The sequence below is a fragment of the Apis florea genome, unplaced genomic scaffold, assembly GCF_048593485.1.
Source record: "Apis florea isolate Af1SG1 unplaced genomic scaffold, ASM4859348v1 contig_3391_pilon, whole genome shotgun sequence".
Taxonomy (NCBI): domain Eukaryota; kingdom Metazoa; phylum Arthropoda; class Insecta; order Hymenoptera; family Apidae; genus Apis; species Apis florea.
The window spans coordinates 1-56873 of NW_028256754.1; the positions used below are offsets into that span (position 1 = coordinate 1).

The 56873-nt window shown below is 24.0% G+C and overlaps 1 protein-coding gene across 2 annotated transcripts; it reads right to left on the reverse strand.

Moving 5' to 3' along the window:
* Positions 1 to 27733: 27733 nt before the first annotated feature.
* Positions 27734 to 55068, reverse strand: LOC100871201 (UNC93-like protein MFSD11). Of its 2 annotated transcripts, XM_086912587.1 has the most exons (3): positions 54700 to 55039; positions 32151 to 32251; positions 27734 to 32016 (listed from the first exon to the last, which is right to left on the reverse strand). In XM_086912587.1, the coding sequence occupies exons 2-3, from the start codon at positions 32173 to 32175 to the stop codon at positions 30980 to 30982; spliced, it is 1062 nt and encodes a 353-aa protein (XP_086768713.1). In that variant the 5' UTR covers positions 32176 to 32251; positions 54700 to 55039; the 3' UTR covers positions 27734 to 30979. The 2 variants fall into 2 exon arrangements, with proteins under 2 accessions (XP_086768713.1, XP_003698133.1); XM_003698085.4 differs by having other exon boundaries at positions 27734 to 32251; positions 54700 to 55068.
* Between the last annotated feature and the right edge of the window lie 1805 nt (positions 55069 to 56873).

A 56873-nucleotide genomic window follows, 5' to 3' on the forward strand; every position in this document is an offset into this window, starting at 1 on the left:
CCGCATTTAGACTTAAAACCGATATTCGTTTCTGGAATTTAGAATTTTGGAGAAAATCTAACCGGAATCGCAAGAATCGTCAAAATGCGAATTGTTTGTCCCAGAAACAGTTAATCTGATCATATTCCAAATTTCATTTTGCTATATTTGCGACATTTGCATGGAATAGTTTCAATTTTGACCAAAATTCAACATTTCAGGATTCGTCGGACATAGGCGAGTTTCCACTTGAAACCGTCACCGAGATCGAAATAGAATCCGCATTTAGACTTAAAACCGATATTCGTTTCTGGAATTTAGAATTTTGAAGAAAATCTAACCGGAATCGCAAGAATCGTCAAAATGCGAATTGTTTGTCCCAGAAACAGTTAATCTGATCATATTCCAAATTTCATTTTGCTATATTTGCGACATTTGCATGGAATAGTTTCAATTTTGACCAAAATTCAACATTTCAGGATTCGTCGGACATAGGCGAGTTTCCACTTGAAACCGTCACCGAGATCGAAATAGAATCCGCATTTAGACTTAAAACCGATATTCGTTTCTGGAATTTAGAATTTTGAAGAAAATCTAACCGGAATCGCAAGAATCGTCAAAATGCGAATTGTTTGTCCCAGAAACAGTTAATCTGATCATATTCCAAATTTCATTTTGCTATATTTGCGACATTTGCATGGAATAGTTTCAATTTTGACCAAAATTCAACATTTCAGGATTCGTCGGACATAGGCGAGTTTCCACTTGAAACCGTCACCGAGATCGAAATAGAATCCGCATTTAGACTTAAAACCGATATTCGTTTCTGGAATTTAGAATTTTGAAGAAAATCTAACCGGAATCGCAAGAATCGTCAAAATGCGAATTGTTTGTCCCAGAAACAGTTAATCTGATCATATTCCAAATTTCATTTTGCTATATTTGCGACATTTGCATGGAATAGTTTCAATTTTGACCAAAATTCAACATTTCAGGATTCGTCGGACATAGGCGAGTTTCCACTTGAAACCGTCACCGAGATCGAAATAGAATCCGCATTTAGACTTAAAACCGATATTCGTTTCTGGAATTTAGAATTTTGAAGAAAATCTAACCGGAATCGCAAGAATCGTCAAAATGCGAATTGTTTGTCCCAGAAACAGTTAATCTGATCATATTCCAAATTTCATTTTGCTATATTTGCGACATTTGCATGGAATAGTTTCAATTTTGACCAAAATTCAACATTTCAGGATTCGTCGGATATAGGCGAGTTTCCACTTGAAACCGTCACCGAGATCGAAATAGAATCCGCATTTAGACTTAAAACCGATATTCGTTTCTGGAATTTAGAATTTTGACGAAAATCTAACCGGAATCGCAAGAATCGTCAAAATGCGAATTGTTTGTCCCAGAAACAGTTAATCTGATCATATTCCAAATTTCATTTTGCTATATTTGCGACATTTGCATGGAATAGTTTCAATTTTGACCAAAATTCAACATTTCAGGATTCGTCGGACATAGGCGAGTTTCCACTTGAAACCGTCACCGAGATCGAAATAGAATCCGCATTTAGACTTAAAACCGATATTCGTTTCTGGAATTTAGAATTTTGAAGAAAATCTAACCGGAATCGCAAGAATCGTCAAAATGCGAATTGTTTGTCCCAGAAACAGTTAATCTGATCATATTCCAAATTTCATTTTGCTATATTTGCGACATTTGCATGGAATAGTTTCAATTTTGACCAAAATTCAACATTTCAGGATTCGTCGGACATAGGCGAGTTTCCACTTGAAACCGTCACCGAGATCGAAATAGAATCCGCATTTAGACTTAAAACCGATATTCGTTTCTGGAATTTAGAATTTTGAAGAAAATCTAACCGGAATCGCAAGAATCGTCAAAATGCGAATTGTTTGTCCCAGAAACAGTTAATCTGATCATATTCCAAATTTCATTTTGCTATATTTGCGACATTTGCATGGAATAGTTTCAATTTTGACCAAAATTCAACATTTCAGGATTCGTCGGACATAGGCGAGTTTCCACTTGAAACCGTCACCGAGATCGAAATAGAATCCGCATTTAGACTTAAAACCGATATTCGTTTCTGGAATTTAGAATTTTGAAGAAAATCTAACCGGAATCGCAAGAATCGTCAAAATGCGAATTGTTTGTCCCAGAAACAGTTAATCTGATCATATTCCAAATTTCATTTTGCTATATTTGCGACATTTGCATGGAATAGTTTCAATTTTGACCAAAATTCAACATTTCAGGATTCGTCGGACATAGGCGTGTTTCCACTTGAAACCGTCACCGAGATCGAAATAGAATCCGCATTTAGACTTAAAACCGATATTCGTTTCTGGAATTTAGAATTTTGAAGAAAATCTAACCGGAATCGCAAGAATCGTCAAAATGCCAATTGTTTGTCCCAGAAACAGTTAATCTGATCATATTCCAAATTTCATTTTGCTATATTTGCGACATTTGCATGGAATAGTTTCAATTTTGACCAAAATTCAACATTTCAGGATTCGTCGGACATAGGCGAGTTTCCACTTGAAACCGTCACCGAGATCGAAATAGAATCCGCATTTAGACTTAAAACCGATATTCGTTTCTGGAATTTAGAATTTTGAAGAAAATCTAACCGGAATCGCAAGAATCGTCAAAATGCGAATTGTTTGTCCCAGAAACAGTTAATCTGATCATATTCCAAATTTCATTTTGCTATATTTGCGACATTTGCATGGAATAGTTTCAATTTTGACCAAAATTCAACATTTCAGGATTCGTCGGACATAGGCGAGTTTCCACTTGAAACCGTCACCGAGATCGAAATAGAATCCGCATTTAGACTTAAAACCGATATTCGTTTCTGGAATTTAGAATTTTGAAGAAAATCTAACCGGAATCGCAAGAATCGTCAAAATGCGAATTGTTTGTCCCAGAAACAGTTAATCTGATCATATTCCAAATTTCATTTTGCTATATTTGCGACATTTGCATGGAATAGTTTCAATTTTGACCAAAATTCAACATTTCAGGATTCGTCGGACATAGGCGAGTTTCCACTTGAAACCGTCACCGAGATCGAAATAGAATCCGCATTTAGACTTAAAACCGATATTCGTTTCTGGAATTTAGAATTTTGAAGAAAATCTAACCGGAATCGCAAGAATCGTCAAAATGCGAATTGTTTGTCCCAGAAACAGTTAATCTGATCATATTCCAAATTTCATTTTGCTATATTTGCGACATTTGCATGGAATAGTTTCAATTTTGACCAAAATTCAACATTTCAGGATTCGTCGGACATAGGCGAGTTTCCACTTGAAACCGTCACCGAGATCGAAATAAAATCCGCATTTAGACTTAAAACCGATATTCGTTTCTGGAATTTAGAATTTTGAAGAAAATCTAAGCGGAATCGCAAGAATCGTAAAATGCGAATTGTTTGTCCCAGAAACAGTTAATCTGATCATATTCCAAATTTCATTTTGCTATATTTGCGACATTTGCATGGAATAGTTTCAATTTTGACCAAAATTCAACATTTCATGATTCGTCGGACATGGGCGTGTTTCCACTTGAAACCGTCACCGAGATCGAAATAGAATCCGCATTTAGACTTAAAACCGATATTCGTTTCTGGAATTTAGAATTTTGAAGAAAATCTAACCGGAATCGCAAGAATCGTCAAAATGCCAATTGTTTGTCCCAGAAAAAGTTAATCTGATCATATTCCAAATTTCATTTTGCTATATTTGCGACATTTGCATGGAATAGTTTCAATTTTGACCAAAATTCAACATTTCAGGATTCGTCGGACATAGGCGAGTTTCCACTTGAAACCGTCACCGAGATCGAAATAGAATCCGCATTTAGACTTAAAACCGATATTCGTTTCTGGAATTTAGAATTTTGAAGAAAATCTAACCGGAATCGCAAGAATCGTCAAAATGCGAATTGTTTGTCCCAGAAACAGTTAATCTGATCATATTCCAAATTTCATTTTGCTATATTTGCGACATTTGCATGGAATAGTTTCAATTTTGACCAAAATTCAACATTTCAGGATTCGTCGGACATAGGCGAGTTTCCACTTGAAACCGTCACCGAGATCGAAATAGAATCCGCATTTAGACTTAAAACCGATATTCGTTTCTGGAATTTAGAATTTTGAAGAAAATCTAACCGGAATCGCAAGAATCGTCAAAATGCGAATTGTTTGTCCCAGAAACAGTTAATCTGATCATATTCCAAATTTCATTTTGCTATATTTGCGACATTTGCATGGAATAGTTTCAATTTTGACCAAAATTCAACATTTCAGGATTCGTCGGACATAGGCGAGTTTCCACTTGAAACCGTCACCGAGATCGAAATAGAATCCGCATTTAGACTTAAAACCGATATTCGTTTCTGGAATTTAGAATTTTGAAGAAAATCTAACCGGAATCGCAAGAATCGTCAAAATGCGAATTGTTTGTCCCAGAAACAGTTAATCTGATCATATTCCAAATTTCATTTTGCTATATTTGCGACATTTGCATGGAATAGTTTCAATTTTGACCAAAATTCAACATTTCAGGATTCGTCGGACATAGGCGTGTTTCCACTTGAAACCGTCACCGAGATCGAAATAGAATCCGCATTTAGACTTAAAACCGATATTCGTTTCTGGAATTTAGAATTTTGAAGAAAATCTAACCGGAATCGCAAGAATCGTCAAAATGCGAATTGTTTGTCCCAGAAACAGTTAATCTGATCATATTCCAAATTTCATTTTGCTATATTTGCGACATTTGCATGGAATAGTTTCAATTTTGACCAAAATTCAACATTTCAGGATTCGTCGGACATAGGCGAGTTTCCACTTGAAACCGTCACCGAGATCGAAATAGAATCCGCATTTAGACTTAAAACCGATATTCGTTTCTGGAATTTAGAATTTTGAAGAAAATCTAACCGGAATCGCAAGAATCGTCAAAATGCGAATTGTTTGTCCCAGAAACAGTTAATCTGATCATATTCCAAATTTCATTTTGCTATATTTGCGACATTTGCATGGAATAGTTTCAATTTTGACCAAAATTCAACATTTCATGATTCGTCGGACATGGGCGTGTTTCCACTTGAAACCGTCACCGAGATCGAAATGGAATCCGCATTTAGACTTAAAACCGATATTCGTTTCTGGAATTTAGAATTTTGAAGAAAATCTAACCGGAATCGCAAGAATCGTCAAAATGCCAATTGTTTGTCCCAGAAAAAGATAATCTGATCATATTCCAAATTTCATTTTGCTATATTTGCGACATTTGCATGGAATAATTTCAATTTTGACCAAAATTCAACATTTCAGGATTCGTCGGACATAGGCGAGTTTCCACTTGAAACCGTCACCGAGATCGAAATAGAATCCGCATTTAGACTTAAAACCGATATTCGTTTCTGGAATTTAGAATTTTGAAGAAAATCTAACCGGAATCGCAAGAATCGTCAAAATGCGAATTGTTTGTCCCAGAAACAGTTAATCTGATCATATTCCAAATTTCATTTTGCTATATTTGCGACATTTGCATGGAATAGTTTCAATTTTGACCAAAATTCAACATTTCAGGATTCGTCGGACATAGGCGAGTTTCCACTTGAAACCGTCACCGAGATCGAAATAGAATCCGCATTTAGACTTAAAACCGATATTCGTTTCTGGAATTTAGAATTTTGAAGAAAATCTAACCGGAATCGCAAGAATCGTCAAAATGCGAATTGTTTGTCCCAGAAACAGTTAATCTGATCATATTCCAAATTTCATTTTGCTATATTTGCGACATTTGCATGGAATAGTTTCAATTTTGACCAAAATTCAACATTTCAGGATTCGTCGGACATAGGCGAGTTTCCACTTGAAACCGTCACCGAGATCGAAATAGAATCCGCATTTAGACTTAAAACCGATATTCGTTTCTGGAATTTAGAATTTTGAAGAAAATCTAACCGGAATCGCAAGAATCGTCAAAATGCGAATTGTTTGTCCCAGAAACAGTTAATCTGATCATATTCCAAATTTCATTTTGCTATATTTGCGACATTTGCATGGAATAGTTTCAATTTTGACCAAAATTCAACATTTCAGGATTCGTCGGACATAGGCGAGTTTCCACTTGAAACCGTCACCGAGATCGAAATAGAATCCGCATTTAGACTTAAAACCGATATTCGTTTCTGGAATTTAGAATTTTGAAGAAAATCTAACCGGAATCGCAAGAATCGTCAAAATGCGAATTGTTTGTCCCAGAAACAGTTAATCTGATCATATTCCAAATTTCATTTTGCTATATTTGCGACATTTGCATGGAATAGTTTCAATTTTGACCAAAATTCAACATTTCAGGATTCGTCGGACATAGGCGAGTTTCCACTTGAAACCGTCACCGAGATCGAAATAGAATCCGCATTTAGACTTAAAACCGATATTCGTTTCTGGAATTTAGAATTTTGAAGAAAATCTAACCGGAATCGCAAGAATCGTCAAAATGCGAATTGTTTGTCCCAGAAACAGTTAATCTGATCATATTCCAAATTTCATTTTGCTATATTTGCGACATTTGCATGGAATAGTTTCAATTTTGACCAAAATTCAACATTTCAGGATTCGTCGGACATAGGCGAGTTTCCACTTGAAACCGTCACCGAGATCGAAATAGAATCCGCATTTAGACTTAAAACCGATATTCGTTTCTGGAATTTAGAATTTTGAAGAAAATCTAACCGGAATCGCAAGAATCGTCAAAATGCGAATTGTTTGTCCCAGAAACAGTTAATCTGATCATATTCCAAATTTCATTTTGCTATATTTGCGACATTTGCATGGAATAGTTTCAATTTTGACCAAAATTCAACATTTCAGGATTCGTCGGACATAGGCGAGTTTCCACTTGAAACCGTCACCGAGATCGAAATAGAATCCGCATTTAGACTTAAAACCGATATTCGTTTCTGGAATTTAGAATTTTGAAGAAAATCTAACCGGAATCGCAAGAATCGTCAAAATGCGAATTGTTTGTCCCAGAAACAGTTAATCTGATCATATTCCAAATTTCATTTTGCTATATTTGCGACATTTGCATGGAATAGTTTCAATTTTGACCAAAATTCAACATTTCAGGATTCGTCGGACATAGGCGAGTTTCCACTTGAAACCGTCACCGAGATCGAAATAGAATCCGCATTTAGACTTAAAACCGATATTCGTTTCTGGAATTTAGAATTTTGAAGAAAATCTAACCGGAATCGCAAGAATCGTCAAAATGCGAATTGTTTGTCCCAGAAACAGTTAATCTGATCATATTCCAAATTTCATTTTGCTATATTTGCGACATTTGCATGGAATAGTTTCAATTTTGACCAAAATTCAACATTTCAGGATTCGTCGGACATAGGCGAGTTTCCACTTGAAACCGTCACCGAGATCGAAATAGAATCCGCATTTAGACTTAAAACCGATATTCGTTTCTGGAATTTAGAATTTTGAAGAAAATCTAACCGGAATCGCAAGAATCGTCAAAATGCGAATTGTTTGTCCCAGAAACAGTTAATCTGATCATATTCCAAATTTCATTTTGCTATATTTGCGACATTTGCATGGAATAGTTTCAATTTTGACCAAAATTCAACATTTCAGGATTCGTCGGACATAGGCGAGTTTCCACTTGAAACCGTCACCGAGATCGAAATAGAATCCGCATTTAGACTTAAAACCGATATTCGTTTCTGGAATTTAGAATTTTGAAGAAAATCTAACCGGAATCGCAAGAATCGTCAAAATGCGAATTGTTTGTCCCAGAAACAGTTAATCTGATCATATTCCAAATTTCATTTTGCTATATTTGCGACATTTGCATGGAATAGTTTCAATTTTGACCAAAATTCAACATTTCAGGATTCGTCGGACATAGGCGAGTTTCCACTTGAAACCGTCACCGAGATCGAAATAGAATCCGCATTTAGACTTAAAACCGATATTCGTTTCTGGAATTTAGAATTTTGAAGAAAATCTAACCGGAATCGCAAGAATCGTCAAAATGCGAATTGTTTGTCCCAGAAACAGTTAATCTGATCATATTCCAAATTTCATTTTGCTATATTTGCGACATTTGCATGGAATAGTTTCAATTTTGACCAAAATTCAACATTTCAGGATTCGTCGGACATAGGCGAGTTTCCACTTGAAACCGTCACCGAGATCGAAATAGAATCCGCATTTAGACTTAAAACCGATATTCGTTTCTGGAATTTAGAATTTTGAAGAAAATCTAACCGGAATCGCAAGAATCATCAAAATGCCAATTGTTTGTCCCAGAAAAAGTTAATCTGATCATATTCCAAATTTCATTTTGCTATATTTGCGATATTTGCATGGAATAGTTTCAATTTTGACCAAAATTCAACATTTCAGGATTCGTCGGACATAGGCGAGTTTCCACTTGAAACCGTCACCGAGATCGAAATAAAATCCGCATTTAGACTTTAAACCGATATTCGTTTCTGGAATTTAGAATTTTGAAGAAAATCTAACCGGAATCGCAAGAATCGTCAAAATGCGAATTGTTTGTCCCAGAAACAGTTAATCTGATCATATTCCAAATTTCATTTTGCTATATTTGCGACATTTGCATGGAATAGTTTCAATTTTGACCAAAATTCAACATTTCAGGATTCGTCGGACATAGGCGAGTTTCCACTTGAAACCGTCACCGAGATCGAAATAGATTCCGCATTTAGACTTAAAACCGATATTCGTTTCTGGAATTTAGAATTTTGAAGAAAATCTAACCGGAATCGCAAGAATCGTCAAAATGCGAATTGTTTGTCCCAGAAACAGTTAATCTGATCATATTCCAAATTTCATTTTGCTATATTTGCGACATTTGCATGGAATAGTTTCAATTTTGACCAAAATTCAACATTTCAGGATTCGTCGGACATAGGCGAGTTTCCACTTGAAACCGTCACCGAGATCGAAATAGAATCCGCATTTAGACTTAAAACCGATATTCGTTTCTGGAATTTAGAATTTTGAAGAAAATCTAACCGGAATCGCAAGAATCGTCAAAATGCGAATTGTTTGTCCCAGAAACAGTTAATCTGATCATATTCCAAATTTCATTTTGCTATATTTGCGACATTTGCATGGAATAGTTTCAATTTTGACCAAAATTCAACATTTCAGGATTCGTCGGACATAGGCGAGTTTCCACTTGAAACCGTCACCGAGATCGAAATAGAATCCGCATTTAGACTTAAAACCGATATTCGTTTCTGGAATTTAGAATTTTGAAGAAAATCTAACCGGAATCGCAAGAATCGTCAAAATGCGAATTGTTTGTCCCAGAAACAGTTAATCTGATCATATTCCAAATTTCATTTTTCTATATTTGCGACATTTGCATGGAATAGTTTCAATTTTGACCAAAATTCAACATTTCAGGATTCGTCGGACATAGGCGAGTTTCCACTTGAAACCGTCACCGAGATCGAAATAGAATCCGCATTTAGACTTAAAACCGATATTCGTTTCTGGAATTTAGAATTTTGAAGAAAATCTAACCGGAATCGCAAGAATCGTCAAAATGCCAATTGTTTGTCCCAGAAAAAGATAATCTGATCATATTCCAAATTTCATTTTGCTATATTTGCGACATTTGCATGGAATAGTTTCAATTTTGACCAAAATTCAACATTTCAGGATTCGTCGGACACAGGCGAGTTTCCACTTGAAACCGTCACCGTGATCGAAATAGAATCCGCATTTAGACTTAAAACCGATTTTCGTTTCTGGAATTTAGAATTTTGAAGAAAATCCAACCGGAATCGCAAGGATCGTCAAAATGCGAATTGTTTGTCCCAGAAACAGTTAATCTGATCATATTCCAAATTTCATTTTGCTATATTTGCGACATTTGCATTGAATAGTTTCAATTTTGACCAAAATTCAACATTTCAGGATTCGTCGGACACAGGCGAGTTTCCACTTGAAACCGTCACCGTGATCGAAATAGAATCCGCACTTAGACTTAAAACCGATATTCGTTTCTGGAATTTAGAATTTTGAAGAAAATCTAACCGGAATCGCAAGAATCGTCAAAATGCGAATTGTTTGTCCCAGAAACAGTTAATCTGATCATATTCCAAATTTCATTTTGCTATATTTGCGACATTTGCATGGAATAGTTTCAATTTTGACCAAAATTCAACATTTCAGGATTCGTCGGACATAGGCGAGTTTCCACTTGAAACCGTCACCGAGATCGAAATAGAATCCGCATTTAGACTTAAAACCGATATTCGTTTCTGGAATTTAGAATTTTGAAGAAAATCTAACCGGAATCGCAAGAATCGTCAAAATGCGAATTGTTTGTCCCAGAAACAGTTAATCTGATCATATTCCAAATTTCATTTTGCTATATTTGCGACATTTGCATGGAATAGTTTCAATTTTGACCAAAATTCAACATTTCAGGATTCGTCGGACATAGGCGAGTTTCCACTTGAAACCGTCACCGAGATCGAAATAGAATCCGCATTTAGACTTAAAACCGATATTCGTTTCTGGAATTTAGAATTTTGAAGAAAATCTAACCGGAATCGCAAGAATCGTCAAAATGCGAATTGTTTGTCCCAGAAACAGTTAATCTGATCATATTCCAAATTTCATTTTGCTATATTTGCGACATTTGCATGGAATAGTTTCAATTTTGACCAAAATTCAACATTTCAGGATTCGTCGGACATAGGCGAGTTTCCACTTGAAACCGTCACCGAGATCGAAATAGAATCCGCATTTAGACTTAAAACCGATATTCGTTTCTGGAATTTAGAATTTTGAAGAAAATCTAACCGGAATCGCAAGAATCGTCAAAATGCCAATTGTTTGTCCCAGAAAAAGATAATCTGATCATATTCCAAATTTCATTTTGCTATATTTGCGACATTTGCATGGAATAGTTTCAATTTTGACCAAAATTCAACATTTCAGGATTCGTCGGACATAGGCGAGTTTCCACTTGAAACCGTCACCGAGATCGAAATAGAATCCGCATTTAGACTTAAAACCGATATTCGTTTCTGGAATTTAGAATTTTGAAGAAAATCTAACCGGAATCGCAAGAATCGTCAAAATGCGAATTGTTTGTCCCAGAAACAGTAAATCTGATCATATTCCAAATTTCATTTTGCTATATTTGCGACATTTGCATGGAATAGTTTCAATTTTGACCAAAATTCAACATTTCAGGATTCGTCGGACATAGGCGAGTTTACACTTGAAACCGTCACCGAGATCGAAATAGAATCCGCATTTAGACTTAAAACCGATATTCGTTTCTGGAATTTAGAATTTTGAAGAAAATCTAACCGGAATCGCAAGAATCGTCAAAATGCCAATTGTTTGTCCCAGAAAAAGATAATCTGATCATATTCCAAATTTCATTTTGCTATATTTGCGACATTTGCATGGAATAGTTTCAATTTTGACCAAAATTCAACATTTCAGGATTCGTCGGACATAGGCTAGTTTCCACTTGAAACCGTCACCGAGATCGAAATAGAATCCGCATTTAGACTTAAAACCGATATTCGTTTCTGGAATTTAGAATTTTGAAGAAAATCTAACCGGAATCGCAAGAATCCTCAAAATGCCAATTGTTTGTCCCAGAAAAAGTTAATCTGATCATATTCCAAATTTCATTTTGCTATATTTGTGACATTTGCATGGAATAGTTTCAATTTTGACCAAAATTCAACATTTCAGGATTCGTCGGACATAGGCGAGTTTCCACTTGAAACCGTCACCGAGATCGAAATAGAATCCGCATTTAGACTTAAAACCGATATTCGTTTCTGGAATTTAGAATTTTGAAGAAAATCTAACCGGAATCGCAAGAATCGTCAAAATGCGAATTGTTTGTCCCAGAAACAGTTAATCTGATCATATTCCAAATTTCATTTTGCTATATTTGCGACATTTGCATGGAATAGTTTCAATTTTGATCAAAATTCAACATTTCAGGATTCGTCGGACATAGGCGAGTTTCCACTTGAAACCGTCACCGAGATCGAAATAGAATCCGCATTTAGACTTAAAACCGATATTCGTTTCTGGAATTTAGAATTTTGAAGAAAATCTAACCGGAATCGCAAGAATCGTCAAAATGCCAATTGTTTGTCCCAGAAAAAGATAATCTGATCATATTCCAAATTTCATTTTGCTATATTTGCGACATTTGCATGGAATAGTTTCAATTTTGACCAAAATTCAACATTTCAGGATTTGTTGGACATAGGCTAGTTTCCACTTGAAACCGTCACCGAGATCGAAATAGAATCCGCATTTAGACTTAAAACCGATATTCGTTTCTGGAATTTAGAATTTTGAAGAAAATCTAACCGGAATCGCAAGAATCGTCAAAATGCCAATTGTTTGTCCCAGAAAAAGTTAATCTGATCATATTCCAAATTTCATTTTGCTATATTTGCGACATTTGCATGGAATAGTTTCAATTTTGACCAAAATTCAACATTTCAGGATTCGTCGGACATAGGCGAGTTTCCACTTGAAACCGTCACCGAGATCGAAATAGAATCCGCATTTAGACTTAAAACCGATATTCGTTTCTGGAATTTAGAATTTTTCAGAAAATCTAACCGGAACCGCAAGAATCGTCAAAATGCGAATTGTTTGTCCCAGAAACAGTTAATCTGATCATATTCCAAATTTCATTTTGCTATATTTGCGACATTTGCATGGAATAGTTTCAATTTTGACCAAAATTCAACATTTCAGGATTCGTCGGACATAGGCGAGTTTCCACTTGAAACCGTCACCGAAATCGAAATAGAATCCGCATTTAGACTTAAAACCGATATTCGTTTCTGTAATTTAGAATTTTGAAGAAAATCTAACCGGAATCGCAAGAATCGTCAAAATGCGAATTGTTTGTCCCAGAAACAGTTAATCTGATCATATTCCAAATTTCATTTTGCTATATTTGTGTCATTCGCATGTAATAATTACAATTTTGTCGAAATAGGCATTTTACTATTCTTAGACCCTTGTTAAGTTTTTTCTTGGAATCGTCACTTTGATCGATTTCGAATCCACATGACATAGAACCGTTATTCATGTACAGAATTTACAATTTTAGAATAAAATCTAGTGTGCATCGCACGGTTCGTCGGAATGACAGTGACCCGCCAACGAAGACAATTGGCAGAGCATTAGATTCGCTTAGTAAGGATGAAGTGAGGAGGAATCGGGCTGTGCTCCGACAGTCTTACCGATCCTGGATGAGTGGTTTAATCCCCATGGGAGACTCACTTTCCGAATGACACAAGTACTTACCAGTCACAGTTATTTCGGTTTTTGTATCGTAAAGGAGGCCACGGTAAAATGCTATCACTGCCATCACTTCTTGAGATATGACACAGTCCGACTGAGTTCACGGAGAAACTCTATGTTCTATTCGGACAGATAGGAACGGATCTCTTTCCGTCAGCTATCGTTTTATCCATGCTGGCAGGGAGAGATAATTGGCATACAACAGCCTTCTTCTTAAAGCAGTTATGTCGCAGAAGGCGATATAAGAGACGACGGAACGGAAGTGAAAGATTCATCTCCCTTTATGGCAAAGAATGAGAATTTACAGGGAGAGATCTAATGGTCTTCTGTTTGTTCTAGTTGTCTAGAATTGTATAGTACCTAGAGATCGCAATATTGGCGGTCTGGACATTGTATCTCTAGGTTCCTGAGTACGCGTGCTGGAATCAAATATCAAGGCTTATGAAAGTTCCGTTGAAAATTTTGTGGCATTCCGCAATCTTATTAACGGGGATTGCCATCTATATGAGTAGGGGCTCGTGTAGACCAAATGATAATCCGAAAATATAGCAACGCCAATTTGGCCTCGATGGATGCCATCCGCCCTCTCCCCCCCCCCCTCCCTCCCTCAATGAGACGGCGGGAAACATCGGAAGTTCAATGAGAATTCCTAGTACTCTCCGGAGATACCAGAGCAGATCATCGTGAGCGTTTTAACTACTTCGCTGGATCTTGCTAATTTGATCGCCCTTGGCGGATCACTTTTGTTTTGGAGGAGAGTTCATACAAAATTGTACACTTTGGCATATCTTTCTATCAAAAGATAAAAAGGTAGCACCATCATCACCACATAGAAAACTATCTGATAGCGAGTTAATGCTATAACCTATCAGTATTGTGATGATTCACCATCAGGTCTGATGCCCACAGCGTTTGGTGTTTTGTAGAGTACCATACTTCATGCGACTCTCACGTAGAGACTGCGAATATTCTTTTTCGGTTCTCTGATATTAGGCAGTAGCGCAACTATAACTCTCTCCAATTGAGGAACGGTCGAAATAGACATCAAAATGCTAGAAATCCAGAAACAGACCGAGATACTTCATGCGCGGAATGGAAACCAAAATATCCCGTGGCTTGCGAGACGCTATGTCCAACCTCAATCGACGGATAACGGAGATCACAGAGGCCATTTTCAGCAGCGTGCCTATGCATTAATTTCTACAAAATTTTTTCGTAGAAATCTTATTATAAACTCAAGAAATCATTTGATCACAAGTAATATATCAAGAAATAAAAATTTTTTCGTATTAAATCCCATAATCAGTTCCAGAGTGAATTCTATATTCACAACTTAATAAAGTCATAACTCGTAAAATTGAAGTGCAATATTATTTTATTATATTATTTATTATATTATATTATAATATTATTTATTATTTTAATAAACAAAAAAAATGTAAAATATTATTTTATGTGTTTTTTATTGTTTATAAATTCGAATATTATTAATAAAATTACAAAATATATAAGTCGAAAAATAAATCTGGAATCAAAAAATTAGATATGTATATTTGTAGATATGTATATTTATGTATAATTTTATAAAATGGATAGAAAATAGAAATAAAAATTCTCATGTTTAAGTTTTTATTAGTTCTAATAGTTTTTTTCTTAAATAACTAATGCAAATATGATCCGAACATTAAAATATAAGAGAATTGACAAGTAAATTGGAGATATTATTACAAATATTTACTACAATTTTTGGTTTTATTGTCTTAAATTAGAAATATCTTAGATTTGATAATATAAAGATAAAATTAAAGGAAATTGAATAAATTGCAACTTAGGAAATTTGATATATTTATTTTTAATTTTTGTAAAAAAAATTATTCAATACCAAAACTATAAAGAATTAATTAACTTTTTTCGTTTCTTTAGATGATATTTCAAATAAATCATTAAATATAAAATAAAAATATTTATTTTAACAGATAAAATATATATCTTTTCAATGAATATGTGCAAAATATTCAACTATTCAAGAAATCAAATATTTAACCAGAAGGATCATATAAGATATCAAATAATTCGGATATAATAATGAAATTAATATAATTAAAGGAACAAGAAGGAACATAAAAATTGGTTTTCAAATATTCCTCTTACAAGATATTTATTAGAAAAAAATTTTACATATAAAAACACTAAGAAAATAGAAAAGAATTAGGTAGAATATGCTTGATATAATGAAATTCATTTATTTTCGGTTTTCAAGACAATGTGATAATTTCGTAATATAAAAAACAAATTATTAATATAAAAAACAAAAATGTTTTATTTCAACGACACATACATAAGATAATTCAATTGATATATGAACTGAGAAAAAGGCAAACCAAATATTAATGTCATTTTATAATATTATTTTACAATAGCATAGGGAGAAAGAAAACTTTTACATTGTTGATGAACTTTGCAAAACATGTATTCCACATTAAAAAAAATCGTTGTTCTGTTATAACTATTTTTAAAATATTAAATATTACAAATATTAATAATTAAATAATTTATAATAGTAATAACTTCATAAAAAATATAAAGAGAAATAAATACATGCAAAATTTAGAAATAGATCTACTAAACAAATTGAAGAAAAAGATGTAATTTTCGTATTCTAAAAGATATTCGTAAAAAAATAATAAAATATTGCAGAAATATCTGAAATAATTAAAACTTATCCGCAAAGTACATTAATGTAATCGACATATAATCAACGCAATAAAATCCAGATATACTGTTTATCTCAAAAACAAAGGCATAAGAATAAAAAATTTTTATAGTAAATGCAATAAAAAATGTGTTTGAAAAAAACACAGATGAAAATAATTGAAATAATAAATTATAAATTATAAAATTTTAGAATTAAAATAATAAACACAAAGTTAATATTTAATAATATTGTTAATAAATCTGAGACATAATCTATGAGAAATAGTGAAATTTTACGTAATGATCTGAGAACCATGAGAATAGTATGCAGAATTCCTTTTGAAAATTTTTTATTTCCTCACATCAAACAAGGGATTAAAAACGACTACTGAAAGCAAAATAATCTAAATAATTTTCTGAAATAGAAAGCCGCAAATTATATTCACACTTATAAAAAAAAGTTTAGAATAAAATATAAAGTTTCTTGTTAAGATTACTCAATCAACATTTCTGAATCTTAATAATAATTTTCTTTTTTAGAATTCTTTTTGAGAGCACAAGAATATATATATTTATACAAGATATTCATAAAAATATGAGACATTTTTGGAGGATGGTGCTATTAAAACGATAAAAAAGTTCATATACATGATAAGGCTTAATTAACGAATTATAAGCATTTCAAGTTTGTATTACGTAGAATGAGACGATGAAAGAGCGAGAATTCTGAATGCACGGCACTATCGCTTACATATTATAATATCGCTTACATAGCAGAGCCAATAAAAGTAAATATATTGATATTTTTCTACACAAATGATTATTTCAGTGTACTCTAATATACAATGTACATAAATATTATGTAATGTTTTTATATCGTTTAAAAAAATTTTAATTATGCAAATTGAAATCTATGTAATTTATTATTTAACAAAAATTTATCTCGGATAAATTATAGCAAATTTTATATTTATACAATGAATACATAATATTTCATTTAATAAAATCATAGATGAATTATATTTCATTTAACTTGCCGTACTTATCAAAATCCATAAAAGTAAAACACATTTTTATAAGATTTCGAATTAGAAAGTGTTTTATAAACAATTTTTTTTTTATTTTCACATATATATAAAGTCCAAACTACAAATAATACTTTGAATTTCAGATTATTGAACAATCAAATTATTGATCTTTATCTTTATATTATTTATACTCAATATCTTTGATTCTTATATAGAGAGAAATAATAGTTAATCTAAATATCACATATTAATAATGTGAATCAATATTATACATTAATATGACATATTCATAAAAAAATATATATTGCAATTGTTTTTTTTTATATATGCTCGAATGAATATTACAAATTCATTAATTTCTTTTTTATATTTTTATATTTCTGATATACACAAACATTACGAATGAACCGAAATCAAAATAAAGAAACACTATCTTAACAACAGAAAAGTTGTTGAGTTTCGTATTTTTAAATTTAATATACACAAATATAACATTCAATTTAGAATATTATCATCTTATTTTTTCTTTCTATCAAATCTCTTTTTCTAACATCTACAATTATATTCAATTATTAACTATTTCAGTAACACATTGTCCCATGAAGTCAAGTTCAATTAAGAATTTGATGAAATAATATAAATTTGAATATTTGTTTAAAATAAATAATATTTTATATAAATGATTTTCATATAAAATTAAGTTGTACAATAATAAATAATAATCGAAATAATTTTATTCAAAAAAATTAATGTAAATAGTGAATAAAAAAAATTTTTAATATAGAATAATAGTATGAAAAAGAAAAGTACAATATTCATAATTTTTTTAGTGAATATAAAATATGACATTAGTATATTTAAAATATAGATATTGAATTTCGATTATTATTTTTTTCTGTTTAATTTCATATTTGAATAACAAACATTGAATTCAAATGAAAAAAAACAAAGATTTTTCAACTAATGCTTCAATTGATTTATAAAATTGATTCAAATATCATCAGTGATTTTCTTATACATGTGAGCAAGTTTATGTGTGAATCTTTCTAATCTGAAATCTTATGTTTTGATTTACTATCGATTTCTGTAAATAGGCAGATTAAGTATCATACAACAATTTAGTTATGGATTTATAGATTCGAGATAAGTTTTTATTAAATAAGAAATTATATAATATGTATTATATATAATATAATACATAATATAAAATATATTATATTATATTGAAATTCATTTGAAATAATCATATATAAAAATATATAAGATTATCTTACCACCTTTAAACGCCTAAGAGATTTAAAAAAGTTTCAATATGAATTGCAGCGCCGATAATATAATAAATTCTAAGACTTACAATCATATTGATCGGAAAATGAATCTCATCGCAAATTACTACTAAATATCATATCTAATTTTAAAAACAAAAAATAATAATAAATTTTTATTTTCAGCATCTTTTTAAAAATCAATGATGTATTTTCATTTTCATTTTTAATATTTTTTTCAAAAATATTTATTTGAATTTTTTATTCTTGGATCTTTTATTCTTCTCTATCATTGGAATAGTTTTAAAAGAATTACATCGTATCAAACATATCAAAATCTAAAAGAAATTCTGAATTCTTTATTATTAGTTTTTAGTTTGTTGTGACATTTACTTTGATCGTCACAGCAATCGAATGTGCAATTTTTTCTATAGTATTTTCTATAGAAATTACGAGGTAATAAGGATCAAGTTTGGTTAATATAGCAACACCGTGAGAACGATGTGTGTTTTCCGTGTAATAATTGTAATGATAAGATTGAAACGCTCTGATTTTTTAAAAAAACTCAAATGTTAGGATAAAGACAAGACATAAATCATCTACATCATTGACATGCGCTTTTATTTCCGTCAATGGTAAGAAAATACATTATAGGTATCTACAATATTTTTCACGATGACAAAATAGAAAATAGCCTATTGATAATGCAATATGTGTTATACGTATATTAGCCTAAGAAAAAATAAAATCTTTAAAACTATTTTTCTCACAATTTCTTGAAGGAACAAGAAAATAGTTAAAAGAGATCGTCAGGAAGATATCTTTTTGAGATTTAGCAAATCTCTTTCTTTTTAGCAAAAAAGAAATCCTTAAAAAATTTCAAAATTAATAGAAAATTTCCGGATAACAATGCTAGAGAGAGTCAGATACATGAAAATTGTAGCCTTTATTAAGAATATATGAAATCCACATGCATAGGTTGCACATGATCACTTAATATTTAAGAGAAATCATAAAAGTTAAACAAAGAATAATTTTTTCAAGACTGGTAGCGGAAAGTTATTATCATAAATCAAAGAAAATGAAATTTCTTTTTAAAGATAAAAATAAAGAAACTAAAGATACAGATATTATTCCCGTAATTACTTTTCATAGTAATGAAACAAGATGATAATAAGAATATTATTCTTCATACTTTGGCATTAGAGATCTATTATCAGATCATTTGAAGAAAAAGAAAAAGAAAATATACATAAGTTTCGGCGGGAGTTTTTTCAAACAAAATCTTTTATATAAAATAAAATCGAAATTATTCGTAATTTAAATTTAATATATAACAAAATTATTCATGAAATGTTATAATAATAAAAAATATTATTGATATATTAATCGCTTTTAAATATTAATAATCATAAAAATATATAATATAAAGATAAAGAGCTTTTAAAATATAGAACATATTTATCAAAAAGATTCCATAATAAAAAAAAATGTACATAATTTTTTTTAAAACATAAAAATTATTTCAATGAATTTTAAGATTCTAACATGTTATAATAATTTCTATGTATTTGATAAAATATAATACTTCATGAATATATAAATGATTAAAAATAATAACAGAACATTGTTCCTAACATATTTAATTATCATAAGTAATATGAATTTTAAATAAAATTTTTAAAATCGTTTTTTGAAACTAACTAATTAAACTATTGTGCATCGCTTTAAAAAGAAAAACAATTTATGCCGAAATATTCAAATATGACACTATTTCTGATTCATTCAAAGATCAACTTTGATCAATATTAAAGAATTCATCTGAAAAAAAAATTACGAGTCTTTGATTCTGAAAATTTCCAAGATCAAAAGATGCGGTTAAGACTGAATTCGGCCGCTTTTAGGAAAAAATTAAATGGATTGCATACTCAATCAAAATAGGAAAATTACTTCTAGATCTTGATGATATTCGATTTCTATGCAGGATGTTATCACAACAATTTACCGTAAAAAATGTCCAAAAGAAAAGATTAAAATTGAGATTTAGTCTTTGCTTCTAATTGGACACCATTTGAACGAATTATTCTCTATTCTTTTCTTGATAGCAAGAAAATTGCAGATAATATGAAAGATGTCTTGGAAATCAAGATTCCAATTTTTTCAATACTATCATTGCCTAGAATTTGGAATGATACATAATACATGAAAAAAATATCGCATGTTATAGGTACGACTTTGGGAATGGAAGATTGCAGTGCTTCTTTGTTTAAAATCTCATAAGAACTTGGATCACAGAAAGTATAGAATTTCTAAAAATCTTAGTTAATTTATAGCTAATATTTATTATATGGGATTTATATATGGGGATTGTTATCATATATACAGCAAAGTGGCTCACCATATTATATTTACTTCTTAAGTATAAAAAAAAAATGGATAGAGTGGACACATTTCGTCATAGTCAGAATATATGTATTTTCAAATTAAAACTTTGTGCCAGGAATATCTAGACTATAAGATATGATCTTTCGATATTTCTCTCAATATTGGTTCTGGAAAATTTCAATACAAACAGCAAAAAGTTGATTATTTTAATCTATTATTATATCAATCCCCTGAAAAATTCCATTTATGAGTTAGGCAGTGGGTTTAGATCTTTGGCTATTGATTGTCATATTTCATTGTCATATTGCAATGCCAGAAAAATCCATCATTAATTTCTGAATGAGCATTCACTATATATCTCAAAATGGAAAATGATGAAGGAGATAAAAATCCTTTTCTATCTTTATATAAAGATGAGAATATCATGAGTATCTGCTATAAAAAGTTTTGATAAATCTACACTCTTCCACTCCTGCTAATAAAGAACTGCTTGCTCGAAAATTGATCATTTGGTCCGCCAATATAATCCTAAAGAATAGCTAGCTTCACAAGCGCTTTACAGCCAACAACGAAGTTCCGTCGACATTCGATCGTGTTTGGGTATTGCTCCAACCAAAGTACTGAGATTTTCTTAGTTGCATCAATTATTCGACGCATATTTTAAATTCAAGGAGTCCCGAATCTGTAAAAAAAAAACGAATGATTCTTTTAAGGAAGAAAAAAGTCTGCAAGTGGACTATTTTTTTAATAATTTATTTTATTGCTATTCAAGATAGAGACATTTCTCAAACGAGTGAAATTTTTTTTTTTACCTTTTAATTGTTCCAACAAGATTCCAACTTGGCTGAGGGTCAATACAAGTAAATCGCTTTATGATCGATACCATCAAATATATTAGAGTTTTCTTGACTGTATCCCAGATGAGATTGCAGTGGTAGCATTATTGAATATTGTCAATACATTTAATTTCTTATTCTGAATAGTAATAAGGAAAGTACATTAAGTGTCTACCTATATGAAATAAATAGTGAAAGATTATTTCTGAGACAAATACATAAAATATATAAAATATATAAAATTTCTTCACTTAAAATACATAAAAGCTGATATATTATGTCTCATAGAGAGTCAATGTTGGATTTATTATGGAACATAATATATTGCAAACCATCCTACATACTTAACGTAACATATTGATGATACACTGGTGACCAGCCAAAAATAGGGAAAAAAAAGAATTATTCACTTTACAGAAGTACTTTTCTTATATTCTCCATGGCCTTTATTATTTGTTGAAAATGATTCCACATAAGACCAAAGCTTAGCTTTATTTGATATTTCACATCCATCTTGATTATGTTTAAGAAAGATGCATTCAGAAATAAGATAAGATATTTCATTCTCCTTTTGGCCAATCTTCAAGATCCATTTCGATTTAATTGAAAAAAATTACCTCAGTTGGAAAAAGCAAATTCACTTAGTTGTCCAATCTAAGTGAATCCAATAAAAAAATTTGCCGCCTCTATATAGAAATTGTGCGGAGTATAGCTTTATGTATAGAATCCTAGTATGAGCAAGTGACTTGATAGCCAAATTATCAGAAATATCGTAAAATCTCCTATGTAACGATAATGATGCTGATAGATTATTATTCCATATACTTTGTTTATGGATTATGTTTACTTACATATATATATGTCCGGGAAAATATTTCTGTCAGAACTTACCAGCGTATGATCCAAAGTGTGAGCCAGATCTGTCGCCAACAAGTTGGAAGAGAAAGTTTACATTGGCGCAATCTTTCCAATTTTAAGTATAAGTAAATGGATTGCAGCTATAGTACGTTCTTCTGAATGACACAGATGTTTTGGCTCTTTATATTAATAGAAGCCCAGAGAAGCCATGTTTCATAGAATATGATATTTCTTGAAAAGTGTCCAAAAAAAAAAAAAAATAAAACAAAGTGACTTTATAAGTGAATTAGATTTAAGTCCTTTCTATCAATCATGATCAAAACCATATTAATAAAAAAGAAATAGGAACTATAATCTTTCTGCAACAACTTTATGAAGACTGCGAAACGAAAAGCGCCGGCCTGTTCCTCTCCAATTTAATTCAGTTCGACTGTAACTCAGATATCTGAATATGAGTCAGAGTCAAAATATAGGAGAAGAAAATCATCGTAGTGATTCGTGACGACAGTTTCAGCCAAGAGTCAATCTCAAACCTTTTTATATCAAAAACAGTAGAATCATTGTCGGTCTGGATAGAAATCCTACAGTGAAGGGCTGTAAAGATTTTATAATAGATAATATTCTTAGGGAAAAAAGAAATAATTAATATTCATCTATTCAAATCTTTTTATAAAAGAAATATCTATTCTTATCTACAATTTTGATAGAAATTTAATAATAGACAACTAACTTACATCAATGCCATTAGCATCTAATTATGTCAATTATATAATTTCATCTAAGTGGTCCATATGTTACAATATTTCGTATTCTAAAAAGAAATAAATATTAATCTCTTTACAGTATAGTATTCAAAAATGAAAAATTGAAACATTTCTGTTTCAATGAAAATGTATAAAAATTTTGATTTTTTGTAAACATAAGATAAATGATGTTTCTAATTTGTTTTATTATCAATCGCCTATATTAATAAATTCTATATTAACAAATCAGAAATAGTTGAATTTTGCGACTGAAGATGTAAATACCGTTAAATAAATATCTAGCATATATTCAAAAAAATGACTATTATGTTTATTTTAATAATATTAAACTTATTGCTAGCTATATAATATATATATATGTATATATATATATATATCAATTTAATAAAAAAAATTTATTTAATTTTATTAAGTTATTAAAAATTAATAACATACAATTTAGTATATAATTTTTTAAGAATTGAAGAGAAAGAACTAAAAAAATAAAAGTTACAATCCAAAATAGAATCCCTGTCTACTTAATATTTTATAAATTGTTGTTGTTCATTTAAAATATTTTTATAACAATTTTATAATAATTGTTGTTTCTTGTATTTATTCAAATTTTATATTAAATAGAATTCTGATTGCAATTTCTGAAAAAAAAATTTTTGAAAATATATGAACAAACAGTTTTATTTTATATTTTTAAAACTAATTCATTTTTCTTTTTTTTTTCTTTTTTTTTGTTTTGTTTATTTCAAAATTAGCTGAAAACATTATCAGTTTTTTCTTTTATTTGCTTGCAATCAAACTTTTTAATGATTTTTAGTAGCTGTATGTTCATAATACTTTAATTAAAACAAATTATTTATTTCTTTAAAAATTAATAACAGTACATTTAATTTATAAAATCAATAAAAGATAAAAGAAACTGAAAAAAAAACTAAATTTCGAGAAATTAAAATCAGGAATCAAAAATAATATTATTATTCTAAAATTTTCTATTTTATAATGAAAATTATTAAAAAGTTGATTATAATTGAAAATTAAGATAATCAACAAAATATAAAGAAAAAAAATCGAAGAATAAAATAATTAAAAAATATCGATTTTTTAAAACTTTTTTTACAAATAGTAGTTATTAATATTAAAAAATTTGGATTCTCCTCGATAATTGTTGATATCGATAAAAAAAACTATTTCGATTGTTCAAATCAATTATCGATGAGAGAAATTCATTTCGATCACTCATACCAGTTATTAATAAGAGAAATTTATTTTGATCATTCATAACATTATCGATTAAATTTTTTTTTACTTACTCATAATAATTATTGATGAGAAAATTCATTTTGGTTGTTTATTTAATTATTGAGTTGTCTATTTTTTTTCGAATAGAGCAAATCTGTAAAAATCATTGAGAAAGTTTTGTACAATAAGACAAATCAATAGACTAAGAACAACATAAAATGTTTATTAACTATCTTTGTTCACGGACACCTCTATTTCATTTGTATATAGACGTAATTGTTTATAATTATTTATATAATTATTATTATTTTGTCCTCGTATTATTTTAGATAGATAGTAGACATATCAGAAAACCCAGCAGCCAATTTTGTGTTTCTATTTGATTCAGTAATTATTATTATTTCGTCATTGTTATCGTAATGATTGTGTTAGAATAATAATTAATATTTTTTGTTATATATTTCTGCAATCGGACACAAGAGAAATATAAGACTTTTTCCACTTTAATCTCGAATTAAACAAAAACGTATGTTGGCATTTTTTCTTATTTGAAACGGAATACCTTATAAATTTTAGGAGACACATGATATGTAAAAAATATTCAAAAATTTAAAAAATAATCAAAAAATAAATAATATGTAATGAGGAAGAAAATAAAGGAAAGAGATAGTGTGAAAAAATCTTGTAAAGAAACGAAAATTTTTTCGGTCAAATTTTCAAGTGAAGAAATCACAAACGCTTGCATAAAATTCGCAATACGGGAATATTAACTTTTTTCATTATTAGATCTACATGCATTCAAAGTAGTCAAATATTTAAAGAGCTACACATGTCCCTAATTATATCAAGTAATATAATGAACTATGTTATAGAAAAATATTTAAATATAAAAAATAAAATTAAGAAATCAATTACAGAATGTATAATTTCTTTAAAAATAGATTGCGTATAAATATCCAATTAATAAAAAATAACAATTTTTATGTACATATTGTCAATTAAATAGTTGACAAGAAGACACAATGGATTATTTGAAGAACGAAATCGTGTCTTATAAGAATTTAATATTAAGAAAAAAATAAATTTATATTATAACCACGAATAATAGACGAAACATTTTGAAAGTTTTTGGAGTTATTATCTAATTTGAATCTGGTAGATGAAAAAAAAAGAAGAAACATTACTCAGTATTGACATGGATAACACAAATCATAAATGATGTGTTAAAAACGCGACGTAAAATTTTTATCGCAAAAATCAAAATATTATAATTATTAAATGTGCAATCCATATCTTACAATTAGCAATTAAAGATTATTTAGGACAATAAAATTAATTCAACGGACATGGTAAGTTATAAAAATATTGAAAACATCAACGTTTCGGTAAAGTTTAAATTAAAAAAATTATTGAATCTTACTTACGTAATTACTTTTCTAAAAATTATATACTATTTTTTTAACTACTCATTGTAATACTTATAATTAAAGAAATCGCAACTAGATATTCCAACGTTGGAATTCTTTTAGCATGTTACAAGAACTTCTAAAATATAAAGACTTTTATTTAGAAAAATTGAAGGAATTTTTAACCTTGAATTATTGTGCTCACAATTCAGTTAATATTGTGAGGTCTTTTCTATTTTAAAATTAATACTAAATGATTTGTGATGATTTGTAATTTGTTAGAAGAAAATTTGAAAAAACTGTTTATCATATTAAATTTTGATTGTAACAATTAATTTTATGAATAAAAAATTTACTAAACAATCAATTGTCTACTATTTGAAAGTTGTACTATTAAAAATTTCCTTCATCAATAACTGTTATGAATCAGTAATCGAAATAAATTTTTCATTGATAACTGTTATAAGTCATCGAAATGAATTTCTCTCAACAATAACATTTACCAACAAGAGAAAAAATTTTCTCTTTTAATCTATCGTTATAATTTTTATTTATAACTAATACGATTTTAGTCGAATAGTAACAAAAAATACTTGTATTCATGACATTTTTTCTTTTTGGTTATAACAATGATTCCTGATTAAAATATTTTTGAAAAAAGCAATAAATTTAATTTTTTTGTAAAGAATTTTAAAAAATGTGATGAAAAATAGTTTCAGTGCATAACATAGAATAGAAAAGAAATGAAAAATTGAAAATCCAATATTTTTAAAGAATACATTTCTAATTTGTGTATTAATTAATTTAAAAATAAAAAAGATAAAATTTTTAATTATTAATAATCTCTTTTATCAAAAAAATCATAATCATAATTGGAATTATTTTATTAATTCAATGCAACCAATTAATATGATACAATCAAATGACTTTTATTACAATGTGAATTTATGCATTTTAGTCCTACTAATATAAATAAATACTTCATTTAATCACTTTGCTAATAATTAATATACAAAAACCAACAAATGCATGATTTTTTTAAATTTTAGACATTTGTTTAAATTTTAAATATTTCTTGTTATCAGAATTACTTTTCTTTCCTAAATATATTAGATTATTATATTAAATTATATATACACATAAAAATAAAAAAACTTATGAATTGTTTAACTTCTCCAATTTTATTCTTAAATATTTTCTTTGTTCTGAGAATCCATATAATTGTATTGAACTTTTATTGAAAAATTACAATAAAAAGATTGATTTAATGATAATGAATATGACATGTTTCTCTAGTGATGACACATAGTGAAATCGTAAAATCAAATCATAAAGTCAAATGTAAAGTAATAAAATATCGGATGTCAGAATTGGTATTTTGACAAATTTATGATCAGTTAAAAATTTTAAATTTCGAAAAATCTTAAATTTAAAAAAAAAATGCATCACAATGCATCATTTTAAATGTGGCATTTGATATTAATCATGGTTCTAATGGTTTAATTTGTAACCGTACTATACTGTAGCCCATACTATATACATATTAATTAATATAATACATTTTTTCAATATCAATATTTATTAAAATTTTAAAAAACAATCTTAAAAATCATAATTCAAAAAATAATAAATATTAATATATATTTAATATATAATATAAATTAATATATAATTATAAATAAAAACAATAAGAATTCAATATATTTATCATTAATATCGTCTTTTTTAATAATTGATGGATTGAAAATATTCTGATAACTGATAAATTAAAAATAATATTGTTTTATTATTATTTTCATTATTTCATTATTTTTGAATAATATAAATTTATAACTATATAATTTCAATAATAATAATTATAAAAACAGTTATATTTTCCTACATTATATATTATAATTCAAATATACATATTTATAAATATACATATTCATAATATACATATATAAATATTATTGTATTTTTCACATCTGGATTAATTTACTGAATATTTTATATTCAGTTTAAAAATTAACAAATATAAATCAATAATAATAAACAAATTTTATTAATAAAGACGAATATATATTATTTAGTAAAAATTTTAATTCTATAAATATAATACTATAACGCCATAATATATGAGCTATAAACATATTTATAAAACTATGTTTTAAATAAATTTCAAAATTCAATTATAGTTTGAAATCTTGAATAGATTATTATTCCTATATGTAAAATATTTCATATAGAGTATGATAAACTAATTTCTTTAACTTTATAAAAATAATTTCAAAATTATATTTTTGTATATCAATTTACATATAACTTAAGTATATAATTATAACTCGGTATATAATTTAATATAATATAGAAAATCAATTAATAATATACGCTTTTCAAGTTATTATTATAAATATACAAAATATAAAATATTATTTTTTTAAAGTTCTTAAAATGTCGATAGTAGAAAACTATTTAATATTTTAATTATCAAGAATATATATATATATATATATATACACACATACACACGTGCGTGCGCGCATACCCTTAATATTTTTTAAATTATTGTTATAAATATACAAAATATAAAATATTTTTTTTAAGTTCTTAAAATATATATATATACACTGCCGCTCAAAAGTATATGGACACTTAGCATGTACATGAAATTTATAATATCTAATGTATATTTTTATTATTAAACAATATTTATTGCTAAATTCTATTACGATTATGTATGTAATAATTATAAAAACTAATTCTAATAATATTAAATTGACAATTTCATTATTCAATTTTCTTAAACAAATAAAACTTTATTCAATGGAAGAAAAACTGCGTTGTATTGTGCTGCGTGCAGACAATTTGTAAGGTTTTTCTCATTCTGTTGACGATGTATCATTTGAGTGAGGTCTGCTACCTTCTCAAAAGTAATATAAACATTTAAAAACATTATACCACACGAAAGAACCTTAAATAAAAGCATAGCTATCACTGTGGTGCTCTGTCGAGATCAGTTCAATTCGAATACTTATGAAAACAAGATGGGCATGAAAACAAACGAATTAAATGTAGAAATGTGTTCGCAATCATTATTTTATCGAAAGAAGGCTATTTTATAAGAAAAATTGCAGAAAAAATAGGAGTTTCAAAATCTTGTATGAGATATTGTATAGTATTAAAAAAGTTACGATGAGATTTACAAAAATTTGTTCCTCTAAAAAAACCTGGAAGACCTAGAAAAACGATTGAGATAGAAGACCATCATATTATAACTACAAGCAAAAGAAATAGGAAAGAAATAGCTTTCGAAATAACTGCAGAAATTAATGCATCTAAAAACACAACAATTTTGATTTCAATAGTAAAAAAGCGCTTTGCAGAGGGCGGTCTCAAAGGTTATGCTGCGATTAAAAAATCATTATTAAGGAGACAAAATAAAAAAAAAAGAGGCTTCAGTGGGCTAAGTGCCATAAAAATTAGATATTGCAAGAGTGAAAAAAAGTATTATTAAACCGATGAATCTAAGTTTTTGAATCCAAACGGCATGTTTTTGTTCCTCGAACAGTTTCCGAAAAATTATATGTTTGACAATTGTTTAATATCCACAGTTAAACATGAAGATTCTATGATAATATGGGAATGATTTAGAAACAATATGATGAGAGATTTAATGAAAATAAATAAAATTTTAAAAAAAGAAAAATATTTGAACATTCTAAGAGAAAATGCAATTCCATTCGGACATAATTGACAATAATTTTACATTTATATAAGACAAAGACCTGAAACACTTCTAAAATATATAAAAATTATTTACTGCAATTACAAGAGAATTCTGATATGAAAATAATGGAATGGCCATTACAATCATCCGATCTGAATTCCATAGAAAAACTATGGGATTATTTAGACAAACAAGTCCGAAAACTATGTCCTAAAATAAAAGAAAAACATTTGTGGAAAAACAAATGTAGAATCCGAGTGGCACTATATTGATAGCGAAAGAATGAAAATGTTAATAGCCAGAATGTCACAATTAGTAAAAGCACACGGTAAATATGTAAACGAAAAAAATATAATTACTTTTTATCATTATTACATTACATTTTATCGGTGAAATATTTAATTAATTATTATTAAAATATATTTTCCAACTGTGTACAAACTGGAATACATACAATGAAATTAAATTTATCAAAGTTTTCATAATTTTTTCAGATAATTATAAAAACTAGGGAAGTGTCCACATATTTTTGAGCAATGTGTGTGTGTGTGTGTGTGTGTGTGTGTGTGTGTGTGTGTGTGTGTGTGTGTGTGTGTGTATATACAAATTTAATTTAATTTTATATTATAGTTTTTTTTTAAATTCATTATGCAATAATTATACAATTTTCGTAATTGGAAGTTCGTATCATTAAATAAAATATGCAAATAAAATTTCTTTGATAGAAATTCATATAATTCATAATTTTAATTTTGTATTTATATAAAAATATAAATTATTTATTATACGCAAATAATATTTTAAAAATATATTATACTAATAATGAATTGTTTTATGCTTCAATCTTAATTATAAATATATTCAAATAAACAAATAAAAACAACATAAATTTTTTTATAAGTTTATATTATATTGATAATTATATTTTAAATTAAATCATGGTTTTCATAATAATAATATCTATTTTATTATTAACAATAGATTTAAATTTAACAAGTGATACTTTTATAAAAATGTCACGAACTTCTTCGTTCTAAAAAAGTTATAAATCTTTTATTTTTATTTTACAAGTCCAATATGATTACTATTCAATAATAGCAATAAAACTATTTCATTATGTATAACTTTTCTTATTTAATAAGTATTATAATAATGTATAAAAATACAGTCTTTTATGAAATGATATTAAACACTAGAATTACATGATTATAAGTGATTTGATAATATATAATTTCATTGTTCGTTTTTACTTGTTATATAAATACATCAGAATAAAATTATTGAATTATTTATATTATTTCTTTATTTTTTTTATTTTTTTTTTTTTTTACATATGGAATAAAATAAATTCTGTTTCTTGAGCATTATTTATTCTTATTTCTTCTTTTATTTTTTCTTGAAGTTTTTATTCACTTGTCAAATCGCTTTCGGATTGTGTATTTTCTCTTTCTCTTCTTGTGATGTATTCCACGAAACAAAATGTAATAGTACCAATAATGATTGTAATTGTTAAAATAAGAAGCTGTACATGAAGATAGACAACACTGCTGTAAGCGAAACTTATTGCAGCAGCGACCGATTGGCAAAACTTAAAAAGTGCAAAAGCAGGTGCACTTTGTTGCACAAAAAGTAATCCTAATAACGAATAAACTTGCGTATTAAAGCAAGCATCACCGAAACCTAGAGCGAGACTTCCGGCCATTGCTAAAATTGGTGAAGGATTAATATATCCTATACTGTCAGTATCTTCGAATGGTGAATCATTTGGTAGATTAATAAAAATTGTAATAAAAGCAAACATATGTACGCAAAATCCAGTAATAACCACCGACCAAACGCCACAAATACGAGATACTTTCGAACCAAAAATACCGAAAAGAGCTCCACCAACTACTTCTCCGATTCCAATAAAAATTCCAGAAAGACCGATTAAACTTTTACGTGAATCACCAATCGCTTTAGTAAACCCAATACTCGATGAATAGACTCCTGAATAAAAAGTCAATACTAATCCAGTATATATAAAAGTCAAAGATAACAAAAGCATTCTAGGCGTAATGAAGAGAGTAAATGCATCGATTAAAGCATTCCAGGCAGCTAACAATGGCTTATTCCTTGCAGGTTCTGGTATTCGAAGTTCTTTGTCCGCACTTGAAACACCTTCAGCTTCGCCCAAAATTAGACTGTTCGAAACTTTTCTCAATGTGATTAATAAACACATACCAAGAGTCGCTAATCCAGTGAGTACACTGAATACGAGTATTCTAATCGATGCATCAATCTTAGGATGAGTAAACATAATATATACAAATAGATTACCAGCGAACATCGAACATTGAAAAATCGCCCAAAATATTCCAGCGTTTCTGGACATTGTTTCCGAATCACTATTTTCGGTTAAATATTGGCCATGTCCAGTCCAAATCAATGCAGCTCCGAAACCTAGAATACATGACGCGCCATAGAGTAAAGCGTCTTGCGGCCAGAGGAAAGATCCTATGAATAAGACGTAGCAGCAAGCTCCAGTCAATATAGCAACTCTTGGCCCTGTTAGAGAGATGTATGATGGTGCTAACCAGTTGCAAGTGGCAAAGACGGCATAGATTATCGCTAAGCTAGTGTAGGCCTCGCCGGTGAAATTTGGATTATCTTCTCTAATACTTTGCAGCACAGTTTTCTGCACAAAAAATAAATCTAATATAATAGAAAAGCATTAGCAACATTATAAAGCAATATATTTAAATATATAATTAAAAGATAATTTTTAATATAAAAATATATCAAAAATATAGATTAAAAATTTTTTTACATTTCCATTAAATTCCATTTTCAAGAAAATTATGTTAAAAAATTGAATATATATATATTTATTAAGTATGATCTGATCAATATTATCTCAATCTGATTAACCGCGTTTGTCTTTAAATAATGTTAATATTATTTTTAAAAAATAATCAGAAATCTTAATAATTTAATTATTTTATTCAGAAGTTAGTGAAAAATCCTTCATCTAACTATATAATCATAATTTAATAATAATAATACTTAATATATTAACATTAATTAAATATATAAATGATATTAATTTAATTTATGACTTTGATTCTTTTAGAATGAATTATCTAATATCACTGCAACAACAAACAATATATATATTATTATATTATATAATATATTAATTATTTAAAGAATATAAGAATAAATAGAAATAAGAGCAATTGGATTGAATAAATGAAATAAGTATATTCTTGATTTTCTTAAAAATAAAACTCCATATGAAAAAATTTTATTTCTATTATTTTATTCTATTTAAATATATTTCCAATTCATTTTTATACCAGAAATCAGCTTTTTTCATTTTCAGTACACCGCAAACACTTTATATTTTCATTAAATTAAACTTAAACGATACTTTTTTTTGCCTTTCAAATATGTAAATTATTTAACATGATTTATTTTGATATATTTAGCAGATAATTTTAGATCAAATGTTTTTTTTTTAATTTTTTATGTACAAAATGATTTTTATTATTAATTAATTAAAAGCAATTGTAAAAAATTAATTATAATATACTTTTATTTATTAACAATAAACATAATATAATAGTAAGCACATAAATTCATATAGTTTTATTTTTTTCATCATAACATTATTTTTCTAATTTATTTATGACGAATTCTTATTTCTTTTAATTTTGAAATCTTTTAGAATTCGATATTAAAAAGTTCATAAATTAAAAATAATGATAAGACACAAGTTATGTGTTATTTATTATTATTTATTTTTTAGTTTTCCAAATATAATTTCTTTTAATATGTATATAAATTTTATAGATCGTTAAAATGAATAAAACTATCTCATGTTATTATTTGATATATATAAATCTTTTATATTAAACAAATTAATTAATAAATCATTGTAAGTTACAATTTATATAGACAATTTATTTATAAAGAAATTATTCAAATAAATAATGTACTAATATATTAATAATAATGTATTAATATATCGCTATTACATAAAATATTCAATTATTCATGTAATAAAATTCAATAAATTATTCTTCTTTACAATTACTTTTCATGATCATGAATAATGATCCATTTGATTAAACATTTGATTATTGTATATACGTTTTAAAACACTCTATCCGACGATACATAAAAAAAATATATTATTCTATTTAAAAAATGAAATGAATTGATTTCAAACATGAGATTTATAATCATCTATGAAAAAATTATTTATTATCTTTTAATATCATGCAAATTTGAATAATACATATTTTTCTATTACCAATAACAGCCGAGATAATGAGTTCTTTTAAATGTTTTTTTAAATTTCATGTTATATATATTAATAATTATATATATAATACATAAACATATATTTATGGAACTAAAATCATAAAATCATAAAATCATAAAACAAATAATTAAATCCAATGTAAATCTGATATAAGTCGGAATTTTTCTTTCTCATAACTATTGTAGAAAATAAAAAATAAAAGGAACCAAAATCAATCATAATTTTTTTCAGTTTTTGAATTAAAAAAACTTAAATTTAACAATTAATTTTTATCTTAAAGACTCAGATTAATCATTTATATTATATATAAATTAATTATTTTTTTATCTTAAATTTATCTTTAAATTTTGTTTCGTCGATAAATTAATAATTATTTAAAAAAGAGAATTTCTTATCATTTTAGATAATTTTAAAATATGCCAAAATTAATATTTTGAACAATTTTTTCATGTACATATATTCGTTGTTTTTAACTTTATTTTCCAAGATATCAACAAAAATATTTTTAATTCTATATAATATACATATAGTTATTAGATAATTATACAATTTTGAAAAAAATCAATTTCAATAATTTTGACATGTTATAAAAATATAACATATGTTATCATCATACTAATTAAATCTTCAGAAAATTATAATCATTATTCATTGTTTATTATATAGAAAATTTTTAACAATTTAAAATTATTAACAAAAAATGTTTAATGTTATTCATTAATAAAAAATAATATTATGCAAATGGTTTCATATTCGGTATAGAAAATTAATAATATCCGTGAAATAAATCGGATTTAAAAAATAGTAAATAAGAATTTAAAAAAGGAAATAAATAATAAAAAATAGCTAAAAGGCGTAAAATAATAAGACACAGAAAAGAATGTATAAAAAAAAAAAATAAGAAAAGAAGAGATTTAAAAAATTATACAAAATATTGATAAGAAAAAAAAAACAATGTTTGCAATAGAAGAAAGAAAATATGGATTCAGTTTCAGATTAGTAAAATAAGATCGGAGAATGGTGTATTTAAAAAAACGACGAAAGATAAAATAATGAGAAGAAAATAGTAAAGAGACAAAAAGAGACAAAGATAAAAAGAAAAAAAGAATCAAAATAAGAAAAAAGCAAAAAGAAATTTCAAATTATAAAAAAAATATAAAGAGATAGAAATCAAGAAATAGAAATATTTCAGATTGAAGAAATTCAAATTATTTTCTATTAATAATCAAAATAAGAAGAACGATAAAAATAAAAATGAATATAAAAAAAGAAAAAAAATGGAATAATAAAAAATAAAAATCAATATAATATTATTATCAATATAATAACTCGAATATTTAGAAAAAGAAATTCGATACGAAAGGGGGGAAAGGAGAGAAAGAAAAAAGAGAAAGAAATAAAAAAATACTAGGAGATGGTAGAGGTTGAAATTTAAAAAATAAAACAAATAGATAAATTTTAAGAATAAGGTAATAAAAAAATTAAGAAAAATCAAGAATTATAGAATTAAAAAAAGAATATTGTTCATTGTTTTTTCTCTGGAATAATAAACAAAAAATCTTTTTCTAAAATCGTCTATTTTTATTCTTAATACTGTTAAAAAATTATGCGTTTAGTCTCTTGACATCACATGTATAATAATAAGAGATTTTCTTTGATTATTTAAAATTGTGAATAGAAATATATTATACAATACTATTATACAATACTATTATAAATAAAACAATTATTTTTATTTAGTGAAATTAAAGTATTTCATTGTTTCGATCTTATTAGCGTTTTCTATTAAACAATCAGTATGTGTATTCATATTGGCAAATGCATGCCATAATTATTCTAACTAATTAATATTCCTCGCGTGGAATTTTTTTCCAGTAATGAAGCTAAGTAAAAGAAGAGAATATATAAAAAAAAAAATATTCATAAAAAATAAAAAAGCAAAGAAAAAAGAAGCAAAAAAACAATGATATGAAAATTAGCTAATATGAATAAAATAAAAAGAGAACATTTGATAGAAAATATAAACGGAGGAATATTTCATAGAGACATTAAAAGAAGTGAAATGAGAAATGAGAAAAAAGAAAGAAATAAAATATGGATGAAATTTAAAAAAGTTAAAAAAAAACAAAAAAAAAACAAATCTAAAAAGAATGAAATCAGAAAAGAATGATATTATACAAAGAAAAAATAAATTTATTGCTTTTGATAAATTTTTTTTTATTTATGAAGTAAAGATTTAAAAAATAAAATATGATGAAAAAAAAAGCTGAAAATAGAAAAATTTCACGAAAAATATATAAGATGAAAGAAATGAAATGAAATAAATCAAAATATATGATACGAAGAAAATTAAAAAAGAAAAACAAGAGAGAGAATAAGAATAAAAATTTTAAAACTAAAGAAGGAAAAAAAGTAGAAATAAAGAAGAAAAAATATGTCGAGAGGAAATGAAGAAAAAAACTGGGAAGAGAAAAAGATAATAAATGAAGGCAAGAAGATAATAAAAGATAATAGAAAAATAATAGAGAATAAGTAATATAAAACAATAAGGAAAAAATAACTGAAAAAGATAAAAAAAAATATTTGAAAAGTATTAAATAATGAAAACAGAGATTATAAGTCAAATTTGATTCATAATTTCTCTTTTTTTACCGAAATATATCTCTTTAAAATTATTTCATTTTTAACATACATGAATAAAACTTATTTTATTTTAATATTTAAAGAATCATAAATATATAATATATTCATTCTATTCTAATTTAAAGAAAATAAACTCAAATTTTAATAAATTCTTCTTATCTAAGTTATATTATTCTTATATAAGTTAAAAATGGAAAACAATATATTTCAATAAAAAAATTTTACAATAATAATCAAATTTGATTTTATCAAAAAATAATAAATAGATTATGATAAATTATGCAGAATATTCCAAAAATGTGAGAATATCTCTTATCTACAGATTTCTAATAGATACAGATAATTTATATAATTTATATAATAAAGCAATATAATAAAGCAATTTTTTGTAAAAATTTTTATTATAGTTTTATTAATTATTAAAAAAACAAGAGTATTAAATATTATTTATTCATTATTGATGATATAATTCGATATAATTTTTTATAAAAAAATATTTATTATATTCAACACATTTTCTTGTTTTGATTTGGTTAGTGGCATATCTAACGCTATCATCGCGATAAAACTATTATATATTTCAATATTGATCAATATTTTTTGTTAATAACTTATTAATAAAACCATAACGAAAGTTTTTACAAAGAAAAATGTTGCTTGAAATTACCTCAGGAATCTCCAGTTAATGAATGTTTTCATATTTTTTGGGTATCTTGTATCATATAATATATTGAGATTATTTTCATTAATACATTACGAAAATAGAGAGTATAAAGAAATCTTCTTGATTTGGAACAAATCATTGAATGACTGATTGCAGAGATTTCCCATTTCTCTTAGCATTACTTTTTAATTGTTTATTTTTTCTTTTTTTATCAATTAATCAGTCTTAAACTACATTCTTTACAATTTATCAAATACCTTTCTTCTTATTAAAACACAATTTTTAATAAAATTAAAGAACTTTAGTTATAATTAATGAAAAGAATTATAGTTTCTTATTTAAAATAAATAATATTTTAAAATATAAAAAAATATCAATATCGATACAAAATAGAGAAATTAACAACAATAAAAACTTAAATGAATTTTACATGATTGTTCAGAAAATTTTTATATACCTAATAATGATAATTGTATTATTCTCGTAAATAAATATAATCGAAAAATACAATAAGAGTGACACATGACAGAATTCTTAAAAAAATGAAATAACTATCTATCTCTATTTTAAATATTTACGATATATTTAACATTACTTAATTTTATGTGCATACGGAATTTAAAAGAAGAATCTGAAAAAAAAGGAATATTCCGAATATTTTGTAAGACGATTTTTTGCAAATAAAGATAAGCTCATAAAATATTTAATCGATTGGCATATTGAATTATAATTTTCAGAATTATTTAGAATATTTTCAATCATTATTAGAAGTTTTTAAGATATAATCTTGCATAAGAAAACATAATTTGATGTGAATAATTATGAATCTAAATATAACTAACATATTTGATCTGGAATGAAACAAGGATGCAAGGAGTAAATAAAGAAGCATGAAGCAAAATGGCAGCCAAGTAATATACAATTATTGAGAAACAATCAACATTGTGATTCTCAATAAGAGATGGGATTATTGATAAGAAATACGGAATTCATGGAGATGTTACAATTATAACGACTATGACCATTTTTTCTTTTATTATCTATTGCAAGGACATAAAATGCAAAAAATTTAGCTTTTGCAAGGCGAATTGTTCGATAAAATAAATATTCTCGCAAGCAAGAAGCAAACAGATTATATGAAATCTGGTTATAAAGAACGAAATGTAAAAAATATTTTTCTAAAATATTTGCAATATTTGCAATCAAAATATCCGCATAAATAAAATAACAATTTATATACAATGATCAATTAATTCAATATCCATTAAAAGATCTTATTGAATTCTTCAAAATGAATTCGACTTTGAATAGATTGATGAATTTGAAATAAAAGTGAATAAAGATGTCTGTAATACGGACTCACAAATAAAGATTTTTTAAAGGTAGATTTAAAGATGAAGCAACTTTCAATCAATAGACAGAAAATAAATGATATTCTAATCTTTGAGTTTTTTGAACATAAATATAATAAATAATTGCGTATATTTAAAATACTCAGTATAAACATATTTTAATTGAAATGATTATTAATTATTAAGTTCGAAAAAATATACGAAACCAAAATAGAAATGAGTATAATAATAAAATTATAATAATTAAAATATAGTAATATTTTATTGCTCAGGGGTGTATCAGTTAATTCTCAAATTCACAAATAGTTGTGTGATAGAATTATCCAATTTTCTCTCTGCAAATATATTAATCTACTAATATTAATAAAAAGAAAAAACGAAGCTCTAAGATTCTAAATGGTTTAACGCATATTGAATAAAGAAATAGTTAAACATCGATATTCTTTTTTCATATAAAAAACTTTTTGATTAATCATAATGGAATAATATAATTTAATTATAATAATAATTAATCATTAATGTTAAATTTATATATGTAAATGTGCCATATCTTGTATATCTTGTACATATATCAATTGGGTGTCCTGAAACGAGATCACTGTTTTGATTGTTTTATCTCTACGTCTTTATGAAACGCCGCGTTGTCTGTCGACGCAACATAATAAACTCAGAATAATAGAACAAAAGCATCGGCACTATCCACATCTACATAACATAATTTATTCCTATTTTCTTAAATATATTCTTAAATATATTCTTAAATATATTCTTTTTTGCTGTATATTTTTCATTTTTTGTTCCGCTCATAATACATCATATAATCAAATCATTTCATAACCTATAGGTTATACATCCAATATCTTTCATTATCGTGTAGTGACTGATTTAATATTATAATAAAAGAATAAGAAATTTTGTGCTTTTTAAATTAAAATTAAAAAATAAAAATAGCTGAAGCAAAATTGTATCATCTTCATCATTTCAATAGACAAAACTATTAATTATGGAAATGACAAATGGAAATTTACATAGTAAAGAATAACTGAAAATATATATCAATGATTCGATTTAGAGATCTGAAAATGAAATCTGTTTGATTTAACAACAAAATATGATAATGTTCACGCAGCCTGGTATGCCGTACCACAAGCGGAACAAACGATTGAGCGATTGACAGATCATAAATATAGAAATAAATTAATAAATATAGAAATGCTATTGAAAGTGCGAGATATAAAAATATCCTATAAAGAAATGGAAGAAATCTATTATGCAAAACGATATCGAAAGAATTATTTTCATTGTGATTCTCACGGCTCTGATATTAACATAAAAAAAATAATACTTTCTGCAGAAATGTACACTTAATACATTTCTGCAGAAAATGCGGACATTGATTTGTAATTATATATTGAAAAAGCAATGGAAAAAGAAAAGAACAATGGTAATTCAAAAAAATAAAAAAGAAAACAAAAATATTAAACGTATTCAGGTTCAGCTAAACTACTCAACATAGAAGATATTCCACAAAAAGATGAAAATATATGGTTTACTTGGATGTGATGTATCACATATCTTTCAGAAAAGAATGGTTCAAAAACATGAAAATGTACGTAAATACATAAACAGTTCACGTAACAATATATATAATGGCAATATATTATATGTTAAAGACAAAAGAAATATTGACAGAACGTATATGCGTCACACAATCGATGGACCGTTCATCCATATTATATATATCTCAATTAAAAAATTTATTGTCAATTGAATGTGCTTCTAAAAAAGGAGTTATTTTTTATGAATAAAATATATTTCTTCAAAAACAATAAATTAATTATTAAAGAAAATTAAAAAACTTAATAACAAATTATATAAATTAAATTTCATATTTATGAAATATAATAGAAATATAATAGAAATATAATAGAAGCAAATGTGCTAATGAATACATCAGAATAGTAATATGAAAGATTAAGACACATAAATTTTAAAACATTACCATATAAACATGATAACAAATTCGAATGTGCAAAATTTAAAGATAAATGGCGTAATAAGAAGATATCTTTATTGTAATATCTATTGTGAAGAATATCCCAAGCAACATATATTCACTTTTTCCGAAAAGACAATCTGCAATTATAATATTGCTGGCCAATTATAATATTGCAAAAGAAGTTTTATGCTGATCTATAATAAAATGAGCTATTAAAGAATTGCATTATTTCTTATTATTGAAGGACGATTACTCAAGATATTGCTATGTTTATTTCTTAAAAGAGAGAAATTCAAAATAATTTCATGCATAAAAACGGACGGATATAATGTAAAAAAACTGAAATTGATTATGACAAAAAATTTTGTAATAGAGCGATCAAAAATTATTCATTTTCAAAAAATGAGACAACACTGCATTAGAATAAAATGGATTTATCGAGAAACAGAATAGATCAATTGTTAAATTAGTGAATTCTATATTGTATGCAAAGAAGTTACCACTATATTTATGGGCTAAGATGATGGCCATAGCTGTTTATATTAAAAATCAAATAACTACGGAAATCTTAAAAGAATCAACATCGTATGAAAAATGATATGACGAAAAGGCATCAATTGCGCACTTAATTTGAAATGACTAATATACTAAAAAATCAAACAAACAAGTGAGAGATAAATTCAGAAAAATATTTGATGATAAACTATAGTGAAAGAAACAAGGCTTATCAATCAATTATTCAATCCTGTTACAAAAAAATGTTATATTCGTAGAGATGTTATTTTCAACAAAAAAATTAAATATAAGTCTATAAAGATAATTGATTATTAATAATGAGACAAATAAAACAAATATGGAGCGGATAATAAAATTGATATCGATGATTATTATTAAAGAAAATGTAAAATTCTCCCCAGTCAATTCAACGAAATCTTTATATGCGTGAAAGATATTCAATGTCAACAGAAGCCATTTTGAAATATCTGAAACATTCCTTGTTACTTGTGAGCCACAAACAATTCAGAAAGCGTTAGAAGCAGAAGATTTGAATAAATAGCAATTAATGAAGAACTTGAATTTTTTGAAGAAAATAAAACATGGATTTTAATTTCAGATCAAATAATGTTAATATTATTTCGCTAAATTTTCAAAAAAAAATAAAACAAATAAAACAAATATAAGACCAGATTTATTATAAAAAACTATATATAGAGGGATAATATCGATTACAAAGAAATATTCTCTCCGGTCGTAAAATATGGTACTGTTAGATTGATGTTATCTCTGCTATAATGAATCTGGAATTGATAATTCAATATGAAGACTACATTTCTTTATAGTGATTTAGAAGAGACTATTTATATGCAGAAACTGGTTTCGAATTTAAATGATCGTGTATATTTGTTATGAAAAAGTTGGACTAAAACAAACACTAAGGCAATGGAATAAAAGAATCAGTGAATTTATTTGATTTCAGATACCGGAGGCTGAATATTTTGTCGAAATGCAAAAAGAGAATTGCGAATTTTGAAAATATTTCAAAAGATTTATGTAAAAAAAGTATTAAATAAATTCAATCATAAATCAGACTGTTGTAATGTCTACTGATCTTAATATTACGTTCACTAAGAATACTGATATAAGCGAAAAGAATGTTGAATCATTCCTTTATAGAGAAGTTATCGATTCATTACAAAACCTGATCTAGCATTCATAAACGTGTTAAATCAATTTGCAAAAAAAACTAAATAGAAATCACTAAAATTAAACGAGTATTTAAATATTTAAAAGAGATGATAAATTATAGTTTAGTTTATAATCGAACGTAGAAAAATTCAATTTTAATTGCATATTATTGGATGGATGATAGATATTGTTATGATTTATTATTTGAACGGTGGTTCTGTAACGTGTCACGTAAACAATTAACGATTGCTATCTTAGCAACTAAGATGGAATTTATAGCTTTATGTTCGGTAACGAAAGAAGATTAAGACGAATTTCTGCGGAATTAAATTGTTAAATCATTTTTAAAATTTACCAACATCTATTTATTGTGATAATCAAGCTGCAATTATTTTAGTAAAGAATCCAGAATTATATAAAAAAAATTATCTAAACATATATATATATAATATCATTTTATTTACAAAAAATATAAAATAGAAAAAATAGATATTAAATATGTTAAAAGTGATAAATAATGAATAAAATAATAAAACAATTAGCCGATTCATTTACGAAAGCATTACCAAAGCAAAAATTTCAGATTTTCTTATCTTAGAATGGTATTAAAAGAATGTAAATATGATTTGTCTGACATGAATATAATTTTATAAAAATATTCGTCGAGTGAAAGTGTTGAGCTTATAATATATGTATAAAATACAACTCATATTTTGTATATTTGTGAATTGGACGTGCTGGAATATCGTTTCGATTCTATTTTATCTTTTCATTCTTTTTAAACTGTTGTGCAACATAGTGAACTCAAAAAAACAAAGATATCTTGGTAGAACAAAAGTTCAACTTTATCTATATAACATTTTTTTTTTATGTAAAACAATTTATTTTTATTTTCTTTTATTAAGTATTTTTTCTTACTGTAATATTCTTTATTATTAATCAAATTATTCTACAATCTATTCCCTAAAATTATATATGAAAAAATAAGACTTCACAATATCTTCATAAGCGAGTAAGTTCTTATGAGAAACTATGAGAAATGCTCTGAGTTGATGTAAATGTAACAAAATAAAATAAAAAAATCTTTACTTAAAATTAATACAAATTTTTAACATTGTCGAATAAATAAATATGAATGCAAGATAAAAATTTTAAATATATTTGATGAATTTGTTTTTCTCGTTAGAGAAAACAAAATTGACAAAATTTTTTCAATATCCATTCTCTATCAATTAAAGTAAATGAGAAGAAATTTTTATCAATCAGAAAAAATTCATCCTATATTTTAAAATAAAATATTTATATATATTTAATGCAGTACCAAAATTTCAAATACTCACATATAAGTAATATAAATAGTTAAATTTATATAATTATATATAATTATTATATATAATTATATATTATTATATTATATAATTATTAATTTACTAAATTTTACTAAATTTTGGTAATTGAGATTTAAGTCAATGAAGAAACTATTTAAAACTTACTTCTGAATTAGTTTTATGGATTTTATTTGTAGAAGTATAAATTTAATATTATGCAGCGGTTAAGACAAGTTTTATTTTTATAATTATTGCATATTTATGCAGACAATTGTGACAGACAATTGTGTATTTTTAAAAATTACCATTTTAGATAATATAAATAAATATACTACATACATATAATTATGTAAAGCTGCGCTTTGTCTACTATTGATTTAAAATTATTATTTTAAATAATAATTTTTTTAAAAAGTACAAACTATATAGTATTTTAGTTAAATGCTATTATAAATCATCAAATTTTGTAAAAATTTTTTCCATTTAAAATAATGAAGTTTTAAATCAGCATCAAATTATCAAACAAGAAAAACAAAAATTCATTATACAAAAGTTAAGAAAAAGAAACATCTTCCAAAGAATATTTTGAAGAGAGAATATTATAAAATTTGTACTGCATAGTACATGTACTCCAATGATAATTATTGATGATCTATATTTCATGACAAAATTTAATGATCTAAATATTTTTTCAAAAAACTTAAAAGAGAAATTTCATTGTTCCTTAAAAAAATGGAAATTTTTAAAGAATGCGTTTTATAAAAAAAAATTTAGCATTTAGCAAAATATTTTTCACCTTTGATGAACATTTTTATTTTTTATTTAAAAAAAATATTAACATACTTTTACATATTTTAAATAATTAATTTTAAAATAATCATAATTTAAAATTTTATAATTTAAAATTATTTTAGAATATTAACAAATCAATTTGAGATTTATATATAACAAATATGTGAATATTTATCATTGCATTTTAAATACTATTTCGTTCGTTTTCATTTTTTCATATTATTTAATATATATTATATTTCTTTACATAAGTTTTTATTTTCTAGCAAAATAAATTATTTATATGTTATTCTATCCTTAAAACATGAATATTCTTGAGATTGCAAAAGCAATTTTTGTTAAACTAAAAACTAATTTGCAACTATATTATGTTATATTATAAATATATAATGCTGGAGAAAACTTAATGTATTTAAATATTTGATATGATAAATAGAAAAAAATTTATATTTACATACTTTATCTATTGAATATATTATTTAAAATAAGTATATTAAATTTAAAATTTAAAAAAAATTAAAAAATTTAAACATGAATTGATTATTGAACAAAATAATAAAATATTTTTCATTTTTTCTCTTTCTATCAATAATTATTCAACAATAATAGAAATAAACATATAAATATTTTTCTATGACATTAGTGGATTTAATTTATTATCTATAAAAAATTTATTAATCCATAAAAAAAATAAAATCAAAATTAAAAAATAAATCGAAGATGATTAGATAAAAACAAAATCAATCGATTTTTTTAACAGTAGATGCAGAATGGGAATAGTAAGAATATTGCAATGAATAAAATAAATAATAATTACTAAATATTATAATAAATACAAATAAATATGATGGATATGTCAAAATATCTTATCTAAGCTCCTGTAATTCTTATTATATACTCATGGCTATATGGACATTGTTTAATAAAAAATGATATAAATACTTAATAAAAACAAAAATGAACATTTTTTTTTAATTGCTGCGTTTATTCTATTTATTGATAATAACATTGATGATTATACGTTTGATTCTGCAATTCATAAATAATTCATTTCCGATTATAATTCTATTCAAAAAATTTTTATTTCAAGCAAATAAGCAAGTTATGAAGCAAGTTATATATCAATCTATTAAATTTCTTTGCTTCTTTTTAAAATATTTATGTAATTTTTACCGTACCAAATATTTTTAAATAATTATAATAAAATAATTGTCGATGGATATTTATTTTTAAAACATTTTTATAGTTTGATGTAATTATCATTCCTTATCAATATCAAATAGTCTTCACGATTCATTTTTTAAATCAAAATCTTCAAAATGTAATTTTTCATATTGATGATAATTCGTTCAATTAGAAACTATTTTTAAACACGTATTTCTTATATACATTTCGTATTCAATTTCAATTATTTCTTTTTTAAATTCATAAAATATTATTGAATATAAATACATATTTTTACTATACTTCAATATAACAAACATACAAGAAACGAAATAAATCAGAAAATGTAAATATTTTTAATTGTCTACAATTAACATTATAATTGTAATTTAATAAGCATTGTATTAAATAATGCATGTAAAAAATTAAATATTTTTAGATTAAAAAATTTCTATTATTTTTGCATCAATTCTATATTTACGATCTCATAAAAAATTTAAAATTTTATAAAAAAAGAGAAAAACTGAATGAGGTATAAGATATTGCAGATAAGCTTACTATGCATTGCTTTTTATTGTAAGAGATTTCTTATTGTAAATAAATTATTCTTATTGTAAATGAAAAATCACAAAAGAAATGAAAATTTTCACTAATATAAGATTATAAAAGATTATATAAAAAATATTAAATTTTATAATAAGACAAAAAATTAAAAAAAGAAATTCTCATAAATAAAAAATTTAAAAAAAAATCTATGTATTTTTGCTCGAGATCATGTTTTGAAAAAAAAATGAAAAGAATGTAATTTAGTATAGTAGAATATAGTAGAATAGTAATGAAAATGAATAAAATTATTATTTTTACATTTTAAAAAATGTTTAATTTAACCATTGACAAATGGTAGTAATTTTTTTTAACTGTTTATTTTATTAATAACAAAATATTAACTATTCCATTTATTAATAATGAATGGACAAAAAAATGAATATATAAAGTTTAAGTTACAAATTATAATTATCATATTAATTATATTATAAAATGTTATAACGAATTATAATTAATTTTTTGACTATATCCGAAATTTAATTTCGAAATAACGGAATCATGCAAATTTCTAGTATATTGACTTAATAAAATTGTATAGAATTCTCATTGAGAAATCATTATGTTTTCAATTCTTGTCAAATGCGAATAGTAAAAATATTTAATTCATAACTTAGAAAAGAAAGAATGTAAGCTGAAAATCTATTACCAGACATAATCATTTGAACCAGACATAATAAATTGAAATACATTTTATGATACCTAAATTTATAATATAAAAGTTTTAAAATACATAAACATATAAATAATAAAAAATATAAACATAAATTTTTTTCTTTATATGTTATATATATATATATATATATATATATATAGATTTACAAGTTAAATTAATTTTTTTTTTTTTTGAGTGATCATTCATCTATAAAACTTATCTATATAAAAATTTTCTTCGAATAAATATTTAAATTTCCAATCATATAAAATATGTATTTAGGATGTTGATGCTACTAGATTTCTATCATTTTTTTTAAAAGTAATAAACTTTAGAAAAAATTAGAAAAAACAAAAATTTAATTATTTTTACACAATTTACAAAAGAAATTTTTTAAATTTACAATGCTAATCGTGAAATCACAATATTATATTTTTTTTAAATTAGCATTTACATTCTTTTTTATACTTTATGATGTTTGTATTATGAAAATGAATTTGTTACATAATGAAATTTAATAAATACCTGATAGCAAAGCAAGAAAAATTAAAAAATTGTTGACCGATTTTTTCATTTGAATAATTATGATAATATTTTTAATAATGAACAAAATTATAAAAATTTTCAAATTTTGCAAATTTTTCAATAATTGAAGTTCAACGATTTAAAATAAAAGTTCAACGATTTAATGTATTATAACAATTTTTATAAAGTTGATAATATAACACAAAAAAATTTTGTTTCGCAAATTTTTTTTATAAATCGCTGATTATTTACTCAAAGAATTTTTACTCATAAAATTTTATCTTATCTATCATAAATTAAATTTATTTTAACAAATTTAAAATAAAAAGAAAATTAATTTTAAAAAATTAGTTCTAGTTAGTTATCGTATAAGAGAAAAATGAAATTATGAAAAGAAACTTTTCATTTTTTTTTTAAATTTATTATTTGTGAAAAAAAAACAACATTAATAACATTAAATTAGTAACATAAATATTCTGCATAAAAATAAATCATAAAAAATAAAAAGCAACATAAATATGTTTACAAAGAAACGTAACATTAAAATTTTTTCAATAATTTTTAGATGCATATTATAGAAAAAATTTTAAAGTAATTGGTATTCCTACATTAAGAATTATGTAAGTTTTTATTCAATTATTTTTTATACAATGATATAAGAAATTGGAAATGTAACAATCCTGTTGTATAATAATAAAAATAGAATTATGAAAAAAAATTTAATAATTTTACTAATTTTTAAAAATTGAAATATGACTTTCAAAATGTTAATTCAAGATGATTAAATAATATATGATATAATAAAAAAATAAATATTTTTTAATTAAAAATATTTTTTTTTAAAACATAGAATGTTTTAATATACTTTTTTTTATAAAAAAATTCTTATAAATATATATTTATTATTAATTTATAAAAAATTTAAATAATAAATTAATTGACATATTTTTCTCAAAAAAAAATAAAGATTTAAATTTTTTTTTATTTATACTTTTGATATTATATCAAATAGGTCATTTTTCAAGTATCATATCACTAAATATACAAAGTATTATTAAAAGATTATAAAATGATAAAATGATAAAAAATTATATTATTCATTTAAAAATTATTAAAACTCAATATATATAAAAATTTATAAAAAAATATAAACTTTTTTATGTTCACATCAATAAAAATTTATTGATAATTTTTATTTGTTATTAGAAAGATAAAAGAATAAAATATAATATTAGATAGAATATATCATAAGCTATTGTAATTATTTCAGACTTTATCAATTTCAATTATTTTGAAATATATTATCACGATTATTCTAAATTTTTGTTGAAGTCATTCAGCTTTAACTTTCGAAATTCATAAAAATTTTTATTAAAATATATAATTATATAAAATTTACAATATACATATTATTATAGTATTTGATATGTATTCTTTCTAAATATTGTTAGTAATTTAAAAATGAGTTGTTGACAACTATATATATATATCGAAAATATCTAAGTTATTATAGAAATAAGAAAATCATAGTTAATTATGAGTTTCAAAATATAATTACGATATATTTTCAATTAAACAAACAATAATTATAAAATAATTATAAAACAATAATAACATAATAAAATACATTAAATGTAAACTGTAATAAATGAATGATATTAAACTAAACTTAATCTAGCATAATTTATAATCTATAATCTATTAATATTTCTTTTTTATTATTTAGATTAATATATATATTCATCTAAACAACACATATATACTATCTAAACAATAAAAGCGATCTAAACAAATCGCCATTAAATGATTTTATGATAAAATGAAATATGTTTTGTACTCAATTTAAGTTTCAATGAATTAAATAATTCATACTATGATAAGTTATATAAAACTGATAATAAATCTAATCTAATTTAACCTAACTTAATCTATTAATTTACTATCTCTTTATTATTTAGATTATATAGAATTATATAAGATTACATAGGAATGTGATCATTATTAAATAATCATCTAGGCCAAAATGAATTATATTTTTAATTTAAATTAAATAAAAATGTTTTAAGAATATTTCAAAATCTAAAAAATCTGTAAAATGTATAGAAAAAAATTATTCATAATGATGATTTTGAATTTCAAAAATATTGAAATCAGTGATGTTATCTCTATCCCAATTTACTATGATAATTTAATAAAGAATAAAAAAAAATATTTATTACTATTAATATTTTTTAGAATTTAAAATACAAAATATTTACTAGAATAAAAAATACAGTTTAATATAACAATTAATTCCTGAAATAAATTTTTGCATTTTTATTATGAAATATTTTTAATATTAGAAAAAAAACAATCATTTAATTTGTATTTATTTATATTATTTTCTTATTTTAATAAAATTCAAATTATATTTTATTTTTATGTAATTCATTCTAATTTATTATTTTTAATTTGCATGTATAATTTTATATATGTTATATATATTTATACATATTTTATAAATTGTTATAAATATAATTTGATATAAATTAAAATTTCAAATAAATATATAATCTCATAAATATTTACAAGAGGAACCTAAATGTTATAAGTATAAATTTTTATAAAATATAAAATTCTTATAAAAATCTAATAATTTCTCCATAAACAAGAGAAGTATAAATTGTTTTAATTAAAATAATAATTTATTATTTTTAATTATCTTTAATTAACTTTTTATATAATTGTTCAAGTTAAAATAATAATTCACTATTTTTAATTAATTCCTAGAAAGAAAAAAATAGATTATATAAACAAAACAGTAATTAGAGATTATAAGTAATTATTAAATAAAATAATATGCATATGAAGTTTCAATATATTTATTTATATTTTCTTAAATACAAACTTCAATTTTAATTATGAAAAACAAATAATAGTAATTGTTAAAAATAAGTGCTTCACTAATTTCAATGGTCTTAAAATATATTCTTAAGGTAAATATTCTGAACAAAATTTTTTTATATATCTTATTATCATTTAACTTTTGTCTCAGAAAAAATTTAGTTTAAAAAATACAATGAGTGTCATACAATTAAGTAATATAATTATTAAATAATAATAATTATTAGATTTTTATTTAAATATGTATTAGTATTTAGAATTAAAAATATGGAAATAAGTGAATTAACATATCTTTATTAAATATGTATAAATGAAAATATATAATATTTAGAGAGATAAATATAGAAAAATTAAACACATTTGAGAATAACATAAATCACAACTAAAAATCAGATAGAATCTAAATTGCATTTTAATATTTTATTAGGAAATTATAATTAATTTTTCAACTCCTTATAATCATTATATCCTTATAATTAATTTCAAATTTAAAATTCTTTAGCAAATCATTTTATTCTTATTGTAAAGCAATTCTAATTTATTGAAAATGAATGAATTTAGAGAAAATGCTAATTTTTCTCTCTGATACATATCTTGTATATACGTTCATAATATACATGATATAACATAATATATAAGATTTCACAATAATTAAAGATTTATTTTTTATTACTTTTTTTACTTATTACATAATGTATATATTAAAATATTAATATTCGGTTTGAATTTGATATTGCGATAATGTTTGAATTTTTTTTGTAACAATTATAAAATAAGCAATTCTTAGTTACATAAAAAGTATATTTCAGAATTATTATTTAGATAAAATTTAAAATTATTTAAAATTCTTATTTTTTTTGCAATTTGTTTAACATTTTGCTTCTGTATATTTAAATATCATTTGTACATTTATTGTGAATGAATACTAAATGAATACTAAATTCTTAGCACTAAAAAAGATATGTAGCTTCCATTTTAGAATTCTCGACAAAGTTCATTATTTATTAAAGATTTTTAATGTTCATCGCCTTATTGAATTTTCTTCAGACAATTATTTTTCTATCAAATGCACATATATCAAATTTTAACTTGTTAAATATAATTTCATTCTAGAAATCTTTTTTAAATATTTCTTTGCAAATTCTATATACTTTTTTTTATTTTATCAATTGATATTAGATTTGATTCAAACAGCACATCTATTGAATATTCATATATTCATTATTAAGTATTTAGATGATAGAATTATTTATTATTACATAAATTTTATTTTTCAACTTAAATATCAATTTTGATGCATTAATATATGAATTATTTATAATAATTTTAATAATCCATTTTTTGCTTATCTTGTATATTTACTCATTATATTTACTCATTATAACTTCGTTCATTTTTAATTTATTCGATACACAATTGTATTTTTTGTATCTTTTTATGTATTATATAATTATATATTTTTATTAAGAATTTTAGAAATTAAAATTTTTTTCCTTGTTATGATAATAAATAACTAAACTTGCATTATATCATAGTTATCTCATTTCTTCAATCATCTTTTCTTTATTTAAAGCGATGAAAAGCATTCGAAAAAAAAAATATAGAATTATGAAAAAAAAGATCGAATTTCTCTAATTTATCACAATCATACCAACATATACGATTTTTAGTGATTTTCATTTACATTATTCTTAAATATAATTTTTCTATTAAAAATAAAACTTATAATTTGAAATTATACTTATTTAATAAAAATGTTAATTAAATAATCTTATTTTCAAAAATTTTTCATTCTAAATATATAATAAAACTTTAAAAATATATTTAAAACTATATTTTAAACAAAAATCTTTTAATTCTAATATGATATGACAAAAAATTCATACAAAAAATATTTTCAATGTTTGAAAATCACATTTTTAAGATTTGTAATAAAAATAATATAAATTTTTAAATATATAATTCATTATAATAATATAAATCAATAATTATGAGTTATCTTGATTTGGTTGTGATAATGTGATAAACAATCGCATTTTTATTTAACTTAATCAAAACTAATTCATGAAATAGAAAGTTTTATTATTTATCTTATATCAATTGATAAAGGACTTGGATATTATTCAAATAATTTCAAATATTTTATTTTCGGAGTCGAATAAAATAGCATTAATTTTTTAAATAATTATTCATTCTTTTTATATTTTTAAAATTATCTCTTAGATCTCATTTTTTAAAATTATAAAAATTCTAATTGTTATAATTACATATACTTAATACATATATGTATATATAACAAAAGTATGCAATTTATTAATTTTGAAAAATTTTAATTTTTTTAAATTCATTATTCTTATATATGAAGTTTAATTTGACATACTTTTTATTAAAAATAATTATTAATATATCAAAAAATAAAAAAAAAGCATAGAGTTCTCACTATTTTTTATGTGGAAACTGAAATAAATTTTAATAAATGAAATATATTAAATATATAAAGACATTTTATTTTTTTCTTCATTTCAAAATAGTTTATATAATAAATGATTTTTTTTATTGATTATATTAATATTTAATTCTACATTAATTTTTTAATAAATCAAAGAATTAGTATTTATTATAAAAACAAATTTCAAATAATTATTTTCATAAATTTATGAAATTAAGCAAAAATATTATAAAAAATAAAAATATATTTTTTTAAAATAAAAATAAATTATAAAATAGCAAAAATAGCCTTTTAAATTAAAAAAAAATTATATATATATCTCAAATTATATAAAAATACTTTTAAAAATAATAATTTATTTAATTTTTTTCAAGATATAAAAATTGATGAAAATAAACAACTTTTATTAAAATATTGAAATATTAAAGATATTTCTTAATAAATTATTAGAATATATTTATTGAATATTTTCTATTTTAAAATCACAATATGAATTAACTTATAAAATTTTATTCATTTGGAAATATTTTATATATTTATTAAATAAATCATTTAATCTCATTGTAAAATCATTAAATATCATTAACTGAATTAAATATTTTTCACACATTCTGTTTTACAAGTTAATATAATAATTTATCAAAAATTAGAAATTATAAAATATTAGAAATTTATGCATACATTACTAACATTAATAACAATATATTTAATTAAAATTAATGTATTAAAATTTATATTAATAACATTAAAATTTATCTTCTATTTTGTTTCTATATTATTTTTATATATTATTTTTGTATTATTATTATAATAATATTATAATAATTTTGTATTATTATAATAATTATTATAATTCATTATGCACAAATATGCATATGTATTATATAAAATATCATAAAAATTTTAAAATACTAAACTTATAGGTATTTCATATTCATTCAGATTTTTTTATAATTATTTTAATAAAATATTTTAATAAAAGTCTTATTAACTTAAAATTAATACTTAATAAATAAATATATAATAGATATAGATATATACAATATAATATTTTTAATAATATTCAAATATACAGAATGAAAAATATTGCAATAATAGTTGAAATTTAAAAAAATTTAATACAATTATTATAATTAAATAATTTTATATTTAAATCTCAAGAATTATTATATTTAAATAATCCTAGCATATAAAATAATATAAAATAATCCTTATACAGAAATTCTTATATTTTCAAAGTTTTTATTTTTTTCATAACATATTTATTTACATGATATTTATCATATACATATATATCATACATTAAAAAATTATTAATTATATATATATTTATTATATATTATAATTATATATATATGTATTATATATATGTACATTAAATCAAATATAATATAATAATAACAACAATTAATGACAACAAAATATTATAAGAAATTTTAATTATTGATTTTCAACACTTTTAACATAATATTTAATAATTTTCAATCTAAATATAATTCTCTAGCTTAAACTATATTTATACAATATAACTATATTTATACAATACAATAAAATAAAAATAAAAATATAATTTAATCATAAAATACAAAGTGAAAAAATTATTTAAATTAATTTTAATGTATTAATATAATATAATATATAATATAATACAACTGCTTCAGTTATAATTATTTTATATCATTATATCATATCATAACATATAATAAATATATAATATTTTTTCAAATATATTTAATAATATATTTAATTTATAAATCTTTATATTTCAAATAATGATTATTTAATTTTAAATCTTTTATCTTAATTAATATAAAACTAAAAATTATATATATAAATATTATATATGTATAAAGATATAAATTATACATATGTACATATTACTTCTTATTTTCACACTTATTATGTGTAACAAATTAAATTTCAAATTTTTATATATTTTATAATATAAAACTATGAATACTATTATAATAAATATTAAATTATAAAATATTTAAAGAAACAATATAAAACACAAAATAAATAAAAGATTTTCAATCAAAATAAGAAAATTATAATAGATACTATTACATTTACCTCAATATTTCCCATTGTCTGAAATGCTGTAAATACCAGCATAAAGCCACAACTCAATATTATCACATTTAAAAAACTTCTATCGATCATAATGAACGTTGATTCAAATATATCAAATAAAAAAAAATACTTTGCATGCACGTTTAAATTTCGTTATTCAAAATCGAATATCAGTAATAAACATATGGCTATGTTACAATGTAGATAAGAAATAAGAAACAAAACCACATCAACGAATGATTGCCAACAATATATAATTTTCTTCGTCCATAGTTGCCATGATTTGAAGTCATTGCAAGTATCATAAACAGATATGTTACGATAGGACAAATATCGATATATCAATAATCCCTATACCATTTGTATACTAACTTAACTACGGTCATTAAATACAACTGTGATCTTAAATTTGGCAACATTGCATTTTCTAAAACTACACTACACGATAAATTGAAAGATGAAATGTAAAATGTTTTTTTAAAGAAATTAGTCTAAATATATGATCTTTCTTAATAATTATGTTTCAATAATACGTAAATATTATTATTATAAATAAAAATAATATTTATAAAAATTATAAACATAAAAATAAATAATTATAAAATAAAAAAATACTTATATAAACTTTGTAAAGTTACTATGCTTTATTTAAAATTTAAAATATTTAAAATATTTACATTGATTTAAGTAAATATCTTATAAAGAAAATTTGAATCATTTTATAAACAAAATTACAATTTTAAAAAAATAATCAAGTATATAGTCTAATAAAAATGAATTAAGTAAATTGAAAAAAGAGACTATTATATATTTTTATAAGATTTAGACATACAAAAAACATTTAATATACAAAAATAATTAAATTATTCAGTGAAATATAAAATATAAACATTAAAAATAGCATTTCATAGTATACATTTTTTGTCAAATAATTGCTTATTTTTTTTTTATTTTTAAAAAATTTAAAACCATTAAAAAAAATAACTGCTTGATTTAAAAATAGTATTAAATTTTTTTTTCAAAGACACAATAAACGCGATATCATTAATAATTTACAAAATCTTAATAAAGTAAAATATATATGAGATATACTATGAATAGTAATAGTAATGCTATTGAATTATTATACAATATTTTGAAATGTTTAATTTTATTTTATTTTATTAATTTTCTATCAAGTTAATCTCTAACTATGTAATATATAACACACAAAAAGAGAAAAATCAAGTAACATAAATATATTATATTTACATTATTATACCGAATTATAATTATTTTATTGCATTATTGTATATATATATTATAATATATCATAATAACATATATTATATATGTTAGAAACAAAAATTTTATGAAATTATAAAAAATCGCAAGAATTCGAAATTAATAATTTTTAGTAATTTAATTAATTATATTATTAAGATTTATATTAAGTTTTGGACCTTAGATTATATATACTTATAGACATGACTTATACATAAGACAAATCTACAAGTCAAATTGAAATAAAGATAAAAAAAAAATATGATATAATTTATGAACAAAAGATAATTCAAAGTATTATTTTAGATACATACTACAAGCAGCTATATATATAAATGAAGTTAAATATCTGTAGATAATATTCAATTAATTATTAATAATAAGACAAATATATTATATTGCAAGAAATACAAAAAATGATAAAAGTAATTTAAATCCTGTTATTGTAAAAAAAATATATCCTATTGAAATAAAAAGTTTTGTATTTAAGCTTTTATTCACTAATAGAACAATTAATTGAATATAAATGTATTTATGTTAAAGATCTATTTTATGATATCCTATCTTATTTTCAAATCTTGAATAAGAATCAGAAGTAAACTTACCAAAACTTCATTTTGTAATCAATAATTATAAATAAATAATTTTTCTCTAGATATTTGTATATTGTTTTTATTATTTTTTTATTTTAATAACTAAATTTTAATAAATAATAAATAAGAATAAATAAATAAAATAAAAAATATATATTCAGATTTAATTATAATGACTAAATTATATTAAATAATATAAAAATATTTACAATATTTACAATATTTTATTATAATTACATTTATTATAATACATTATTTTATTTTAAAAGTAAAAACTTTCATAATTATTGTCTATTCATACATATATGGCATTATATG

Excerpts from the sequence above, each read along its gene's own strand:
- LOC100871201 (XM_003698085.4), bottom strand. The coding sequence starts at position 54,789 with ATGATCGATAGAAGTTTTTTAAATGTGATAATATTGAGTTGTGGCTTT. Across the intron at positions 32,252-54,699 it reads AGACAATGGGAAATATTGAG|AAAACTGTGCTGCAAAGTAT; the intron begins GTAAATGTAATA and ends TTTTTTGTGCAG.